Raw genomic sequence first — 72,089 nt, forward strand, 5'->3', positions numbered from 1 at the left:
GGATGAAACTGGAGCCCATTATACAGAGTGAAGTAAGCCAGAAAGATAAAGACCAATACAGTATACTAATGCATATATATGGAATTTAGAAAGATGGTAATGATAACCCTATATGCAAAACAGAAAAAGAGACTCAGATATATAGAACAGACTTGTGGACTCTGTGGGAGAAGGCGAGGGTGGGATGTTTTAAGAGAACAGCATCGAAACATGTATATTATCTAGGGTGAAACAGATCACCAGCCCAGGTTGGATGCATGAGACAAGTGCTCGGGCCTGGTGCACTGGGAAGACCCAGAGGGATCGGGTGGAGAGGGAGGTGGGGGGGGGCGGGAACCGGGATGGGAAATACATGTAAATCCATGGCTAATTCATTTCAATGTATGACAAAAACCACTGCAATGTTGTAAAGTAATTAGCCTCCAACTAATAAAAATAAATGGAAAAAAAATGAATTTAAGCATTCTCCTTTCACAACTGACAAATGTGAAGTCACAATTAGAGGGGGAGTGGAGACAGGAAAATTCTGAGTTCCTCACTCACAAACCAACTCTGCTCTTAGTAGCCTTGATGCATGCTCCTAAATGTCTACAAATAGTATCATGGGTGCATCCACAGATGGCCCCTTCCCAGGGATCACACAGGCCCTCAGATGGAGAAATACTCCTTTCCAGAGAAAGAATGTTTTCTCTTGACCACTAAAATATCTGGAGGAAATTAGACCTTAGCTGATCACAAACTCTGAATCAATTGTTAGGTAGTTAGAATGGGAAAAAGGAGTCCAGAATGGCAGTGGCTAAAAGACAAAGAAAGGAAATACCCAAGAAAATAGAACAAAAGAAGGTCCAAGGACTGGAGTGAGAACCTCAGGTGAAACAAACAGCCCTCCTGGCTAGCCCAGTTTACATTGAGCAGGCTCAGGGGAGGAGATAAAATATATAAAAAGAGGAGCCAAAATTGAGTCTCTCTCGTCGCCTCTCTTTGCTTCTTTTGGGTCAACCTGCCCTCACACCTCAAGGATGTATTTTCCTTTGCTTGCCAAATAAAACTGAGCCGTAACTGAGCTGTAACTCTGGTCCATCCGTCACTTCAAATTTTTGCTGCAGCAAGACAGAACCAAGGAAATCATACACTCCCCCAACACAATGATCCACCAACATGGCTTAATGTTAAGGCCACCATATACCATAGACTTTGTACATGTCATTACAACCTTATAAACAGAGCTCATCTTAAATTATCAGAATGCCTCACAAATTTCAATACTGCAATACACTTTTTAAATCTCTATCTTTCATATACAGGGCAGCACAGAGATGTTATCAAAACACTTGTCTATTTTCAGATTTGGTAAATATGCTCAATTAATCTATAAGCTATCTATTTCTTTTGGCTACTACACAATGCTTGTGGGATCTTAGTTCCTTGACCAGGGATTGAACCCAGGCCCTAGCAGTGAAAGTGCAGAGTCCTAACCACTGGATTACCAGAAAAGTCCCTAATCTATAAATTTTAATGCAAGCATATCACATATAAAGTGAAAATTTATGTTGCATTATGGAGCTGCGGCTCCTGCTAAGTTGCGTCAGTCGTGTCCAACTCTGTGCGACCCCATAGGTGGCAGCCTACCAGGCTCCTCTGTCCCTGGGATTTTCCAGCCAAGAATACTAGAGTGGGTTGTCATTTCCTTCTCCAGTGCAGGAAAATGAAAAGTGAAAGTGAAGTTGCTCAGTCGGGTCCAACTCTTCACGACCCCACGGACTGTAGACTACCAGGCTCCTCCATCCATGGGATTCTCCAGCCAAGAATACTGGAGTGGGTTGCCATTCCTTCTCCATGCATTATGAAGCCATAAACGCTGAAGTACAGTGATTCCTCATCCCCAAGGAGTCTGACAGCATTAAAGATAGCATATGGTTGTGAAGTGAAGTGCTAGTTATTCAGCTGTGTCTGACTCTTTGCAACTCTATGAACTGTAGCCTGCCAGGCTCCTCTATCCATGGGATTCTCCAGGCAAGAATACTGGAGAGGGTAGCCATTCTCTTCTCCAGGGGATCTTCCTGATCCAGGGATCAAACCCCAGTCTCCTGCACTGCAGATTCTTTACCATCTGAGCCACCAGGGAACCCAGTAAATGCATGAGATTACCCATGTTTTGAAACTGTAGAGAGGCTTGGCATTGAGGAGCTCAAATTCACCCTTTTCTGGACAGAGACCAAAGATTACAAGGGATCAGCTAACCCCACTCACCTGTCTGAGGCCTCATCCCATCTTCCTTCTCTGGGAGCACTTCCTCCTTCACTCCCCTGAGAGGCAGGAGGAGCCCCAGGCACTGGTACCTCTTCAGCATCATCATAATCCTCACCAGGGGCATCAGTCCTCTGAACTGGGGCTTCTGAGGGCAGAGCAGGGGTCAGATGAAACCACATTATAAGTGGGTTGATCTGGGAAATACCTAAGATCCCTTCTGACCCAGAGTTTCTGAGCTGCTAAATAGAGGCACCTGTCACTCCTTGTTTCAAAAGATTTTTTTTTTGAGACCATGTTTCATTTTGATGTGTCCATAAACTAAAACATGATTTTACATATCTTAATATTTCCTGATTGAAAATATATATCTCAAAGCAACTCTCCCACCACTGAGCATTACTAAAGTATTTTGACAAACTGTGCTTTACAGATGTTATTTTTAAAACCAGTGTGTGTCTCTTGTGATTCTGGACACAGAGGGCCCAGCCCCAAATGTGAGACATCATAGAACACCCAGAGAAGGAAAAGGACAGACCCTATCTGGACACAAGGGATGCCTCTGGTCCATCAAAGGAAGACTGTTCCCCTTACATCTCCTCTCTATGAGGAGGAAAACTCTCCTCCACAACACTCAGCTGAAGCAGGTTCACCTCTATTACCTGGAGCAGATCTGGAGTCATGGCTGTCCTCACCATCTGACAGGAAGCCTAAAGTGGAGAAAAACAACACACAGAATGACCCTCCCCACACCTACGGGACCTGTGTTAAGGCTGAGAAGGGACAGGCCCAGCTCCTGCAGTGTAGACAGAGGCTGGGGGCTCACGGGGCTGTGAGAGGCCATCCTGCCACTTTGAAGGAGCCACCTCTGTGAGCCTGGGGAATGAGTGGAGTCTGCTGACGCTGAGAAGATGTGCACAGCCAGTGGGAGGTGACAACCAGAGGTCCCAGGAGGGCAGGCAGAGACACCCACCTGGGCTGTCCAGAAGACCCTCCTTCCGTGACACAAGGTAATAGAGCTCCTGATACACAGCTTCAGCAAGAGCATCTTCATAGCAAGATAAGGCTAAGAGACGCCCCAGCAGGTCAGAGATGTCCCAGGCATCCCAATCTAGCAGACCCACCCTTCATCTCCCCTGTGCTCACACACAGGCTGCCTGAACCTTGGCATTGTCTCCCACTCCGGGTACCATTTCGGCACTTTCTCCCCTGTCTGACCTGAATCCACAGTTCAGCCCCAGCTCTTTTTGGTCTCATAAGAGAGGCCATGACTTATGAGAGTTCACACCCCAGTGCTCTGTCTATTCAACCCTTAAAACTTAGCACGGAGCACATGGAGTTCTGCAGACTCAGAACAGAGACCTGGCCCAGACTCCCCTCCTCACACCTGTCCCATCTCCTGCCTACACACATGCTCCCTGGTCCCCGGTTCCCCCTACAGCCCACCTCTGCGCTCTGCTCTCCATCTGAGCACCTGAGTCACCAGGACGATGAGGACCAGGAAGAGAAGGGCCCCCGGGATGAGGCAGAGGACCCAAGGCAGGGAGAAGATGCCAGGGAGAGGATTTGAGGCTGGTCTGGTCCCTAAGGAGAACAGGCAAGAGGGCTGGAGAAGGTCCTAGGCACAGAGAAACCCCCAGTGCCAGCATTTCAAGGGAGCTCCAGACCATGGCATCCCAGCCTCAGACCCAAGTGCACTGACGGTGACTGGGGTTCTCCGAGTCTTGTCCTGAGACAAGTCAACTCCACTCCAGCTGAGGCAGAGCCGGGGATTGTCAGGGAGCTGCCCTGCAGAGACAGCCTCTGAGGACCTGGCTCATCCCTTCTCCTTGGGCTTCAGGAGAAAGAGCATCAAACATTCCTGGGACCCGCACCTCACTGATGAGGAGCAACACTCAGGGGCAGGTGGGAGAACCTTAGAATCTGCACCACCGGAACCAGACTCACCTGGACTCTGGGTATGAGAACCTTCTGGTCCTGGGAACCAAGGCAGAGGAGTTCCCCAAAGTAATGCCCCGGTCCCCCCCACCAGCCAGGGCTCCTCAGGCTCTTTCCTCTCCTGAGCTGTCAGAGGGCCCACAGAACAGGCCCCCAGTATTTGAGTATTCTCCCCTGCCCGTGGATGGATCACGGTACCTGCTGTAGTCAGGGGCAATGTTGACCTTGCACCTAAAGAGAAAAACAGGAGTTTGGAGCAGGGTGATTGGCCAAAACACAGGGCAGCCCATTTTCCCCTCCTGAGCCTGAAATCACCCCTCAGTCTCCACAACATCAGTGTCCAGTCCTCCCAGCTTCCCTGTCCTAGATCAGAGCCCCAGCACCAGGATGGGATACAAACTCCCCACCACGCCCGGCCCAGCCCCAGGACACTGTCTGAACACAAACTCCCCATCAGGCCCGGCCCAGCCCACTGCCCCCGCGCTGCCCCAGCTCACCCAGGGCGGACCCGCGCCCCTCACTCACCCAGGGCGGACCCGCGCCCCTCACTCACCAGGGCGGACCCGCGCCCCTCACTCACCAGGGCGGACCCGCGCCCCTCACTCACCAGAGCACCTCACCCCGGCGTCCTCCTCGTGCTTGCAGTCGCTCTGCCCCCAGGGCCCCGCGGCACATTCCCACAGGGAGGACTCCCGGCCCCGCACCGCACCTCGTCCAGCCAGATGCTCCCGTTTCCAGGGCCAAACGCCGCGGCCCGCACGGCTTCCAGGGCCGGGCCACAGCCCAGCTGCTGACACACCACCTCGGCCTCTGCCAGGCTCCAGGAGTCATCGCACACGGTGCCCCAGGAGCCGCTGTGCCAGACCTCCACCCGCCCTGAGCACTCGCTGTCTCCTCCCCTGAGCAGGAGCTTCTCTCTGTCTGAAAAGGCAGCAGCCCCTCCTGTGACGCCCCTGGTGGGAAGAAGGAGCCCCTGGGAGCCCTGGGAGGGGGCGAGGCTGATGTACCTGTGCAGGGGGCAGCAGCTGGGCAGCTCTTGGGTCTTCTTCCTGCAAACAACAGGGAAACAGTGGATCAGGGACAGCTGGGGGTGGTCCTGTCCCCAAATAATATTATCTAAAGCTCCTTGGTTCAGTCCAAACAACAGGTGTAAACAGAGGCTCATTATCTACTGGGCTGAGACATTCACTGCATCTTAGCACCAGTTGAAAGAACTTTATTTACTTGTTTATCAGTCTCCACATCCCACAACAAAAGTAAACAAACAGACACAGAGACACACAAACACACACATGCACATTTTTTAGACTCAATTTCAACTCACCCTAGATTGGAAATTATAAAATCACTCTAACAACACCCTACAGGGTTGGGACAGACACAGAAACAGACATAAGTCACCTGCACACTTGATGTAGGCTTCCTCCTTTGGAGAGCATGAGTTGTAATTCCAAGGGTCAGAAGGACAGTGCCAGAGAGAGGTGTCAGTTTTCCGACACCAGATTCCATCTACCCACCGGGGTCTAGAACCTTCCCTAAGAGCAACAGAAGAGCTGAGGGTTCCACTGTCCCCACAGCCAAGCTGTCTGCAGATCATGGACACAGAGATGTCGTCCATGGGGCTGCAGCAGACACTGACCCAGGTCCCGCTGTAGAAAACTTCCAGCCACCCAGCACACTGGTGGTCTTGCTCACCATCCTGAGGGTCAGAAACTCTGGTTGAAATAGGAGGAGACAGGACACAGTGAGCACTCCACTCAGTGCTCTGGGTTATCCTCTCCTCAAGAACCTGTGACCATAAATTCCTGATCCTGCTGAGGAGGAGATATCCACTAGGTGACAAGACTGAAGATAAGATTTGTCTCCAGTTCAACTGACTTTGTCCTTTAATGTCTGTCTTTCTACTTCTACTACAATGATGTAGTGGATACGAACAAAGAGGAAGACCAACCTGGACTTCTGTAGGGAGGGGAGCTGAATCATGCTTCCTGTCAAAATCTCTAAAAGAGTATGTGAAAGGGAAGTGATGTAGATATTGGAGAGATGGGCAGAATAATGAACCACAATTGTCTAAGTCCTAATCCCTGGAAGGTGTGAATGTTACCTTTCATTTCAAAACAGACTTGGCAGATATTTTTAAGACTAGAAACTTAGGACCTTGGGATTGTGATATTAGCCTGCAACATTATGCATTAACCAAGTAAACCCAATGTAATCATATTCTTGGGCTTCCCTGGTGGCTCAGATGGTAAAGAATCTGCTATAATGCAGGAGCCCCAGGTTCAATCCCTAGGTCAGAAAGATCCCCTGGAGAAGGGAATGGCAACCCACCCCAGTATTCTTGCCTGGATAACTCCATGGACAAGAGAACCTGGTGGGCTACAGTCCATGGGGTCACAAAGGGTCAGACATTACTGATAAATTCAACATTCATACACACAATCACATCCTTAGACCTACCATCTGCAAAACTGGAATTCTCTTTTTGACTGTGTTTAGAGGGAGATGAGACATGGAAGAAAGGTCAGAGGAGAAAATGTTGTCTGAAGAAGAAGAAAGAGGGCTCTGAGACAAGGAATGAGGCCACAATGAAACCAGGAAAGGCTGAGAAACGAGTCCTCCCCATACCCTCCAGGAGGGACTCAGCCCTGTGGACACTGGGATGTTGGCCCACAGAGACCCTCGTCAGACTCCTAGCTACAGAACTGAACAGAGTAAATCTGTGCTGTCATTACAAAGTCAACAGGATCTCCAGACTGTACTGCCACAGGGAACAGAGGAAGGAGCCCTGCTTTCACGTGGAAACTGAGAAACAGCTCTGCCAGGAAACACTGGGGAGAAGAAAGGACCAGAATCTCAGCTGCTGCAGGAGGAAGTGAAAGCACCTCGTCTTCATGTCTGCTGGAAAGACAGGCTCCATGGGAGGAAGCCTCCTACTCTGGTCCTTTCAGCATCTCTCCCTCAGGGCTCAGACCCCCGTACTCCAGGGTTCCACCCATTCCCCAGACTGTGGACAGTGTGCAGCCCAGACCTGAGCAGATGACCCCTGCAGATCCTTGTGTCTGCAGTCATGCTACCCCCAGCCTCGGGAAGGACACTTCCACACGTGGGACTCCTTTCCTCCGCAGTTCAGGTCGTCCAGCCAGATGGACCCTGATCCCGCTCCGAAGTGAGCAGACCCCGTGGCATTGAGGGCTTCTCCACAGCCCAGCTGCCTGCACACCACGCGGGCATCGTCCAGGTCCCAGCCGTCATCACAGATGGTGCCCCAGGAGCCCTGGTCAAGGATCTCCACTCTCCCGGCGCAGGGACCGCCCCCGTCCACCAGGCGGAGCTGTCTGCTGTCTGAGGAGAGAGAAATGGGACAATGGGGCGGTGACTGGGGAATGAAAAGGGTCTTCTGTCCTGTGGGACCCTCACCTGAGCAGTAGGGGGCGCTCTCCTCTGAGGCCGCAGAGCCTGCGGCCTCCCTACTTCAGACAGGGAGTCATTGCACTGGGGCAGCACCTGGGTCTGGTTTCCTGCAGAAACAGCAATGATCAGAGGGCTGGGAGGGCTGGAAGTTTTCAACATATCCACAAAATTTTTACTGTCATATCCACTGAGAATTCAGATGTATGTCTCCTTCTCTTGAAGCTCTGCTGGCCTTCGTGAATTCCTAGTAAGCAATAGAAGGGAGTGAAAATAACATTGCTTGACTCTCAGCAGCAGGTCTGAAAACTCAGACAGCTTCCTGTGTAATCACTTAGGACTTTGCTTTAAGGCAAGTCTGCCCTGTTGAGGCTCTGTCCTGCAGGGACTGTCACGTGCAGGTCTCTGGTCACTCAGTTCAACCCAGTTGCCAGGCTTGTTCATGAACCATCCTGGATCCCCAGCCCAGTTGTTTCCTCAGATGATGTCAGCCCCAGCTGATACTGGGCTGCAACCTGATAAGACTCCAAGACAAATACAAATCTGAGCACATCTGTAATTCTTTATGCAGGAAATTGTGAGAAAAGATTAAAAGGAGTTTTAAGCTGGTAAATTTTGAGGGAAATTCTCTTATGTAACAATAGTAACTAAACACTTAAACTTACTATATCACTAAGAATTTATGAAGACAAATGAAGTGTTTGTATTGTTTTCAAAAGGACTTGTATATGCATATGCATAGCATCTTTATCCATAATGACTCAAATTTGGGGTGCCACCTAAAACTAGTGACATTGCTTTTGGAACAAAGTAACAGGCAGAAGCTAGATGGGGTGGAGGAGATTATTAGCAGAAACCTGATGGGCTTGGACAATGCTGTCGATTAGGACTGAAAGGAGGTGAAGAAACACCACTGGGGCTGAAGGAAAAATGCTTGGTGATCTGTGTTATGCACAATAAAATGGTCGCTTTAAGTGACTAGATTTTAAACTAATTTTGTTTCATGGGAACAGTAACTAGAAAACACTCTCAGCCTCAGTAACTCAGTAGTGAAGCAGCAAAACCAATCACTAAATATTTAGAAGATGTGAATGGTGTGATTACAAAATAGAGTATGTCCTGCCAGGTTAGTAAACAAGAATGTCACAGCCATCAGCAATTTGGGGCCTCCAAATGTGAATCTCTGCGCCTGGAGGGCACCACAAAGGAAGCCCCAAAAGAACAATGCCTGTGATCCAGCAGCTGTCAGCTGCCTCCACTGCCTACAGTGAGCAGTGATCAGAGAACTAAGGATGTAATAAAATCAAGAAGCTGGATCCTGGCCCCAGATAGCTGAGATGCACATAAAAAGAATGAATTCAGTGAGCCTGGCTGCTTGCATCTTCCCATGTATAGAAGAGTGCTAAGTCATCTGATTTTCCTTAATTAACAATAATCTTTGATGTTCATACTACCCGCCTCCTTTGTTGCAACTTCGATATAACCTGACTCCTTCCCCACTTCCTCGGAGCAGTTTCTCAAGGCTGTTTGACATGCTGTCCCCCAGGCTCAAAGTCTTGAGAATTCCCACCAAATAGAACATAACTTTTAACTTCTAGGTTGTGACTACTTTTTAAGTTAACACATTTAATAAACATACATCTCAAAATTACAGAATACACCTTATTCCAAGCACTTACAGGCCATTTACTAGGGCTTATCATATTAAAAAAGTCGGATCCAAAAAAATTTTTAAGGGCTAAAATCATTTTTTTTTAATATTTTTTTTACTAAAGTAGAATTAAGCTAAAAACAGAAGACAGATGGTAAAACCTTCTTTCCTGAGGTATAATTATTCACACAGTAAAATATATTGAGCATCTTTTCATAAGTTTTGACAATCACATGTGCCAGTGTAACCACTACCACAATTAAAATTCGGAACATATAGGATTACCCCAAAAGTTCCTACATGCTTTTTGCAACCAATAAAAGCCCAACAAACGCAGACCCGGGCAAATACTGATCCATCTTCTATCACAGTGTTACCAAATCCAAGCTCACTCTGCTCACCGCACAACAAAGCAATGAATCCAAGAGACGAGCGGTTGAGGCAAGGAAGAGACTTTAATGGAGAAGACAGTTGAGGGGTGGATGTAAGGCTAGCACCTCAAAATAACCATCTTGTCAGGGCCTGGTTGTCAGGTTCTTTTATGAATCAGAGATGAGGAAGAGATGAGGAAACAAAGTAAAAAGACTATTCAACCCTTGCAAATGTCCCCTAGAATGGCTGTCCTCAGGCAGGGGAATATATTAGTTTCATTTCCTTACAGTCCTTCAGTTCAGTTCAGTTCAGTTGATCAGTCATGTCCGACTCTTTTCGACCCCATGGACTGCAGCACGCTGGGCCTCCCTGTTCATCACCAACTCCTGGAGTTCACCCAAATTCATGTCCGTTGAATCGGTGATGACATCCAACCATCTCATCTTCTGTCGCCCCCTTCTCCTCGCATCTTCAATCTTTCTCAGCATCAGGGTCTTTTCCAATGAGTCAGTTCTTCACATCAGGTAGTCAGAGTATTGGAGTTTTAGCTTTAGCATCAGTCCTTCCAATGAATGCTCAGGACTGATTTCCTTTAGGAAGAACTTGTTGGATCTTTTGCAGTCCAAGGAACTCTCAAGAGTCTTCTCTAACACCACAGTTCAAAAGCATCAGTTCTTCAGCACTCAGCTTTCTTTATAGTCCAACTCTCACATCCATACATGACTACTGGAAAAACTATAGCTTTGACTAGATGGACCTTTGTTGGCAAAGTAACGTCTCTGTTTTTTTATATGCTCTCTAGGTTGGTCATAACTTTCCTTCCAAGGAACAAGCAGCTTCTAATTTCATGGCTGCAGTCACCATCTGCAGTGATTTTGGAGCCCCCCAAATAAAGTCTGTCACTGTTTCCATTGTTTCCCCATCTATTTGCCATGAAGTGATGGGACCAGATGCCATGATCTTAGTTTTCTGAATGTTGAGTTTTAAGCCAACTTTTTCGCTGTCCTCTTTCACTTTCATCAAGAGGCTCTTTAGTTCTTCTTCTCTTTCTGCTGTAAGGGTGGTGTCATCTGCATATCTGAGGTTATTGATATTTCTCCCGGCAATCTTGATCCCAGTTTTTGCTTCATCCAGCCCAGCGTTTCTTCACAGGTGGGCAACTCAGGTTATCTCCCTGAGGCAGGCCATCATGTAGGTTTACAATAACAAAAAAGAGTTAAAGTCACAGAAGAAGATTCAGTGTAAATTTAAAACTAGCCCTTCCAGGTTACAACAATAGATTAGTTGTGTTTTCTAGGATTTCATAAAATCATACAATAGATAATCCCTTTCACATGGCTTCTTTCAGTTAACATGCACTGAGATTTTCAGTGTAGTTGGCTTTATGAGTAGTTTATTCTTTGTATTGTTTAAACACTTACATTGTTGAATATGCCATAATTTGTTTTCCATTCTTTCTCTAAAGAAAATTATAGTAGTATATTATTTTTTTTAATAAAAATATTCTGACCTTTCTAGCTTAAATTTTTTTATGGACATATCTTTTCATTCCTCTTGGGTAATAGAAATTTTGAGTAACATAAAGTTGTCTAAGAGCCGTTTTCTTATACATTATTATCATCAGTATATGAAGGTTCTAGTGGATCAATATCCTTCTCCAAACTTGGAATTGTCAGTCTCCTTAACTCTAGCCATTCTAGTTTGTGAATTTATATCTCATGTTTTAATTTGAATTTCCTTAATAACTAGAGATATTGAGTATCTTTTCATTTATATATTGGCCAATTGTATATAATCTTTGGGGAATTGTCTTTCTTAATCTTTTGCCCATGTTTAAACTGGGTATTTCTTATTTTTTTGTTATAAATTTTTCACTTACTCAGAATACAAGTCCTCTGTTAGATATATTTATTGCAATTAATTTCTTCCTATCAGTTGAATGTCTTTTCATTTTCTTAATGTTTTCTTTCAAAAAGAAAAATATTTTAATTTTGATGAAAATCACTTCTCATTTTTTTAACGATTAATGCCTTACTTGCCTTAGGAAATGTTTGCCTTCTCCAGGATCATGGTAATTTTTCTTATATTTTCTCCTACACATTTTATAATTGAATTTGATATGGGAATAGCCATTTATTGGAGCTACTTTGATGGATTGGGGGTTTTCTGCAGAGTGAAGATGGGGAGAATGGGACTTAACAATGTGAAATAAGGATAGCAGTTCATTTTCTCCCATGCAGATATTCAGTTAGCAGATTATTTTTTGAAGATATTATATTTTTCCTTTTGAGATATCTCTGTGTCTTTGTAGAATTTCAACTTATATATGAATTTGGATTTCTATTGCTAATATTTTATGTTCTGTTGATCTATTTAGCTATTCTTATTCAATGACCACATTGCTCTGGATACATTGCAGGAAACTTGAAGTTAGTTTGCTTCTATTTTTGTCCTTCTTTTTCAAAATTGTTTTGTACATTCTAGTTCCTTCACATTTAAATATATAATTTATAATTGAGTTATAAAGTTCTACAAAAATATTGCTCGGATTTTGATTAGGATTAGATTGATCATATAGATCCCATGAAGAGATTGACAACCCTCTTATGTTTTCAAATCCATGAACCTGGTATACATCTTTATTTTTTTAGATGCTCTGTGACTTTCAATATAAAGTCCTTTAGATATTTTGTTAAGTTTCTTCCTACATATTTAACAGTCTTCATACTATGATAAAGGGAGTCGGATGACTGAGACAGTAAAGAGTCTGCCTGCAATGCGGGAGACAATGGTTCAACCCCTGGGTTAGGAAGACACCCTGGAGAAGGAAATGGCAACCCACTCCAGTACTCTTGCCTGGAAAATCCCATGGACAGAGGATCCTGGTAGGTTACAGTCCATGGGGTCACAAAGAGTCAGACATGACTGAGTGACTTCACTTTTTTATACTATGTTAAGTGGCATTTTTCCAAATTTTCCCTATATTTTGCTACTGTAAAAAAAACACCACTGATGTTTGCTTTATGCTTCATTGATCATTCATGAAGACAGTCTGTGTATATGGATAAACTGTATATAAGTCATCAATCTGTGGCCCTAAGAAATGTGAACAAGCTAGTCCTACCTGTGACCAGTAGAGTTTCAAATTTTAAACAGCACATTATATTCATTTAGTTATTCCACTTTATTTAATAATTTTTCTGCTACTTCTATGATTCTTCATCTTTGATTTTTTTACAGTTTAATTATAGTGTTTCTGAGAGAAGGTCTTTTGCATTCGGATTATAGGGTGAACTATTAGCTTTATCAACCTGAATTTTCAAGCATCTCCCCAAGTTAGAAAAGTTCACAGCTATTATTCATTTAAATACACTTTCTCCCACCCTCTCTCTCTCTTCTCCTAGACCCCCAATTATTTTAATAATATTTGTATATCAGATGGAGACCTATGAATCACATAGGATATCTTTCTTCTTTTTTACTCATTCCATTGGTTCTCCACTGACATTATTTCAAACGTTATATCCTGTAGCCAATGATTCTATCTTGAATTTGATCTACTCTGTTGTAGATGCTCTCTATTGCATTTTTTCCATTTAATTTATTAAATTCTTCAGCACCAGAATTTCTATTTCATTCTTTTTATAACTTCTCTTTATTGAATTTCTCATTTTGTTCATCTATTATTTCCCTGACTTAACTGAATTGTCTTTCTGTCTTTTCTTGTAGTTCATTCAGTTTCCTCAAAACAGCTGTGTTGGATTCTTTAGGAGCTGGATCACAAAGTTCTATGTCATTGACATGTGTATCTTTGCCAGTTTTGCAAATTGATGACATCTTTCCTTGATTCTTCAAGTTCCTTGCAATTTTGCCCTGCTGCTTTTGCTTTAGATGTAGAACACACCCCATCAAATCTTTACTAATTACACTTAAGGGAGTGTGTACTCTTCTCTGACCTTATATAGACTCACTTGCTCTACATTTCTTGTTCCTTCTTGTAACAGAAACAAGCTTTTATGCCTTCTCTGGTGCTTACAACTCACCAGGCAGTTGGAAACCTCTCTTCTGTTTTGCAGAATGTTGTGCTACATCTCAAGTCTGTGGTTACCTCTTTGCCCACAGACCCTAGTCTATTTTTTTGAGATCACTCCATTTACTGGAATTTGCTCTCATTTCCACACTTGGGAACATACAAAAGCAGCTGTCAGAATGGTGACAGTAAGTATGAGTTCAGTACTTGGGAACTGTAGTATCCACAGGCCTAGGGAGGGAGACTTTTGTTGACATTCCCCTAGAGGCTTATGGATGGGCTTCCGGCTTAAGCCCTGAGCAAAGTCAGTATGAGTTGCATCCCTTTTACTCCATTTGACATTTCTAATGACCTTTCATGTTTCCTCTCTCCCCACAGTCAAGGAGGTTCAACTGGTTTCCCCGGCAGTGTTGAGTGGGCACTAGCTCACTGTTCTCCTTTTCCCCCATTGGAGAGGCACCACTGGATAGTTCAAATTTATGTTGTGTCACCTTGGAGTGAGGGGCAGCACTGGCAAAATTCTATAATCCTCTCCAATCATTCAAACTTTTATTTTGACTTCAACAGAGTACTGAAATCTCCCCTCAGGAATCCTGGACTTCTAACAATTTTCCTAGGTGTCTAACCAAGTCAGCACTCACCAGGTTTTTCCAGATTTTGCGTGACCATAGCCCAGGGGTTTGGGACAGGTTCACTAGCTTCTGCTGAGTCCAGTCTGTACCAACGTCTGTCTGCCTATTACTGGATGCCCAGGTGGGTGATCATCCTCATATTGGATCCCACAACTTTCACAGGAGCTCTTTTAATCATGGATGTATGGTTAATTACTTGCTATAAAGAGAAGCAAATAGGAGGGATATCTTATACCACCATGATGCTGACATCATTTCCTCTTTACCAAGACTTAAACATTTAGCTAAAGTGAAAATTCTTTGAATAATACCAGTTTAAATGACACAAGAACCAACAGAAAATCTGAATAATTCTGATTTATTAAAAAATACAGAATTTGTATTTAAATTTTCCTACTATGAAACCAAAAGAAAACAACTTCAGGTTCAGATGTATTTCAAACAAAAAAACAGTTAATAATAACTTGTGAAATCAGAATTTCCTGAATTTGAATAATGTCTTTGTACTTAAGAAATACATGCTGAGATGTCTGGTTAAGGAATCTGATGGGTATGGTAATTCTCACATGGTTCAGCAGGAAAAAAAAACACTGACTGAGGTATATACTTATTTCTTATACTTCGCTCTCCATGATTATGCTTAAATAGCCATGTTTACTTAGCAAATATATTTCCCTTAATGTTTCTTGCCCCTGATCTGAAAAATGAATGAATAACAATGGAACCTGTATTTCATTGTGAAACTTCTAACATCTGAAGCCAGTTTTCCCTCACTCTCTGCTCTTGAGACCATTTCACTCCACGAGCATCCTAGGTACCAGTATCCCTTCTCTCTCTTACCTGAGTAGATCACAGAGGCCATGTTTCCATGGGAACAGTCAGGACCACCCAGGGCAGTCACAGGGCATTTCCACAGGAAGGACTCCACTGGAGTCCAGCCCCAGCGGGTCCAGGAGTACCCAAGGGATGAGTGGCGTCAGCGAGGAAGAGGACAGACACACACAGAAGGTTGCGTGGAAGAAAAAGCTTTTTCATTTTTAGGACAGCTCAGGTTTTATAGAATGAACGTTACCTCCCCCTTAAGTCACCACATATTACATCAGACATTGGTTTCGTGCTTCTGTCAATATTTTTCTTTCCCATGTTTTTCCCCTATGCATTCATCTGGAACATTTCCGATTACAGGAGTTTTTATTAAATGTCCCGTATGTTAGCCTTCTTGCCTCAATGGCCTAACATTTTCACTCTCACAAAAACAATGTTCCACAAATTTCAGGTATAGTATGAATTCTTTAGACAATAAAACAATACATGGGAAGGGCTACGCAAACATGTTTGACATTTCTGAGAATGGTACCATGTGAAAACTCTGATATTTTTCTTTACCTAAAATTACAAAGTCTACAGTGATTAACTATGAAGCAGCAAAACACCTCTATTGACAGTGAGGTAATGGCAGTGAAGCTAGTTGATATAAATCTTTTATTGAAATCCTATGTACCCAATTTCCTAACTCTACAAAAATACCCATAATCTTCCATGTTGTTTAAGAAAGGGGAAACAATGGACAAATAGCAGCAAGGAAATAGCAATAATGAAAACCCTCTCAACCAAGGAGCAAGTAAACTGAAGCAGTATATCTACTTCTAAATCTAAATGCCTCTACTCTTTTCTATTCTAGAACATTATAATCTTCTAAGCAAGCAGCCAAACTATGCCTGTGGCCTTTTCCTTTTTGACTTGATGTTTATGGTCATGTCCTGAGCCAGAGCAATCATGAGCATTTCTAAATAGGCTTGGACTTTTCCAGGGAGGCCTTATTACTATATATTACATTTCCAAAAATTAATAAAAAGCCCAACAACAGTAAGACAGAAAGAGGAAAGAGACATAACGGGCCCCCGGGACAACCCCAAGGGGAAGAGCTGCCTTGAAGTTTCCTCTCTCATCCCATGACCTTATCACTATCTGGGTACATCCCAGTGATTCCCAAAGGGATATATCGGGCCCCCGGGCAGTCCATGTGAGGAAGAGCTGCCTTGCAGGTTCCTCTCTCGTCCCATGATCTTGTCACGGACTGGGTGCATCCCAGCAGCTCCCGACAAGACTCATTCCTCATGCAGTAAAATTGGGCTTTCCAGAGCTGATCATTTCCTTCTCCTCCTTTTGGGGTGGAGATGGAAACTCCACAACTGAGCTGACAGCAAACAACATTGGCATTGGCCCGACTCCAGTGGGAGGCACAGGGCGCTCTCCATCATCCAGAAATGTTCATCTCCACTTGACCCTCACACTGAGAGGTACCTTTTTCATGAGCCAAACTTCTGTGTATGCTGGTTGGAAAAGACAAAATTTCAACTAAATCTCATGTTTTTTTACCTTAACAGAGTGCGCAGGGAAGTTAAAGTCCTGATCTGCATCTCACCTGAACAGACAACCTGAACAGCTCCACTATGGTGACAAGTGCCCCCTGGACAGGGCACTCTGGGGCAGGACCAGAGCTCAGGCTCCTCCCCCTCACACCTGAACTCTTCAGCCCAGACCTGGCCATCTGACTCTCTGAAGGGCACGTGTCCCAGGACAGACACAGCCTTGCCACATCCCAGCTCTGCACAGATGACCTGGGCATTGGGAAGTGTGAAGTTCCCATCAGACACTGGGATCCAGTCTTCTCCAGAACATACTTCTACTCGCCCTGAGCAGGGTCCATCCCCTCCAGCCAGATGCACAAATCCTTAGAGAAAAACAACAACAACCCAGTAAGTGTTCATGATCCTGGCTTGACAATTGGAAACAATATGTCACAGACAATGATATGAAAGCTTTTCTTTTCCAGGAGTGAAGCATAAAGAGAGAATTCAAAAGTCACTATCAGAGTTGCATTTTCCTGAGCAAGTTTCTGAAAAGAAACCCAGAAGCAGGGTCAGCTTAGAATGACTGAATCCCAAAAATGTATCCTTTGACATTGATTAGAAATATGAATTCCTGATCTAGAGGCCAGGAAACTACAGGGCCCAAGACAGATCATCTGTAATGGCTGAACACAAGGAATGTATATTTTAACATTGGTTGGAGAAGTAAATTTCTCATTTAGGGGCCTAGGAACTATAGAGCCCAAAGATATAATGCATAATGTGTGGGCACTCAAACTTGAGTATAGAGACATGAAGAACAGAACTAATCCAGAGCAAAATGGCTATAAGACAGTAGAGACCTGCCATCTAGACAAAGTAAGAAAGCTTTCCTAAGACTTGTGGGGCTAATAATCTGATCAGTTTTCTCCCTCATGAGCCATTCCTCAAGTGGCTTGGGGTAGAAAAAAGCATAAAGGCTGGATCCATGTGTGCATGCCAACCTGTAGACAGATGATGGCCCAAGAGAAGAAATACTGACATAATAACTAATCCATTTTTATGGTACTGAATTTTATTTTTCTGATAATTTTTGATGGCAAAATATTCCAAGAATTTCTTAGATTATCTAAATGGAGGAAAAGTTGAATCTGTTATGTTAAGTAAGCTCAGAAAGTCACAGGAGAGACAAGGGGTGGTCTTAGATATTTCTCTTGAAAACCTGGGATTTGTCAATGAACCAGGGAGAGAGTGAGTTCTGAGTTGAAGTTTACACGAGTTTTCAAGAGTATAAATTTACACTGAGTTTGCCAGAAAGCACCTAACACAGGTTTTTCTTCTGAGACAGGCATTATAGAAAATGCTAAGGAGTGATATTAGTTGATTTTAATTCTATCATTGTACTAATTGTATTTATATCTGATATCAGTGAGATGACAAGAATGGAGGTTCCCCAACCCTCGTTTCCCACAGAAACATTGTGCCCCCAGCAACATGCCTGCCAACTTCAGACAGTACTGACTCAGAAACTGCTCCCTGATGTGGCTCCAACCCTGCACCACCATGGTCCTGGGCAGTCCTGTTTACCCAGACATCCAGAAGGAGTCACACCATTTGGCATCCCTGACAACAGGATTGTCAACTGTGGACGTGAGTGTGAGTGCAGATTCTAGTGCACCCTGAGACCTAGGCTCTGCCTCACTTTACCACACTAGGGAGGCAATCCTGTCCACTTCAGCACCCAGAGGAAGTCACACCCATCCATGCACCTGCCAACAGGGCCACTGACCAGAGACACAACTGCAGTCCCAGCAGCAGCCACATAATACGACTCCAGCTTCACTGGACCATAAGACCAGGGGCAGTCCTATTGGTTCAAGGACAAGGCAGTAGATCTTTATTTGTTGAAATCAGTCTGTAAATTCTAGAAGTGTCTGCTCCTTCAAATGCACACTCACTAATGCAAGCCTACAGATCATGAAGAACCTGGAAGATATGATACCACTTAAGGAAACCAGTAATCTCTAGCAACCTACCCTGAAAAAATGAAAATTTATGAACTGCTTGACAAAAAAATTTAAAATAATTGTATTAAACTCAGTGACTATAAGCGAACATAAACAGACAATCAAGTACCATCAGGAAGAGAGTACATGAACAAATGGCCAAGTTTAATAAAAAAAAAATAGAAACACAGTGTTTACTTTGGCAACACATATACTGAAAAACAGAAAACACAAAAGGAAACCAGACAGAATTTCTGGAAGTCAAGGATACAAAAACTGAACTGAAAAATTCAACAGAGGGCCTCAAGCAAACTATCATGTGAAACAAAGGATCAGCAAACTTAAGGACAGGTTATTTCAAATTGTCTTGTTGAGAGGAACAACAAGATGTGAGCCTGGGAACATAAAGAAGGCTGAACACCAAAAAGAACTGATGCTTTTGAGTTGTGGCTCTGGAGAAGATTCTTGAGAGTCCCTTGGACTACAAAGAGATCAAATCAGTCAATCCTAAAGGAAATTATCCCTGAATATTCATTGGAAGGACTGATGCTGAAGATGAAGCTTCAGTACTTTGGCCACCTGATGCTAAAAGTCAACTAACTATAAAAGACCCTGATGCTGGGAAAGATTGAAGGCAAAAGGAGACGGGGTTGGCAGAGGATGAGATGGTTAGACAGCATCACCGACTCAATGGACGTGAATCCAAGCAAGCTCTGAGATATAGAGAAGGACAAGGGGGGCTGGCATACTGCAAGCTTTGGGGTCACAAAGAGTTAGGCATGTCTTAGCAACTGAACAGCAGTTCTTTCTGGTATAAGACTGCCTAGCAATGTCTGGCATCCAGTCAAAAAACTACTAGACTTCTAAAAAGAAAAATATAACCTGTAAAATGGTAAATCATTAAAAGCAAATTCAGAAATTACAGAGATGATTGAATTGGCTGCCAAGGTCTTTAAACCTCTAATATAAATATACCCTGGGCTTTTCTGGTGGCTCAGAAGGTAGAGAAGTGAAGTGAAAGTCGCTCAGTTATGTCCAACTCTTTGCAATCCCATGGACTATATGGTCCATGGAATTTTCCAGACCAGAATACTGGAGTGGGTAACCTTTCCCTTCTTCACGGGATCTCCCCAACCCAGGGATCAAACCCAGGTCTTCCATACTGGAGGCAGATTCTTTACCAGCTGAGCCAAAGGGGACGCCCAGAATACTGGAATGGGTAGACTATCCCTTCTCTAGAAGATCTTCCCGACCCAGGTATCAAACCAGGGTCTCCTGCATTGCAGGCAGATTCTTTACCAACTGAGCTATCAGGGAAGCCCTCAGAAAGTAAAGAATCTGCTTGCAATGCAGGAGACCTAGATTCTATCCCTGGGTTGGGAAGATCCCCTGGAGAAGGGAATAGCTACCCACTCCACTATTCCAGCCTGGCAAATCCCATGGACAGAGGAGCCTGGAGGGCTACAATCCATGGGGTTGCACAGAGTCAGACAAAAGGTCAGTTTTCTTTCCAATCCCAAAGAAAGCAATGCCAAAGAATGCTCAAATTGCCACACAATTGCACTCATCTCACAAGCTAGCAAAATAATGCGCAAAATTCTCCAAGCCAGGCTTCAACTGTTCATTAATCGTGAAATTCCAGATGTTTAAGCCGGATTTAGAAAAGGCAGAAGAACCAGAGATCAAATTGCCAAAATCCGTTGGATCATTGAAAAAGCAAGAGAGTTCCAGAAAAACATCTATTTCTGCTTTATTGACTATGCCAAAGCCTTTGATTGTGTGGATCACAACAAACTGTGGAAAATTCTTCAAGAGATGGGAATACCAGACTACCTGACCTGCATTTTGAGAAATCTGTGTGCAGGTCAGGAAGCAACAGCTAGAACTGGACATGGAATAACAGGCTGGTTCCAAATTGGGAAAGGAGTATGTCAAGGCTGTATATTGTCACCCTGCTTATTTAACTTATATGCAGAGTACATCATGAGAAATGCTGGCTGAATGAAGCACAAACTGGAATCAAGATTGCCAGGAGAAATATCAATAACCTCAGATATGCAGATGATACCACCCTTACGGCAGAAAGTGAAGAAGAACTAAAGAGCCTCTTGATGAAGGTGAAAGAGGAGAGTGAAAAAGTTGCCTTAGAGCTCAGCATTCAAAAAACTAAGATCATGGCACCTGGTCCCATCACTTCATAGCAAATAGATGTGGAAACAGTGACAGACTTTATTTTGGGGGGTTAAAAAATCACTGCAGATGGTGACTGCAGCCATGAAATTAAAAGACACTTGCTCCTTAGAAGAAAAGTTATGACCAACCTAGACAGCATATTGGGAGAAGGAAATGGCAACCCACTCCAATATTCTTGCCTAGAGAAACCCTTGGACAGAGGAGCCTGGTGGTCTGCTATCCATAGGGTCGCACAGAGTCAGACAGGACTGAAGCAACTTAGCAGCAGCAGCAGACAGCATATTAAAAAACAGAGCCAACTAATAAAAATAAATGAAATAAATAAATAAATAAAAATAAAAAACAGAGACATGACTTTGCCAACAAAGGTCCATCTAGTCAAAACTATGGTTTTTCCAGTAGTCATGTATGGATATGAGAGTTGGACTATAAAGAAAGCTAAGCGCTGAAGAATTGATACTTTTGAACTGTGGTGTTGGAGAAGACACTTGAGAGTCCCTTGGACTGCAAGGAGATCCAACCAGTCCATTCTAAAGGAAATCAGTCCTGAGCATTCATTGGAAGGACTGATGCTGAAGCTGAAACTCCAATACTTTGACCACCTGATGCAAAGAACTGACTCAGTGGAAGAGACCCTGATGCTGAGAAAGATTGAAGGCGGGAAGGGAAGGGGATGACAGAGGATGAGATGATTGGATGGCATTACTGACTCAGTGGATGAGAGCTTGACCAAGCTGCAGAAGATGATGAAGGACAGGGAGGCCTGGTGTGCTTCAGTTAGTTCATGGGTTTGCAGAGTCGGACACAACTAATCAACTGAACTGAACTGAACTGAAAGAGTCAGACACAGCTGAGAAATTAACACACACAGTGAGGTATAAAAACAAAGTAGAGAAAAAAACTAGAAAAAAAAATAAGCAAATGGAGCTTCCAAAATGGAAAATACAATATCTGGAATGAAAAATTGTCTGGATTAACTCAACAAGAAGCTAGACATTGCAGAATAAAAGAACTGGAAACTTGGTACATAGCGATTGACTATCCAAATGGAAATAGACAGAGAAAAAAGGCAGAAAAATATGAGTGGAAAATTAGTGGCATGCGGGATAATATCAGACCATGTAACATGTTATTTGGAGATTTAGTATAAGGGATGAGTAGAAAAAAATATTTTACAATGATAGATGGAATTTTTCCAAATTTAATGAACCCACTTATAAACCCCCTGATCTTAGAGGCTAAACAAATATCAAGCAAGATGAACATAAACAAAACCACCTAGGGCACTTAATAATATACTGCTGAGACCCACTCATAAACAAAAACAAATCTTAAATTAGTCAGGAAAAATTGACATACTATGTACAGGGGGAATATTTTAAGTATTACTAACTTCTTGTTTGAGGTAACACAAGCCAAACAATAATGCAAAAACATCTTTAAAGTACGGGGAAGGGGACGTGGGTGAGGAATATTAACTTAGAACTCAGACACTTTTGAAAATTACTTTCAAAACTGAAAGAAAAAGTATTTTCAGATGAATGAAAGATGATAGAATTTGAGGCCACCAGACTTATATTACACAAAAATGTTATCTAACAGTCTAAAAGTTAAAGGAAATTAAAAATAAAAGAAAACTTGAATCCCCCCAAAGCTACAAGAATGGTTCTAAATGATAATTCTGCAAGTAAATATTTTAAAATCTTTTTCTCATTTTTAAAAGACTAGAATATTTAAGACAAAAACAACTGCATTATATTACAAAATTCATAACATATTTACAAGTAGAATGTGTGACAATAGTAGCACAAATAATAAGAATAGGGAAATAGACATATGCTATAGCAAGGTCTTACATTATATAATAAGAGACATGATATAATTTAAAGAAAAATGTGATTAAAGAGTAATAATTTCAACATTATGGTAAACTCTGCAAAAAGAAGCATAGCTAATACACCAATAAAGTACATAAAATAAAATATTTAAAACATCCAATTAAAGATTAAAATAGGAACAAAGAAAACATAACACAAACAGCAAGTTAGTAAACATAAACCCAACTATATAAATGATTATATTAAATTTAAATAATTTAAACATTCCAAATAAAAGCAAGATAATCAGACTAGGCAAAAGTAAGACAAAGTCATACATTGTATACAAAAACAAACATAATATAAACACGAAAACATATTAGAGGTCAAAAAAGATAAACCATGAAAACACTGATGAGAGAAAGCTATACTATCTATGTTAATATTGTACAAAATAAGACTATAGAACAAAGAATATATTCAGAGAGGAAAAAGGAACATTTCACAATGATAAAATACAAAAGAAATTATGTAGCTTCAAAATCAGTGTGATGCAACTGATATGGTGTTTAAAAGAAAACTTATAGCTTTGATGTTTCCTTGATACCTACACTATAATAGAAAATAAAACTGAGAGCAAATGATGTAAGATTCCATCTCAAGAATCTACAGAAATACAGGAAATCAAAACAAAAGAGAAGAATAAAAACTAACAAAAATCAATGAAATAGGAAACATACACAAAAAATAAAATCAATAAAGTCAATTGATAATTCTGTTTGAAAGGATAATAAAACTGATAATCCTCTAGCCAAAAAAAAAAAAAAATCAATCAAGAAAAAAAGGAGAGAATACACAAATTTAATACCACCATAAATGAAAGGGGGGTTAACATTATAGGCCTTTGAATTTGAAGTGTTAGTCACTGAGTCGTGTCCAACTCTTTGTGACCCCATGGACTGTAGCCCACCAGACTCCTCTGTTCATAAGATTCCCCAGGCAAGAATACTGGAGTGGATTGCCATTCCCTTCTCCAGGGAATCTTCCCAAACCAGAGATCGAAGCCAGGTCTCTGGCACTGCAGGCAGATTCTTTACTGGCTAAGCCACCAGGGAAACCCTTAGAGATCTTACCAATATTTAAAAGATACGAGATATACACAAAATTTTATCCTAATTTTGAAAACTTGTCTGAGTCCTTAAAAACTACTTGAAAATACAACTACCAAAATTTGATAGCACAAAAATTGGAAAATCTGAGCAGTCCTGTATTTGTTAAAGAAATAGAATCCTTACTACAAAAACTTCCCACAAAGAAAACTGCAGCCTTGAAATGCCAGCTCTACCATGGAGCACAGACATGACTCCCACATCAAAATAAAGTCAGAGAGGGCAGGAAGGAACGAGAGCAGGAGGGAAGTGTAACGCAGAGGCTGTGGTGAATGTGGGAGTTGACCTGGATGTTGATTCCCAGCCTCCCTTCCTGCAATCCTTGCATCTTCATCTCCTCACCATTTTGTACTTCAGCACCACAGTCCTCAGTTTGTGAAGGTGAGAGTGTGAAGCCCCTCCCAAATCCTTCTCCTGAACTTCTTGAAGTCCTCTCTGTATTTCGTGCAAGCTCCTCCACAATCTTCTCAGTGTCGTTGTTTCTACTCTGGGTTTCTCCTAAACATAGTACTTCACTTCCAACAATCCAGTAAAGGGGATGAGGCTCTCTTTCACTTCCACTTTCTTAAAATTGAGAAGAAGAAACTCCAAGACTTCAATTTCAGTTAGATAATTGAACAGGCATGCTATTCTCTTCTTACTGCTTCTGCATCACCACTTTGGCCTACCTTCACTCAAACATCACTAAAACATATTCCTGAAAATATAGAAGGGATAGACCAGAGAGATAAAACTGACGAAGAGATTAGCAGAAAAAAAAAAAAAAAAAAAAACAGAACAGTTCATAACTATATGAAAGCCTGAAGTAAAGCAGTGTTAGGGAGTAAAAACTGTTATCAAGGTTTAAATGCCAGAGCACCCTTTTAATTTTCAAGTGTATCTTAACCAGAAATTAATATCTAGACATTAAATGCCTGCATGCTAAGTCGCTTCAGTCATGTCCAACTCTTTGAGACCCCACGGACTGTAGCCCACAAGGCTCCTCTGTCCATGGGTTTCTCCATGCAAGAATACTGGAGTGGGTTGCCATTTCCTGCTCCTGGAGATCTTCCTGACCCAGGGATCGAACCGATATATCTTATGTCTCCCGCATTGGCAGGCAGATCCTTTACCACTAGCGCCACCTGGCAAGCCCAACAAGACAGCATTTTTCTTAAAATAATAACATTAGAGGCTTCAGTATCTCACAAAGTTCAAACATTGCACACTCCATTTTCACTTACAAGCTGATTACAGAGACTGCTATAGTGTTTCCACCAGTTTACCTGCAGTTGGAATCATGATTAGGGCATTATGGCAATAAAGAATGTTACATGAAATGCCAGAAAACAGGTTTTCTTAAAAGAAGAATTTCTTTCTGAAATTCAAATGCCCCTTGAAAATAATTATTTTTAATAATAATAACAGAAAAAAATATTTGCAGTGATGAATATCATGCATCATACATCACAGATGTATACTTACCTCCCTAAGTTTCAAGTTGTGTACATTAAATATGTACTTCAAAGTAACTTAAAAATGAAAGTAATTCTTTTCTTAAGTGGTCTCAACAAGTATCACCAAAGATCTGCTGAGGGTGAGACTGGAAAAATCAGTTTTGCAGAGATCATCCCCAAAAGAACTGATTGACTATGAGCTGCTAGAAACCTACTGCAGATGTTCTCAGGGCTCCCCCTGTCCCACCCACCAGATGGTTGAACATTTTCAAAGACTCAACCAACTACATTAGGAATTCACTGTGATACCTGATTTTCCTCTAGTCCACCTGGTCAAATGGGAATAATGTCTACGGTGTCTCTTCCACCATTGTGGTAACAACTGGAAACATCTCTGGAAGATACTGTGATGACTCCTCAAATCCTAGTTTCACTGCTGTCTTTACTGCCTCCACACCGACACAGGTCAAACACACTTGGTACTGAACACATCTCATGAGTCATTCAGGTCCTCTTAGCCTCACTGCCCTTAGTACCTGTTTTGCCAGTCGTGTTTCCCTGTTGTATCAACATCCCCATTAACGGGATGTGAGTTCCCCACCCATGTGACCAGGTGCACCTGTAAGATGACTCTAGCTGCTGCCGCAAATCCTCCTTCTTGCCCTGAATGTGTCTAGTGACGTTCAAATGAACCAGTGAAATACCCTCGGGCCTTTTCCTTGTGTAACTGCACCCTGAGCCCAGTGTTGTCACTTGTCACTTGTCTGTGTGACTCTTTCTTTTGGCTCCTCATGCTTTCTTGAGCCAGCCCCCTTGCAGCCTCCCTGACATGGTCCCCTCATGCCTTTGGTGACTCTGTTTCTCTAAGATCAGAGAGCATAATAAACTATGTGTGCCTGCCCCTCTCTTAAGTCCTCTCTTTTGGCCAAACCTGACTGGCCATCCCAAAAGAATAAAAAGTAATTACCAAGATGAAACTGATTCATCATCCTTTTATATAAAAGTACAATTCAGCGGTTGTGCTTGTTCGTAACACTTGACCTCACCTCCCTGCCTCTTATGACACATCATAGAGATATGAAGAGTCCAACTGTCCACAGGTCTGAAGCCTTACACTGTCCAGGGCCAAGCAAGCCCTTACACTCTTTTGAGGACCTAATGATCCAGGAACCCCTGATCCACTGTGGTTCCAACCACTGTGACCAGAGTCTTCCCCCAAAGACACTCTAAAGTCTGTGATATGATCTTCCCATGATCATTCTGGGAATGAAACTGAGGTCTTTCCTGCTGGATATCCCCTCCCAGACCAGACAGGACTTACCTGAGCAGACCACTCCAATATCCTGGTCATGAGACAAGATATGAGTATTGTTTTTAAAATCAGGTTGAACACAGTTATTGATACTCAAAGTTGATTCAGGCTCTGTCCTGTTGCAAGAAAGACAGAAATACCAAATAGTGCCAAGTCTTGGTCCAAAATAAGACCCTCTGGGAGCATCAATGGCAACTCCACATTCCAGGTGTCTGCACAACGTATTTGCATCCTCCAGAAACCAGTACTGAACATACACTGTGCCCCATGCTCCTTGGTGCTTCACTTCCACTCTCCCCTCACACCTGTGGGCTCCATCCTTCAGCCTCAGCTCCAGAGCTGCAAGACAGACACAGACACGGGACACAGGAGAGATTTTAGGAGACCATGTAGTGATGTGCTGAAAAGTATTTAAAAATGAGTTGTCCGAGAGGAAAAAATCCCTGTGAATAGCATTTCTTGACTTCTGTGGTATAAATATTCCTACAATGGCCAACTAAAAGCTCCCAATGTGCCATCACTGAACCTGAAGCAAGAAGGGAGGCACCAGGTGTTTCTCATGAGCCTATAGAACCAGCTCCAGGGACACCACGAGGACAGGCCTCCAGAGACTCTGGATGCTGCCCTCCCTGTAGATGTGCCCAAGGCTACTAGGGCCCAGCTTCCCCGTCTCAGTTACAGCTCCTGGCCTGGGATCCAGGGAGGAATCCTCCCTCTCCTTCCCTGTCCATAGGGAGCATCTCATCCAGCTTAGGAACAGAGGGCTGGGGTAACAGGCTGTAAAGTGTCCCAGTTATTCCTGTCACCTGTGTTCACATCCTTGTATAATCCCCACACTCCAATGTACCTAGTAACATGCATCTAACAAATGAAATTTGACAAAAGCTATGTTACTTAAGGGGCTTGCCTGGTGGCTCAATGTCTAAAAAAAAAAAAAATCTATGTACCAATCAATGTAGGAGACAAGGTTTCGATCCCTGATCTGGGACTATCCCCTGGATAAGGAACTGGCAATTCACTCCAGTATTCTTGCCTGGAGAACTCCATGGACAGAGGAGCCTGATGGGCTGCACTCCATGGGGTCCCAAAGAGTTGGACACGACTTAGTGACTGAACAACAAAACCACTGTCACTTGAGAGATTAGGATTCAGGATGACTCTGGTTTCCCCCTTGCTACCTATCTTGCTCTGTTGAAGCCAGTTGCCATGGTATGACCTAATTATGGAGAGACCTGCATGACAAGGACCTGAGGCAGTCCTCTAACCAACAGCCAGCAAGGGAGTGAGGCTCTCAGTTAAATAGTCCAGCAAGGTCTGAATGTTGCTGACATCCAGGTAAGTTGGTTTGAGTGGTTGAAACTTCAGATGATTACACCTTGTAAGACATCATGTGTCAGAGACCCAGGTAAATCATGTCAATTCCTGCCCACAGAAATTATGCGATGCTAGATGTTTTCTTCTTTCAGCTGCCAAGTTTTGCAGTAATCTGAAGCACAGCAACATATAGCTAATGTAGGAGGGCAGGATGCTAAATGCAATAAGTAAAACAAAGGGAAAAAAATCTTTGATCTCATTTATATGTGGAATCTAAAAAAAAACTAAATTCATAGAAACAGAGAGTAAATTGGTAGTTACCTAGGCAGAAATGGGGGTGGGAGGAATGAGTGATGGTCATCAAGTGGTACAAGCTTGTACTTATAACATGAATAAGCTTTGGGGATGGAATATATGTGTGACTAGTTGATAATATTGATTGTATTCTTGATCATTACTACTAAAGTCAACCTTAAAAGTACTCATAACACACGCACAGAAAAAATAATTATATGATGTGATAGATGTGTTAGTAAACTTAATTGTGGTAATTATTCCATGATATATATGTTCTTTTTTAATATTTTAATTTTACTAGAGTATAGTTGATTTACAATGTTGTGATAGATTTAGGTATACAGCAAAGTGATTTGCTTATATATATATATATTCATGCTTTTTTAGATTCTTCTCTTGTATAGATTATCACAGAATACTGATTAGAGTTCCCTGTGCTATACATTAGGTTTATGCTGGAAAGCTATATAACATATAGTAGGGTGTGTGTCTGTTAACCCTAGACTCCTGATTCATGTCTCTCCCCCACTCCCAGTGTTTCCCCTTTGGTAACCGTAAGCTTGTTTTTGATATCTGTAAGTCTGTTTCTATTTTGTAAATACGTTCATTTTTATGTTTTTAAAATTAATTTTAATCGGAGCATAGTTGCTTTACAATGTTGTGTTTCTGCGGTACAGCAAAGGGAATTAGCCATATGCATACATGTATCCCTTCTCTTTTGGATTTCCTTGCTATTTAGATCACCACAGAGGTCTGAGTAGAGTTCCCTGAGTAGGTTCTCATTAGTTATCGATTTTATACAGAGTATCAATAGTGTATATATGTCAATCCCAAGCTCCCAATTCATCCCAGCCCCTTCTCCCCCCACCCCAGTGTCCACGCTATGTCTGTGTGTCTGTTTCTGTTTTGCAAATAAGACCATCTATTTCATTTTTCTAGATTCCATGTATATTCTTTAATACATGATATTCATTTTTCTTTATGACTTACTTCGTATGACAGTCTCTGGATCCATCTGCTGCTGCTGCTGCTGCTAAGTAGCTGCAGTTGTGTCTGACTCTGTGCAACCCCATAGACGGCAGCCTACAAGGCTCCCCCGTCCCTGGGTTCTCAAGACAAGAACACTGGAGTGGGTTGCCATTTCCTTTTCCTTGGATCCATCTACATCTCTACAAATGACCCAATTTCATTCCTATTTGTGGCTGAGTAATGTACCACTGTACATAGGTGATATTCGTCTTTCTCTGTCTGATTTACTTCACTTAGTAAAATAATCTCCTACATCCATGTTGCAGCAAATGGCATTATTTCATTCTTTCTTGTAGTGAGTAATATTCCATTGTATAATATCACATCTTCTTTATCCATTTCTCTGTTGATTGACATTTAGCTTGCTTCCATGATTTGCCTTTGTAAATAGTGCTGCAATAAACACCAAGGTGCATGTATACTTTCAGATTATGGTTTTCTCTGGATACATGACCAGGAGTGAGACTGCCAGACCAGTCCTTAGTTTTTAAAGGCATCTCCATACCATTCTTCGTAGTGGTTGCACCGATTTACATTGCCACCAACAGCGTAGGAGAGTTCCTTTTTCTCCACACTCTTTCCAGCATTTATTGTTTGTAGATTTTTGATGATGGTAGTTCTGACCAGTGTGAGGTGATACCTCATTGTAGTTTTGATTTGCATTTCTCCTATAATCAGTGATGTTGAGCATATTTTCATCTGCTTTTTGGCCACCTGTATATCTTCCTTGAAGAATGTATATATGTATTTCAAATCATCACACTGTACACCTTACACTTATACCTTATTATATGGTGAATATATCCCAATAAAGCTGGGATATAGACTAAAACTTTGTGAATGTAAGGGAAAATTGACAGAGGAATAATAGTAATGGGAGCTTGGAATATATTTTTCAGCCTTTAATACTTGAAATAAGCAATTTAGATAAACTATATTATATACAATTGGCATATACTAAACATGCATGCATATGAGTTTATATATAAGGCTTTACTGTCATTACTATAAATTCTAAATGAATAACTTCATTTCTAGAATGCATAGTCTAAGTTTAAATTTTGCCTTTTTAGGGATACCTTCTCTGCCTCCCCCAGCTAGATTAAGTAACCCTGCGGATGTCCCAACTGATGGCAGTTATCAAAGTTTATTATAAATTCTTGTTTTGGTGGCCAGCTGCACTAGACTATAAGTTTTATGAGCCAGGGAACTTCATTCATCACCACGGGGGCCTCAGCATCTGGGAAACTGCAAAGGGTATGGATTTCATACCACACGAGTGAATCCTGCTACCAATGCAGGAGATGTAAGAGATGCAGGTTCCATCCCTGGGCCGGGAAGATACCCTGAAGTAGGAAATGGCACCCTACTCCAGTATTCTTGCCTGGGAAATCCCCTGAACAGAGGAGCCGAAAAGGCCATAGTCCATGGGGTTACAGAGTCAGATACAACTGAGCATCTGAGCACACAAGCCCATTTTTAAACCAATAAACATTTGTGGATGAAAGCTTAAATAAATTCCAAAAAGAACATGTGGAAATGATGTGATTTGGTGCATTTCTCTGTGGCATTAAAATCAGTGAGAAAAGGATAAAAAACAATTCAGGTATGATATTGAAAAAATAAAATTAGAACTTGACATCATATATAAAATAACTTACACAGTTATTTAGTATTGACATATATTTAAATATATTCACAAAATTATAAGAGTAAGGATAAAATAATTTTCTTAAACTTGAAGTGGAAAAGAACACTCATAACAAGGCTCTGAAAGTAGAAACAAATACAGGAAATTTTTGTTGTTATTCAGTTGCTCAGTCATGTCTGACTCTTGCAACCCCCAAGGACTGCAGCACACCAGGCTTCCCTGTCCTTCATCATCTCCTGGAGCTTGCTCAAACTCATGTCTATTGAGTCAACAATGCCAACCAACAGGAAATTTTAATAGGCAATTAATGTTATTAGAAACTTTCAGTGCTTAGGACTGTGCACTTCCAATGCAGGGGGTGCAGGTTTAATCCCTGGTTCAGGAACTAAGATTCCACACACCACGTAGTGCAAGCCAAAAGGAAAAGAAAAAGAGAATCCCATGAAACTGAAAACAAGGGAAAGATAAAATGAAGCAATAGACTGAAAGAAACATCTTCAACCTATAAATCGAATAATTCAATAAGGACAAGGACATGCACCCAAACTATTTGGGTTCAAGTCTTGCCTCTACTTCTTATAACTGACTCACCTTGGGCAAGTGACTTTGCTTTGCCTCAGTGATCTATCTTGGGGGATAATAAGTATATTCTGCCTTGTAGGATTGTTGTGCCCTCAAATGAGTTCATAAAAGTGAATGCAGTATAGGTGGTAGTGTAGTTGTAGTAGATCGTAGAGTAGTAGTATAAAGAGCTTCCATATAAGTCATGAAAATATGATAAACATCCCAAGTTAAAAAGAACAAATTTCATGAGAAAATAATCCACAAATAAAGGATTAAATTAGTTAATACACATGAGTTTTTGCTATAAAAACAGGCTAAGATTCTAAAACTTCATAAGAAGACAAAGTTGGTGAGGTTATGTGGAAACTAACATTTTCATGGATATGAGAGTTGGACTATAAGGAGAGCTGAGCACTGAAGAATTGATGCTTTTGAACTGTGGTGATGGAGAAGACACTTGAGAGTACCTTGAACTTCAAGGAGATCCAACCAGTCCAACCTAAAGGAAATCAGTCCTGAGCATTCATTGGAAGGACTGATGCTGAAGCTGAAACTCCAATACTTTGACCACCTGATGTGAAGAAAAGACTCACTGGAAAAGACCTTAATGTTTGAAAAGATTGAAGGTAGGAAGAAAAAGAAGGGGATGACAGAGGACAAGATGGTTGGATGGCATCACCAACTCAGTGGACATGAGTTTGAGCAAGCTCTGGGAGTTAGTGAAGGACAAGGAAGCCTGGCATGCTGCAGTCCATGCGACTGCAAAGAATCAGACAGGACTGAGCAACTGAACAATCACAATATTGTAATGGCTTCTGCCATACATCGACATGAATCAGCCATAAGTATACATGTATCCCTTCCTCTTAAACCTTCCTCCCACCTCCCTCCCCACCCCACCCCTCTAGGCTGTCACAGTGCACCGGCTTTGGGTTCCCTGCGTCATACAGAAAATTCCCATTGGCTACCTACTTTACATATGGTAATGTATATGTTTCAATGTTATTCTCTCAAATCATCCCACCTTCTCTCTCCACCACTGTGACCATAAATCTGTTCTCCACTGCTGCCCTGTAGATAAGTTCATCAATACCATCTTTCTAGATTCCATATATATATGCATTAATATACAATATTGGTCTTTTTCTTTCTGACTCACTTCACTTCATATAGAAAGCTCTATGTTCTTCTACTTCATTAGAACTGACTTAAGTGCATACTTTTTATAGCTGTGGAATATTCCATTGTGTATATGTATCACAACTTCTTTATCCATTTATCTGTTGATGGACATCTAGGTTGCTTCCATGTCCTAGCTATTGTAAATAGTGTTGCAATGAACATTGGCGTACATGTGTCTTTTTCAATTATGGTTTTCTCAGAGTATTTGCCCAGTAGTAGGATTGCTGGATCAGATGGTAGTTTTATTCCTAGTATCTTATGGCATCTCCATGCTGTTCTCCATAGTGGCTGTATCCATTTGCATTCCCACCAACAGTTCAAGAGGGCTCCCTTTTCTCCACACCCTCTCCAGCATTTATTATTTGTGGACTTTTTGATGACTGCCATTCTGACCAGTGTGAGATGATACCTCATTGTAGACCAATGGAACAAGATAGAAAGCCCACGCATCTATGGGCACCTTATCTTTGAAAAAGGAGGCAAAAATATACAATGGAGAAAGACAGTCCCTTCAATAAGCGGTGCTGGGAAATCTGAAATTAGAATACTTCTTAACACCATACACAAAATAAACAAAATGGATTAAAGACCTAAATGTAAGGCCAGAAACTATAAAACTCTTAGAGGAAAACATAGGCAGAGCACCCTTTGACATAAACCACAGAAAGATCCTCTATGACACACCTCCTAGAGTAATGGAAACAAAAATAAGCAAATGGGGCATAATTAAAATTTAACTTTGCACAATGAAGGAAAGGAAACTATTAATATAAGAAAGGTGAAAAGACAACCCTCAAAATGGAAGAAAATAATAACAAATGAAACAACTGACAAAGAACTAATCTCCAAAATATACAAGCAGCTCATGAAGTATAATACCAGAAAAAGAACAGAATCAAAAAGTGGGCAGAAGACTTAAAAAGTCATTTCTCCAAAGAAGATATACAGATGGCTAATAAACACGTAAAAAGATGCTCAACATCGCTCATTATTAGAGAAATGCAAATCAAAACTCCACTTTTAGTATATGATTAAGAGAAACAATTATGGGTGGTCCTTACTTAAATGTAAAGAAGTACAGAGCAACTTTTTTCATAATGGCAAAAACACTGAAAACAACTAAATTTCCAATAGAGATGGTTAGGTGAGTGCCGGGAGCCACTATGGGAGATCCCACCCATGACAAGGTCATGAAGAAAATACCTGATATGCAAGGCCATTCAGGATCCCATCCATGACAAGGTCATGAGGAAAAAACCTGACACGGAAGGCCGTTCAGGATTACAAGGGGCCCTCCAGGTTGGCCTCGGCCTCTACCCCACCCTGTATCCTCCCCCCTTTTCTGCTGTTGTTCTTGTTTGCCCTGCTGCAGATTCTTCTGTCGCCTGCCGAGAGTTTTCCTGCTCCTCTTTCACTGAATAAAGACCAACTTAAAACCCTAATTAATAAATGTCCTGGATGCTGGTACCCTATGAAGGGGCCCGGGATGAAGGAAATGCTTCAATTCAAACCCTTTTGCTGGCATTTTTGGCTTGTTTGATATAGGTGTGCTCCCATTGCAAAAAATGCTCATAACTGTTCTAAACATCCTAAGCACAGTACGCTAACAAAAGAAACCATTAAGCATAGGCCCCTCCGTGGGGTGAGAAAAGCTCCACAAATATAATAACCACAAGTGTGCCTAATAGAAAATACTTTAGATAGAGATTAGCTGGTGACTTCTTGCAGGTAGTTAACTTTTAGACTAAGAGCCTGTTTTGTGCTATATCTGCTGTTTTTGTAATCCTTTGCATTTCTGTTCTGTAAAAATGTAATCCTATCTAGTTCCCATGGAGATGATGCTTATTAAAAAGAAAATAGATTAATCACAAGAAAAACAGGGTCGGCTACTGAAGTTGCTTAAGTCACACCAGGTGCAAGCCATAAAATGTTAACAGGCCTGAAGGCCAAATGATAAGAAAGACTCTTGTAAATGAGAAATACGTGGGTGACATCCTGTTTCTGTTGAAGGTCAAGTTGCTGTAATGTTTTGAGCTGACCTTTGTGAAAGCAATATACACTTCCCCCAAAAAGATGTTGTTAAGGGTATAAAGGGACAGTGCAAAAATAAACTTCAGACTTAGCCCCGAGCTTTGTCTCACTGTGTCTTCTCTCGCCTACGCCGTTCATCCTGAAGGTTCCCCTAGATCCTGCTGGGGCAAGGACCCCGGCAGGTGAGTATATTGCATTTCAGTCATATAATGAATTAACTGGAGGCAATTAAATATATCAATAGTATTTCTATGATATCCTGTATTTTTTAATTCTACAATAAAACTTTTTAGTGTGTAAAAGAATAGGTAATGATATAGAAAAATGTCCAAAATATATTACTGATTGTAGAAACAGTTTACAAAATAAAAAATATTAATACTAAATTATTTACTACTGAGGGTCTAAGCTTTTGTGTCTAATGGCATAAATTACATCTGCAGGATAATTTTATGCCTACGTCCAACATGAATTTCAAGGCTGAAGACTCCTATAATGTGTGCCCAGCTCAGAAATCATCAGATGCTCAGAAAAGCCAAGACTATCATATTAAAGGGAGCAAGTCCAATGTTGTGTGAAGTAGAAGACTAAAATTTTAGTAGGATAACTCTAAATGGTGCTGTTTAGAAGAAAATGAAAAGAGCGCTTGCTTTGGTGAAACACTGTTGCTTCCTAAAAAGCTACTGAGGAAATGGTCTACAGTTTGCCTAGTAAGGGCAGGGAGCTTGTATCAGAACATCCATTATCTTCCTTCTCATGGAACCAAAAACCCACCTCTGCCCACCAGATGCCCTCAGAAGGAGACTGTTGAGCATCTGCTCAGCACTCAAGGAGCAGATACAAGAAGAGAGGGGGCTTCCCGAAGAGAGCTGTGGACTGGAGGCTGAGGTCTGGGGGACAACAGTGAGCTCTAAGATGAGACAGGGCTGCACTGAGTCTCAGCAGACCAGCACCCACATCTGAGAGAGCCACCTCCTCCAGGCTGGAGACCAGATTCTCCGCAGCCCCCATCCCTGACCCCCACCATCCTCTCACTCAGGGGAAACCAGCTCCAGGGAGGAACAGGAGAAGGCACCAGACAGAAAGAGCTCCCTACAGAGTCACAGCAGATCCTGGGAGGGGAAAGGACCATCCCAGGCCCTCATCACATCAGGAAACGTCACGGGGACCAGGGCAGGGACTCGGGAACTTATACACCTGGGGCTGCACATTAACTGATCTCTACAGACAAGAGGTCCCCTCTCCTGGCTGCTGGCTCCTCTGCTCCACAATAGACACCTGATGGGAACAGGTGAGGCCAGCAGGCAGAGCCTCTCACAGAGCCCAGTGCTGGGCAGACCCGGCAACAAGCAGAGGGGAGTCCGGGGGATGGGGGGGGAGGAGCCAGAGAGAGGCAGGCATGTGCACGATTGTCTCTGATCTGGTTGCATGCAGCGGCCATGACTCCCAGCCCTGCGGACACCCTGTGTGCTTCACGGACAAACAGACTCAGTCCCTGCTCAGCAGCTCCGTTCCTCTCACACAGACAGGCTCCACCTCCCCTCACACACACACACACACACACACACACACTCCTCACTCACCCTCACACACATACTCTTTCTCACACACACACAAGCACAGATAGACACAGGAAACACGGAGACCCAGGGGCAGTGCTCCCACACCAGGCACATGGAGGGTGTGGGAACAGCCCAGAGTCCCAGCTGAGCTCAGTCACTGGATCTTCCACACACTGGGAGCCACTGGGACTCCTAGAAGCTCCCTGAGAACAAGGGAGACCGTGGAGGGACTCAGGGTGACCCAGCTCGGTCCAGACTGTTCTGCCCGTAGTCCGAGTCCCCGGTCGGGAAAGAAGACTCCTCGAAACAATGCAACTTGCAATAGGGGAATTTATTACTGACTCGAGCCAGGGCCTCCCGCCCTCACCAAGAGTGTGAGGAGGAAAGACCCCGAGCCCCAGTTCTCTCGGGTATTTATTAGGTCAAAAAAAGCAGCAGGTAGTTGGCGCAAGCAGATTGGTTACACAGTTGCAAGGCAATTTTTGTCGGCCCAACGTGGGGCTTTCAGCTTTCCCCTGATAGGTTCCCTTTTTTCTTGCTAGGCATATGTTGATTGGCTAGCTCCAGGAGGCCTGATAATTATGTTACCCTGGGAAACCAGGCCTACTCCTAATCTAGGCTGCCTGTCATGGCGTTAGCCGTGACAGCCTCACATTTCCCCCCTGTCTTTGTACTTTTGTAGAGGAATCTTTCTCTTCACCCTGTGAAATTGACTGATACTGTTGTCTCAATACCATAATTTGGATGGTATTTAGGTGCTCTCTAATAAATGAGACCAGACAGTTTAAAATGTAAGGTCAGTAACAATATTAATATTATGAGTGGACCCAGGAGGGTGGAAATCAAAGTGGTTAACCAGGGGGAGCGCTGAAACCAAGATTTAAACCAGCCTTGTTGGGCTTCTCGTTTTTTCTTCTGCTGGGCTAGTCTCTCTCTTACTTTCTGGAGAGATTTTTGTAAAAGAGTCAACTCTCTCACATTTTTCAATTTGATTCTGATCTATTTTTTCCCCCCGGGCAGACATAGACAGGCACCTGTTCATAGTACTGTGGGCCTTTTCGCTCACAGTTACGGGTGAACAGACTGAAAGAGCCGTGGGCAAAGAACTTGGTCAGTTGGTGGGGACCAAACCCATTACCATCAGCCGCCAGCACGCACAAATCAAAGGTCAGTACTGGCCACCATGTCCCTTTGGGGGCCACGTTGGAGCTCGAATTAAGCACTTTTCCAGTCTCAGGATTGTAGATCACCCAAGTCAGGTTAGCCGGCTGATGGGGGTTGTGGCTGGTTGCTCCTGGGCCGATGAAAACTGTTATCAGCAGGAGAGTTAAGAGGGCTCTCGTCGTACGAGTTTCAGTTTTAAAGGATTTGACGGGTGAGGTCTTGCCTCCCATTTTGCTTGCGCCCTTTCCTGTTCTTCCGGGGTGGCTTGCCGCACGTGATTGTAGTGAACCTAGGGCCCGATCCCGTCGACCTTAACAGCAGTAGGAGTGGTAAGGAGAACAACATAAGGGCCTTTTCATCTAGGTTTTAATGCTTTAGATTGGTGTCGTTTTACCCAAACCTAATCACCCAGGCCAATATTATGTGAGGGGATGGTCCCCTTGCTTGTTCTCTCGTGTATCTCTCGAATTAATTTTTAAACATGGCTATGCACCTTACTTAATGTTATCAGTGTTTGCTGGAATTGTCCCAAGGTAGGGGGTGGTAGGCATTTTTCTTCGAATATAGGACACACAGGAGGGGGGCTTTCATACAGAATCTCAAAAGGGGTGAGATTCAGCTTATAAGGGATGTTACGCGCTCGAAAGAGCGCGAAGGGAAGGAGGGTCATCTAGTCCCCGCCAGTCTCTATTGTCAACTTTGTCAAAGTTTCTTTTAGGGTTCGATTTATTTTCTCAACCTGTCCTGAGCTCTGGGGGTTATATTTACAAGTTAACTTTTATTTTGTCCCCAGAGCTTGGGCCAGCCCTTGTACAATCTGGCTCACAAAAGCAGGTCCGTTATCAGAGCCCATAGTCACTGGCAGCCCGTACCTAGGCACTATCTCTTTTAAGATCTTTTTAGCAACCACTGTTGCTGTCTCTCCCTTAGTGGGGAAGGCTTCTACCCACCCCGAGAAGGTATCTATCAGAATCAACAGATAGCGATACCCATACTTGCCTGGTCTTACCTCAGTGAAATCTATCTCCCAGTGTTGCCCTGGCTCTTCCCCTCGGTACCTCATTCCAGTGTGCTGTCTTTTCCCTGTCCTCATCAGCTGGCACGCTTTGCAAGCCTGGATTATCTCTCGTACAGTTGCATTTTGTCGAGGGAACCTCAGGCAGGCCGTCTGGAGAAGTGTCAAGGTCTTTTTCTCCCCCAAGTGTATAGTTGTGTGCAGGTGTTCACATAGGTGACGACCCAGGATGGCAGGCAATATCAGGTTTTCGAGCCGCCAGGGCCTCAGCCAGTATCTCACCGGCGGCTGCTTTAAAACCCCTTCGATGGCGTGGGGGTGTAAACCCAGAGTTGCTGTCCATACGTCAACTTGTCAGCGTCGCGGACGAGGAGGGCAGTGGCTGCAATGATGCGGAGGCAAGGGGGCCACCCAGAGGCCACCGGGTCCAATCGTTTTGAAAGGTATGCCACCGGCTGCTTCCATGGTCCCCATTATTGCATCAAGACCCCCTTTTTTATTCTTTGCTTTTTATCTACAAACAGCTGGAATGGCTTATTTGGGTTAGGCAGGGCAAGGGCTGGGGCTTCTAGTAGGGCCCGTCTGAGTGTCTGGAAAGTCTGTTTCATTGGCTCACTCTAAGTCTAGTTTGGGGTCTCCTTATTTTCCTCATACAAGGGCAGGGCCTTCTCAGCAAACCCCATGATCCACAGTCTACAATATCCAACAGTCTCTGAAAACTCTTTCACTTGGCGGGGGGTCTTGGGCTCTGGTATCTGCAATATTGTTTCCTTCATGGCCTGAGTTAGCCACCTTTGCCCCTGCCTGATCTTATACCCCAAATAGGTGACCTCTTGCTGGGATATTTGTGCCTTCTTTGTGCCAGCACAATATCCCAAGGTGCCTAGAGTCTGTAAGAGGTCACCGGTGGCACGGCTGCATGCCTCCTCTGTGGTTCCAGCCAACATAAGGTCATCCACATATTGCAGCAGGATGACCTCTGGGTGGCGAGTCCGATATTCATAGAGGTCCTCACTCAAAGCCTCATTAAACAAGGTAGGGGAGTTTTTGAACCCTTGTGGGAGGCGGGTCCAAGTTAGTTGTACTACTGGTTGGCTTTCCCCCTCAGTCCACTCAAAGGCAAATATCTCCTGGCTCTGGGCCGCCAGGGGTAGGCTGAAAAAAGCATCTTTCAAGTCCAACACAGTGTACCAAGTGTACTCAGGCAGCAGACTGCTCAGGAGGGTATACGGGTTGGGGACAGTAGGGTGTATGTCACTCACCTGCTTGTTGACTTCTCGTAGGTCCTGGACAGGTCTGTAATCCGTACTCCCTGGCTTTTTCATTGGTAGTAAGGGGATGTTCCAAGGGGATTGGCACCGCTTGAGAATTCTGGCATCCATGAGCCGTCGAATGTGGGGAGTGATTTCCCGCCGAGCCTCCTGGCTCATAGGGTATTGCCTCACCCTCACAGGAGTCGCCTCGGCTTTTAGTTTGATGACGACCGGATGTCTCTGTTTAGCCAGTCCCATTCCTGCTGTTTCTGCCCATGTCAACGGGTATTTATGGACCCACGGTTGTATATCTGGTGCTATAACCTCTGAGGGCTTAGGCACAAAAAGTCTGTATTCATCTCTTAAAGCTAGAGACAAGACATGTATCGGCTGTCCAAGTCCATCCGTGACTGACATTCCCCCAGGGTCAAAATGGATCTGAGCATTAACTTTAGTCAACAAGTCCCATCCAAGTAGAGGGGCTGGGCATTCTGGTATCACCAAAAACGAATGGGACACCTGATGGGTCCCCAGATTTACTTTCCATTCCGTGGTCTAACAATATCTTTTTGTCTCCGTGGCTCCCTGCACTAAGCTGGTTTTCTTAGACATTGGTCCCAGTTTTTGATTTAAAACAGAGTGTTGGGCGCCAGTGTCCACGATGAAGCCAATGGGTTTCCCCTCCACATGTATGGTTACCTAGGACTCGGGGAGGGGTGCCGAGTCTTGACTCCCCTAGTCACTGTCTTCCCCCGCATATAGAACTCGAGTTTCAGGGGAAATTCTCTCTCTCTGGGTTGCTTCTCTCTTCGGGTCCCTCTTAGGGCACTCATTTTTTTAGTGCCCCCATTCTTTGCAATAAGCACACTGATCTTTCTTTAGGGCCTGCCTTTTTGGTCTCTCTTTTTCTCTCGTCTGGGGGCCTCGAGGCTCCCTCAATTCTGTTCCGGCCTTCATCCCCGCAAAAAGAATCTTGGCCAGCTCTCTCTGGTTCTTCCGGTTTTCCTTCGCCCTGTGTTCCCTATCTTCCTTCCTGATCTTCTCAGCTAGTTCCCTTTCCTCCCGACGAAGTTGTCCCTCCCTTTCTTCTAGGGTCTCCCTATTATTAAATACCTTTTCAGCTGCTTTCAGTAAGTCTTGTATTGTCTGTTCTCCTAACCCCTCTATCTTTTGTAATTTCTTCCTAATATCTGGGGCTGCCTGATTCACAAATGCTAACAGAACTGCAGCGCGTGACTCTTCAGCCTGGGGGTCCATAGGTGTATATTGCCTAAAGGCTTCCATCAGCCTCTCTAGGAAGGCTGATGGGCTCTCAGCGGGCTCTTGCCTTACTAAATTTACCTTCGCCAAATTTGTCGGCTTCCTAGCTGCGGCCCGCAGGCCAGCGATTAGAGTCTAGCGGTACACTCGGAGATGCTCCCTACCTTCCACTCGCTCAAAATCCCAGTTAGGCCGCAACAGAGGAAACCCCTCGTCTACGAGATGAGGCTGGGTGGTTGGTCTCCCATCGACCCCTGGGACCCGTTTCTGTGCTTCTGCCAGAATTCGCTCCCGTTCTTCTGTGGTGAAGAGCACCTGCAACAGCTGCTGACAATCATCCCAGGTGGGGTTATGAGTGAACAAAATGGAATCTAAGAGGTCAATGAGGCCTTGGGGTTTCTCCGAAAAAGGAGGATTTTGGGTTTTCCAATTATACAGATCACTCGTGGAAAAGGGCCAGTACTGATAGGTTCGCTTTCCGTCTGGGTTAGCTGGTCCCACTCGGACGGGGAGTGCCTGTACAGTAGATGAAGGTAACTCTGGGTCCCCATGATCTTGCTTACCCCTATTTCTTTTATTCTTTCTCCGGGGTTGGGGTTCCCTGATCCCTTCTGATTCATGGGGGGGAGGGGCTCTTCCCCCCGGGGGAACCTACAATGGAGGAGGGGCATATGGTGGGGGCCTGGGGCCTAATTTCCGTCTCCAAGTCAATCAGGTTCCGGTACGAGAATTCCTGTAAGATCGGTTTTGGGCCCTTATTCTTCTTGGCTTCCTCTGGGGGAGTGGGGGTTTCTATAACCAGGGCTTGTACATTAGGAGAATCGGAGTTTGTGAACAAAAGGTTTTAACCATTCGGACGGATCTTCTATTAGATCTTGCCAGACCATAACATATGGGACTTGGCTCGGTGGCCCCAGGGATCAGGGGCCATAACTTTCTCTTTCACTGCCCGAATAATAGAAGGTTGAAAAGTTCCCTCTGGAGGCCATCCAACTTGGAAGGCGGGCCACTCTGCAGAGCAAAAGGTTATTAATTTACTCTTTGTAACCAGTAGCGACAGATCATACGCTCTAGCCCTGACATCCGAGAAATGATCAGTCATGAGAGAGAGTGGGGTAGATTTTCTTGCCCCATAGCGAAAGTCAGAAGAAGGTCACCGAGAATTACCACCAAAAAATCCTATCAGGAGTGGTGGCGGCCAGGAGGTTGGGCTTGTGGTATGCTTCGTGGAACTATTTGAGTGCCTTAGTTGTTGCACGGAAGTTTTCTTGTTGGGGGCGGGCACCCTAAGGGTTTCTAGCCCGTTCCGTGACCCCCTTATCCTTTCATGGGAGTCTTCCAGTGGCAGGTGCCCTATCGGCTCTTAAATGCCTGTCCCGTGCCCACACAGACGGGTTTTTATTTGGCCAGATTCTCGGTTTAGAATACGAGAAAAAAGAAAAGAGTTTCACCCTCTCGGGCTCCTGTTACTGGGGCTGACTTGTTGGGAGGCCTTCAGAATCCACCAGGGAGTAGCCCTGGCCGGGACTCGTCAGTTGCCCCAACAACTGTCTGCCTGTTCACTGAAACTCTCAGAAACAGAAATGAGGCTCCAAGGCTTTATAGGAGGAAGTAAACAATGACACACCAGAGAACAACGAGACAGGAGACATTGCCAGCAGTTATACAGACGAGAAAGGGCGTAGAAAAACACATAGACAGACACACATCGGCCGACAACACAGAACTGGGGGGCGGGACCCCCTGAGTTTTCTCAGCAGATAGAAAGCTTTTTCCTGTGCCAGATACCTTCCTGCTTCACAGCAGGGCCCTCGGATTTACACTGGACTTTCTGTGCCAGACACCTTCCTGCTTCACAGCAGGGCCCCGGATTTACACTGGACTTCTTGCGCCAGACACCTTCCTGTTTCACAGCAGGGCCCCGGATTTACACTGGACTTCTTGCGCCAGACACCTTCCTGCTTCACAGCAGGGCCCCGGATTTACACTGGACTTCTTGCGCCAGATACCTTCCTGCTTCACAGCAGGGCCCCGGATTTACACTGGACTTTCTGTGCCAGACACCTTCCTGCTTCACAGCAGGGCCCCGGATTTACACTGGACTTTCTGTGCCAGACACCTTCCTGCTTCACAGCAGGGCCCCGGATTTACACTGGACTTTTCCAGACCTGCCTGAGCACCGGTGCTATTACCTCTCCTTTTTCCCCTTTGTTCCAAAGAGCATTCTTCCCCGGTCAAGGTATCCCGGACGAGCCCCCAAATGTTCTGCCCGTAGTCCGAGTCCCCGGTCGGGAAAGAAGACTCCTCGAAACAATGCAACTTGCAATAGGGAAATTTATTACTGACTCGAGCCAGGGCCTCCCGCCCTCACCAAGGGTGTGAGGACGAAAGGCCCCGAGCCCCAGTTCTCTCGGGTATTTATTAGGTCAAAAAAAGCAGCAGGTAGTTGGCGCAAGCGGATTGGTTACACAGTTGCAAGGCAATTTTTGTTGGCCCAACGTGGGGCTTTCAGCTTTCCCCTGATAGGTTCCCTTTTTTCTTGCTAGGCGTATGTTGATTGGCTAGCTCCAAGAGGCCTGATAATTATGTTACCCCGGGAAACCAGGCCTACTCCTAATCTAGGCTGCCTGTCGTGGCGTTACCAAACCTCACTGCTCTGTATAATCTGCCTATATGACCAGTGGACCCCCCCCCCCCCCCACAGGAGAGGGACCAGTATTCACAGTCAGCGTGGCTCCTTTTTGGTCAAAAACACTGAGGCTCAGCTCCAGAACTCCAGACACTTTCCCTTCACCAAGGCATCCACTCCCTGCTGTGGACCCAGGACAGAGGGGCAGCTCTTACCTTGACCACCCACCACGGTGCCGAGGAGGAGGACACAGAGTCCCTGGAGGGAGAGGTGTTGGCTCCGAGCCATCCTGACCCCACGTCCTCAAGGTCACAGTCCCAGCTGAAGGATCAGCCTGTGAGGAGCCAGGCTGAGGAGCCATCAGTGAGGAGCCGTCAGTATGCCAACCGGGGTCTATATAGACCACCCCTTACACCCTCCCTCCTGAGACCCAATAGCAACACCTTTCACCATTTCAGGCACTGTTGGAGGCTGCATCTGCCACTTTCTGAAACTCAAACACCAATGAGCTTCTGCATCTTCAACAACTCTTTATATGAGCAACATGGTCTTTGACCTCCTGCTTCCGTGGTCCCTGAGAGCCAGGTGCCATGACTGGGGTGGAGTAGAAAAGTTGCATCAAAAAACATGAGTGATTCTCTCTCCCCTGATCATCCTGGCCGATCCCCACAAACTATGAGATCTGGTAGGGTCAAGATGTGGGATTGGTTGACCTGTGTAGTCTATCTCTGGTGAAATCAAGCACTGATATTCCCTGGGACTGAGCTCTGGGTGGAAGCAGAAAACTCCAAGAAGGCTTGAAACTCAAGAATAATTATCAGGCCAGCAGGGAAAAAAAGCATGGGAATTCACAGGTGAGTGTGGAGAGTGTGACATGGGAACCATCAAGTTGGGGGTATGAATTTGTTGGTCTTTCCCTCCTTCTCAAAATGACCTGGAGACTGGGTCCTGGATCACGTACATCTATGCTCAGTCATGTCCAACTCTTTCAAGACTCCATGGACCTTAGCCCTCTAGGCTCCTTGGTCCATGGGATTCTCCAGGCAAGAATACTGGAGTGGGTCCCATTTCCCCCTTCAGGGGATCTTCCTGACCCAAGGATGGTAACTTCTTCTCATGTGTCTCCTAGATTGTCAGGCAGACTCTTTACAATTAATCACCAGGGAAGCCTATACTCTACACAGGTACAATAAAGGACACAAAAGCACAACCATTTGTAGAGGATGCATGCACCTGACAATGTACAACAGATAGGTGAACTACCTTACGTGTTTGGACATGGGAATGCATGCCCACATCTTTGAAAGTTCACAATTTGAAGGCTTATATGTAAGGGATTTACTGTATTAATAGTTAGCTTCATTAATGGTAATAATTTATCGATCATTATCAGAGAGAAAAGGTAAGAAATGAATAAGGATATGAAGGAAGATGGAAAGGAAAATCCCATATCTTCATTTTTATATAATTAATCTAATGGTAAAGAACTCACTGACCAATGCAGGAGACTCAAGAGACATGGGTTCAATCACTGGGTCAGGAAGATTCCCTGACAGAGGGCATGGATATCCACTCCAGTATACTTGCCTGGAGAATCCCATGGACAGAAGCCTGGTGGGCTATGGTCCATAGGGTCACATAGAATCAGACACAACTGAAGTGACTTAGCATGCACGCCCTGTTACCATAAAAATCGTTTAACATAACTTTTGCCCACATTTCAGACTGTTTACTTGTAACTGATACTCAGAACAGGAATTACTATATTTACAGAATAGGAATTCATTATTTTTCAGAAATATTACATTTTTTACCATATTGCCATATAGCACCTGGAAGTCTATCTGTTCTCCTATGAATCACTCAACCTTCTTGAAAAAGGAAAAGGAAAAAATAAACTTCTCTCTTTCACTCCACTCTAGGTCCAGGTTACTGTCTCTCCCAGGAGTAGCAGGGTTGTTTTCTGGGCAGAGGAGACATCTGTGCTGATGGCTCCTTTCAGTCTCTACCCCTGGCATTTTCCAGGGCTGACTGCTGGCCCTCCACTCAAGTAGACATTCTGTATAGTCTCTACATAGTTCTCTATGTAGTCCTTGGTGGGTGCTAGCCTTCTGAGTTTCAAATACTTAAAAAGTAACTTTTACAACAAAAGTCCAAGGTCAAATCATAGTCCACTCACTATATCAGTGCACTTGTCCAACACATGAAGGTTTCAGCTTCTTACATGGATGTTGATCAGTAGCTAAGTCATGTCCAACTCTGCAACCCCATGAACTACAGCAGGTTTCCCTGTCCTTCACTATCTCCCAGAGTTTGCTCAAATTCACGTCCATTGAATCAATGATGCTATCCAACCATCTCATCCTCTACCACCCTCTTCTCCTCCTGCCCTCAGTCTTCCCAGCATCAGGATCTTTCTCAGTGTGTTGGCTCTTCACATCAGGTGCCAAAATACTGGAGCTTCAGCTTCAGCATCAGTCCTTTCAGTAAATTTTCAGGATTGATTTCCTTTTGGATTGACTAGCTTGATTACCTTGCTGTCCAAGGGACTCTTAAGAGTCTTCTCCAGCACAATTCAAAAGCATTGATTCTTCAAAGCTCAACCCTCTTTATGGTCCAACTCTCACATCTGTACATGACTATTGGAGAAACTGTAGCTTTGACTATACAGACCTTTGTCAGCAAAATGATATCTCTGCTTTTCAATACACTGTCTAGGTTTGTCATCGCTTTTCTTCATAGGAGCAAGCATCTTTTAAAATTTTATGGCTGCAGTCACCATCCACAGTGATTTTGGAGCCCCCAAAAATAAAATCTGTCACTGTTTCCACTTTTTTGCCATATATTTTCCATGAAGTGATGAGACTAGATGCCATGATCTTAGCTTTTTGAATGCAGAGTTTTAAGCCAGCTTTTTCACTCTCCTCCTTCACTTTCATCAAGGAGCTTTTTAGTTCCTTTTCACTTTCTGCCTTTAGAATGGTATCTTCTGCATATCTGAGGTTGTTGGTATTTCTCCCAGCAGTCTTGATTCCAGCTTGTGATTCATTCAGCCTGGTATATCTCATGATGTACTTTGTATATACATTAAATAAGCAGAGTAACAATATATAACCTTGATGTACTCCTTTCCCAATTTGGAACCAGTCCATTGTTCCATGTCTGATTCTAACTGTAGCTTCTTGTCCTTCATAGAAGTTTCTCAGGAGACAAGTAAGGTGGTCTGGTATTCGCATCTCTCTTTAAAAATTTTCCACAGTTTGTTGTGATCCACACAAAGGTTTTAGCATTGTCAATGGAGCAGAAGTAGACTTTTTAAAATTCCCTTGCTTTTTCTATGATCCAGTGGATGTTGGCAATTTGATCTCTGGTTCCTCTGCCTTTTCTAAATCCAGCTTGTACACTTGGAAGTTCTCAGCTCACGTATTGTTGAAGCCTAGCTTGAAGGATTTTGAGCATTACCTTGCTCAGGTAATATCAATCGCTATCAGGTTCCACTTTGTAAGCATGCAGTTTACAGGATTACCACAAGGCGGCAGAGCTGGGAATGACAAATTCCTGGAAGGTAGGGTCAAGTAAAATTTAAGGGCTTGGTATTTTTTAAATGATCACAATATTATTTTCATATTTAAATATCTTAGAATGGTCTGTTGATGAAGACATCAGAATTTCATTGTTTAAACTATAAATAAATAAGTTACAATAGAAATATAGATAGATACTAAAGAAATAGATTAGGTAGATTTAAGGATGTATTGATTGTGATAGATGAATATATTGATACGTAGATACAGAGACACAATATGTATATATAAGGGGCTTTTAAAATGTACTAAATCCCTTTCCTTTTATTACATTTCAGCTAGTCACCAAATGATGTTTCAGGGAGAGAAAGAGATTGTTGTTACAGGAAATAAAGAAAAAGTAGGAGTCATCATTCAACTCTTCCCCTCCAAAATACGATTTTGGGGACCCAAGAAGAAAATACATAATTTAGAAAGACAAAGCATTTCTAAACTTCACATTTTTCCCCTTTGTATATTGAGAGTTTGATTTGGTAGGATTCTGAGCACAACTGTTTTATAAACCATATCTAAAGAAGATACAAAATATAATTTAAAGGAACTTCCCCAGACAGAAAAGTGAAAGTGAAAGCACTAGTCGCTCAGTCACTTTGCAACCCCATGGACTGCAGCCCACCAGACTCCTCTGTCCATGGAATTCTCCAGGCAAGAATACTGGAGTGGGTTGCCATTTCCTCCTCCAGGGGATCTTCCAGATCCAGGGGTCGAACCCACATTTCCCAGTATCACAGGTGGATTCTTTACCACTGAGCCACCCCAGAAGCCCGTGCCACCATTGTACTGCTCATGAAACCATCTTGCCATCTGTGCACTGTCATGAATTAAGTTGTGTACTTGCTCATTTTGCTTTATAATCTGGAATATACTTGGTAAAAGTTCTGTGTCTAATTCAACCCCATATCCCCAATGTCCAGATAATTTAAAATGCCAAATGATGTCTGTTAAATAAATGAATGAAGGGTACTGAGAGGTGTTTACACAAATCCTCCCTATCAAAAAGAATTGTTTTGAAAACATAATTCAACTTGCTGTAAGCGCTTAACAGCACAATGCAACTTGCATCATTTGTTGTAATGATATTTCAATGCTATTATATGGTATGAGCTATGGTATGAGTTCACTACAACTTTGACCTTTCTGCAATGAATGCAGTAAATTCCAATAACCAGAAACAAAGACAGCTCCATTTTCAGAGCAGTGCTGAGACAGCCAGTTCTAAAACTGCAGAAATGCAGCAAGTATCTGTGTATCCAAAGATACAGTTGACAAACCAGAGCTCACTGACGTTGAAGACCATGAAGTCTCATGTTCTTGTCTTAATCAGATATGGCCAAGAGGGTAGGATGTTGAAATATTTACCATTTGTCACATTTTCAATCCAAACCACACATGACTGTAACAGGAAGAAAATTTTGTTATAAAAAACATTTCGTTCAACAGTTTCTAAATTGAGAAGTGCAGAAGTAAAGAGCAGAGAGAATTCTGTTCTTTGACTTAGGGCAACTTTAACTGGCCTGGTGGATTGTAAGGCAGTACAGTATGTTACAACAACATTGTAATGTAGCAATATTATTCCCAGTTTGCACATTAGAAAATGGAAGTTTAAGATGCTAAGTTGATCTCTGGTGGGAATGCAAACTAGTACAACCGCTATGGAGAACAGTGTGGAGATTCCTTAAAAAACTGGAAATAGAACTGCCATATGATCCAGCAATCCCACTCCTGGGCATACACACCGAGGAAACTAGATCTGAAAGAGACACGTGCACCCCAATGTTCATCGCAGCACTGTTTATAATTGCCAGGACATGGAAGCAACCTAGATGCCCATCAGCAGATGAATGGATAAAGAAGCTATGGTACATATACACGATGGAATATTACTCAGCCATTAAAAAGAATACATTTGAATCAGTTCTAATGAGATGGATGAAACTGGAGCCCATTATACAGAGTGAAGTAAGCCAGAAAGATAAACACCAATACAGTATACTAATGCATATATATGGAATTTACAAAAATGGTAACGATAACCCTATATGCAAAACAGAAAAAGAGACACAGATGTACAGAACAGACTTTTGGACTCTGTGGGAGAAGGTGAGGGTGGGATATTCTGAGAGAATAGCATTGAAACAAGTATACTATCAAGGGTGAAACAGATCACCAGCCCAGGTTGGATGCATGAGACAAGTGCTCAGGGCTGGTGCACTGGGAAAACCCAGAGGGATGAGGTGGAGAGGGAGGCAGGAGGGGGGATCGGGATGGGGAACACACGTAAATCCATGGCTAATTCATGTCAATGTATGGCAAAAACCACTACAATATTGTAAAGTAATTAGCCTCCAACTAATAAAAATAAATGAAAAAAAATTCTAAAAAAGAATACTGGAGTGGGTTTCCATGCCCTCCTCGAGGAGATCTTCCCGACACAGGGACTCTACCTGTGTCTCTTATGTCTCCTGCATTGGTAGGCAGGAAGCCCAATAGTATTCTAGGACCTTTCAATAAACTGCATTTTCTATTTTTTAAAAAAAAAAGATGCTAAGTTGATCTCTTTCCTGGGGAAGTTATTAAGCATCCTTGCATGAGCAACATTCCCTCAAGACCAATCAGTGACTAAATTACAAAATAGTTTTGACTTAAAAATGATTTATATAACTTTAAAAGGAAATAATTAATTGAGATATTATACCAAACTATTGGAGACCCACCTCACCATCTGTGTTCCTTGCGTGGATGGTACCAGGATTAGTAAAGGCTCCTTCACCAAAGACCACTTCATCACAAGGGCATGAAGGAAAGAGGAAGGTCATGAGCTGGCTGAGGTCCAGCCCATTATCCTTGTTCAGCCCTTTGCAGCCTATGATCAGCAACATCTAACAAAGAGCTTGGCCCTGAATTGGCCTCATTCATTTCTCCACAGGTCCAGCATTAGATGCCCAGAGACAGACCAGACCAAAGCTACTAAATCAAAGACAAGCAGATTCTAAGTGGAGCGCACACAGACCAAGGACCCTTCCCCACTGCCACTGGAGAGTAAGAAACCCCCTTGTCCCAGACAGCATCTTGGAAGGATAAACAGTGAAGATGTCTGCTGAAAAATCAATTTCAGCAGGGAGTGTGAACCTAGAATCAGAGAGATAATTATTACTGAAGGAGTCAAAGACACTCCAGCCAAAAGACTCACATAGAAAATGCCTTCAAATCCTACTCAGGGAGGGTCAAATCACGTTCAAGCTTCTCCAAGGCGAGAAAACACTGGCAGCACTGCTATCAAGAGTTGTACTGAAGGATGTGGCATAGATAGTAATACTCATCAAATAGTTATTTTTCTAGTCCTCGGTGATTCATTCTGGCCAATGAATCATGGGTGGTGTCAACTGTGTCACTTGTAAGTGGAGGCATGAAAAGTCTGAGTATGACTCTCTAGTGTCTCTCTTTCCTGCCCCAGAAACTTTTAGCTCATTTTGTTATGTGCCACTTAATCTCCCAAACCAGATTTCAAAGAGACCGGCTCTTCTATAATTTAATAGATGCTCAACTAATGTCAGGGGGGCTTCCCTCACAGCTCAGTTAGTAAATCATCTGCCTGCAATGCAGGAGACCCAGGTTCAATTCCTGGGTTGGGAAGATCCCCTGGAGAAGGAAATGGCAACCCACTCCAATATTCTTGCCTGTAGAATCCCACGGACAGAGGAGCCTGACAGGCTACAGTCTACGGGATCACAAGAGTTGGACACAACTTAGCGACTAAACCACCACCACTACAACTAATGTCTATTGAATGACTGAATGGCACTGTGCTAGACATTGAAAAGAAATTACTTTAATAAGAAAGAATGTTTTTAGGACATTACTTAGGTTATTGCTATTTTCACTTTAAACATATAAGAGTTCAGGGACTTCCCTGGTGGCTCAGTGGTAAAGAATCCACCCTCCAGTGCAGGAGACACAGGCTCTATCCCTGATCGAAAGATCCCACATGCCTTGGAGCAACTAAGCCTGTGCTCTAGAGCCTGTGAGCAGTATCCGCTGAGCCCATGAGCTGCAACTACTGAAGCCCACAAGTGCTACAGCCCGAGCTCTGCAACAAGAGAAGCCACTGCAATAAGAAGCCCGTGAGAGCAGCCCTGCTCGCTGCAACTAGAGAAAAGCCTGTGCAACAATAAAGACCCAGCAGAGTCCAAAATAAAAATAAGTAAATAATTATTTTTTAAAAAACATAGGATTTCAGCAATTAATAAGGCAAATTTAATTTTCAAAAACAAGCAGCTTGTTGCTAACGTAACAACCAATTCTGCAAATCTCAGGCTCGAAAGATATACAAGACAAACCACAACATACCAGAAGGTGGCGGCCATGTGGCTTCTTATTAAGTCTTATCAGATCTGATAGAGGAGACAGGATATTTATATGTGACTTATCATTTGGCTGCTTTTCAAGTAAAAACCACACAGGAACATCACAGGAAGAAAACCTGCAATTAAAAAAGTACTGCAGCCTCGTCTATATGACATCAGGAAGCAGATGAGCAGGAAGAGTTCTTTTGCTTAAAAATGAAAACAGCTTCATTAGTCTTTCAGTTTACGAGAGGAGAGCCCTCTGGATCTGATCTCGAAGGATGCCATAGAACCCAGACAGTGCAACTGCTCTGCACAACCAGTCAGAGGAGGAGCAGGAGGGTCAGGCTATAGAGACAGGATATATTAGTCCTAACAGATTGCTAGGATTTTCCCAGGAGACTCAGCGACCCAAGAAGTCTGGACCTCCCTGATCTGTAACTTATTGCTGATTTCCCAAAGCAGAAGGTATTAACTCAGGTCATGTAGCAGGATGTAGCTTTAACTGTGAGAAGGGAAGGAAAGAAATGAAAGTATGAGAGAGGGCCAGGAAACAGGGGCTTTGAGGCATCCATCCAAGTAAGACTGCAGAGACAGACAACCTTATAGAGAAGTTAATAATTAATTAGTTAATTGATTGATTGATTGGCTCTATCGTCTGGATTTCACAGATGTTCATAATCAAATATAGGAAGTTTGGGTTCTTTTTTTAAAAAATGATACTTGTTTTGAAGTCTCATATCCCTTTTTTTATAACTTATTTATTTGGGGTTGTGCTGGGTCTTTGTTGCTATGTGATTACTTTCTCTAGTTGCAGTGAGAACTCTTCATTCTGGTACACAGGCTTCTCATTACAGTGGCTTCTCTTTGTAGAGCAGAGGCCCTAGGTCACCCAGGCTTCAGTTGTGGCCTTCAGGCGCAGTTATCCATGGCATGTGGAATCTCCCCAGACCAGGGATTGAACCTGTGTCACCTGCATTGGCAGGCAAATTCTATTCCTCTGTACCACCAGGAAAGTCCAGTTTGAGTTCTTTTTGGCTATGAATTTGCATGACTTTCCAAATTTTAGAAAACAGAGTGGCTGGTAAGGCTTTTCTATATGGACTTTTCCAAAATTTGGTAAACTGTAATATTTATATATAGTAACAAGAAACCAACTTAGCTTACCAAAGCATTCAGTAAAATTACCAAGAATACGCCACCATGCCATCCACACTCTTAGCAGAAAGGTATTTGTGGGGTTTGGGGGAGACAGTCAGGGAGATTTAGCACAAAGAATTATGGGTGCTAAATATCACTTTCCAGAGACAAAGAACTACAAGGACAAAGAAAGAATCAAGATATTGAAACCCAGAAGAGAGTGAATTATAGAATCCAACTAGAAATCCAGAATCATCTTTTATATGAATTTAACAGAATAATTCCTGTAGGAATCTTTTAATTAATTTTTATATGAATTTAGCAGAATGATTCCTGTAGGAATTTTTATATGAATTTACCAGATGATTCCTGTAGGAATTTTTCCCATAAGAGAGAGTGGAAGAGAAAGCCCATGGAAATCCTCGCATCACACAAAATACATGTTTTAAAGAAAGTGGTATTCCTCAAGTAGAAGGAAGGCAAATGCATGAATGGTATGGTTAATATGGACAGACTACAGCTAAAACTGAATCTGCCTCCTCCCACCATAGGGCGATGGGCTGCAGCCTGGGTAAACAACACAACCAATGAAGCACCTGTACCAAACCTCATCAATACCAAAAGCTCAAGATTATTTAGAGGATAGTAGGAAAAGTGTCAAGTGAGAAGTAAGAAGAATATAAACTGTGTGTTACAGAAATGGAGTGTTTTAGTCCCTGGAACACAGATTATTGTGAAGAACTTTGCTCTGTTCTAAGAGTGCTTCACTGGAAGAAAGTGAGGAATTTCGGAGGAGGCTAGGGTGAGGAATCCAACCTGTAGCTTTCTGGAACCTGCATGGCTTAGGACCAAATCCATTTCCTGATGCCCTGAGGATTTCTGAATTATTTTCTGGTGAGATTCTCCAGATGCAATCCACTCTGGTCTCCATACTAAGGAGATTTACCATCATAACACTTTAAGGAGGAGGCCAACACTTCACCTTCCAGTACTTCAATGACTCTGTCTCACCCATGAAGAGAGGATCTCTGACCCTAGATGCCCCTTCAGCCATTGTCTCTATTCACTGATTCTTTTATTTTAATTGAGCTACAATTAACATACAATAGTATGTTCATTTCATGTGTACAACATAATCATTTGATATACAGCTGTCTCCCCTTATTCTCAGAAGATACATTCCAAGACCCCCAGAGAATACCTGACACCATGGACAGTATCAAATCCTATTACAAACTGCTTTTTCCTATACATACCTATGTGTGATGAAATGATGAAATTTAATTTACAAATTAGGCACAGTAAGAGAATATCGGATTTGCAAGCATCATTATTCTTGTGCTGCGGGACCATTATAAGTAGCATAAAATGAAAGTCGTTCAGTCATATCCGACTCTTTGCAACCCCATCAACTTGACACAGCCCATGAAATTCTCCAGGCCAGAATACTGGAGTGGGTAGCCTTTCCCTTCTCCAGGGGATCTTCCTAACCCAGGGATCGAACCCAGGTCTCCCTCATTGCAGGCAGATTTTTTTTTTTTTTTTTGCAGGCAGATTCTTTTCCAGCTGAGCCACAAGGGAAGCCCAAGAATACTAGAGTGGGTGGCTTATCCCTTCTCCAGCACATCTTCCCGACCCAGGAATCAAACCGGGATCTCCTGCAGTGCAGGTGGATTCTTTACCAACTGAGCTATCAGGGAAGCCCTTAAGGAACATAAGGGTTACTTAAACACAAGCACAGAGATGCCCAGACAGTCAGTTTGGTAACTGAGGATGGTTGTTAAGCGATGAATGGTGAGTAGCACCTACAACTGCATACACTGAACAAACGCTTGATTCATACACCAGGTTGGAGGAAGGAAGAAGGTGCAAGATCTCATCACCCTACTCAGGACAGTGAATAGTTTGCAACTTATTAATTTATTTATTTATGGGATTTTCCGTTTGCTATTTTCTGGTGATAACTGAACCACATAACTGAACCACCAGAAAGGGAAACTGCAGGTAAGAGGGGATTACTGAATGCATATGTTACAAAATATTTAGCACCAGTGTTAACATCCATCACACTATAGTTGCAGTTTTTTTCTTGTGATGAGAACTTCTGAGATCTACTCTCTTAGCAACTTCCAATATACAACACAATATCATTAACTATATGTTAATAGTCACCATCCAAATCCATGGGGTCCTCAGCCCTCTTAAGCAGCCTGACTAGCCCAGTAAAACCTCCATACCCAGGCTCTCAATACCCAGAATCTTCTGCTCCTTGCAATATAACATTTCCCCATCCTAAAACAAAATAGGAACTCTTTTTTTCCAGTTCTTTAGACATATAATTGACATATTTGTAAGTTTAAGATATACAGCATGATAATTTGATACATGTAAATATTGCAAAATGCCCCTGGTGGCTCAGACAGTAAAGAATCTGCATGCAACGTGGAAGCCCAGGTTCGATGCCTGGATCAGGAAGATCCCCTGGAGGAGGAAATGGCAACCAACTCCAATATTCTTGCCTAGAGAATCCCATGAACAGAGGAGCCTGGTGGGCTACTGTCCATGGGGTCACAGAGAGTCAGACACGACCGAGTGATCTTCGCATATATATAGTACAATAATTACCTTTTTTTAATTTTATAATGATAACTTTTAAGATCTACTCTCTCAGCAGCTTTCAAGTATATAATACCATATTGTTACCTATAGTCACCATGCTGTCCATTAGATTTCCAGAACTTATTCATCTTATAACTGGAAGTTGGTACCCATTTGTCAACATCTCCACGTTTCCCCCAACCTCAGCTCCTGTCAGCTAATATCCTATTCTCTGTTTCTATGAGTTTGGCTTTTTTAGATCCCACATATAAGTGAGAGAAATTAAATAGATAGTCTTGTTTAGGCTTCAGAGGCAAAGCGGAGCAGGCCTCAGACCTTGCTTCTAACCTGCCTGACCCTGCCCTGACTACTGCTGTGTCAGCCATGCCTGCGGTGAGTGCTGGCTGAGAGGCACCATAGATAGACAGAGGACAGATCTTGAAGTTTGCTGAGCCCCTGGAGAGGATCTAGCCAGCTGGGGACTTAGCTACATTCCAAGATTTGCAGACCAAAGCAAACAGCATTGTAAAAAAAAAAAAAAAATTAACATAATAGCAGAGTTGCAGTTTTGCTCACAACCTGATGATATCATTTGCAGCCTGGAGATTGTAATCAGGAGCCCACAGATAGCAGTCTGAAACCTCACCCATGGAGTGGACACATGGGCTGCCTAGGACATTTTCCCAGCGGGGATTCCAGATGTGCTATGTCACAGGACTTCCCAGCGCTGTTTGAGCCTGGATGTTGGTCAAAACCCAATTTGGTGATGTATCCTCTTCTATTTCTCTTTTCTTTTAATGTTAGTATATTGAAAGTAAGCTAGATAATTCTCTAAGAAATATTATTTATTTGTATAGAACGAATGGCTTATTTTGCTAAAAAAAACCCTTTGAACCTGAGACAAAAGTGAAAACTTTCTGCAAAACAATTGTACTGTATTTTTATTTCTTTATATATATATATATATATATATAAATTTGTTTAATTTTTGAAAACAATAGTCATAGGATCTGCTTTGTCCTGTTTAACAAAAAAATGTTACACATTTACAAACTGAAGAAAAAATGGGTAGTACAGAGATTTAAAGGAAACCTTTAAAAGAATAAAATTGCTTTTCAGTCCACTGTGTTTTCAAAGTTGATTTTCATCAAACCAGGAAGAAAGCTGTGAACTCCAGACCATCTGCTTCTTTAATAAAAAGAATGTTTAGATTATTAACAAAATAATATCTTTAAATGTTATCATCACACAGTTGGAATTTTAGTATAAACTTGCATATTATGTCCCTTTCCATTATTTATTCTACTTTAAAAATATATACAGCTGATGATGTTTAAATAAGTATTCTGAGCCACGTGTCCAAATATAAACATTTGAGAAATTCAAACTGTTGCAACAAGTTATGAAAGGATTAAAGAAAAAAAGATAAGCTACAAATTATATAGGAGAAGGAAAAGTTCTATGTAATAATCATATCCAGGTAGACATGTATTTTCTAATTTTTATATACATACCTATTAAGTTTAGACAAGCCATCAAACTTTAACCAAGTTACAGACTAGATTAAGTCAGTATTATTTTCTACAACAGGTAACAGTGGTGATTTAAAACTTTTTAATATACCTCAGTAGTTTCATCACAAATTATTTGTGATAATAGTCTTTAAATATCATGAAGTTTTGATAGGCACAGATTAAATAAATGTATTATCTATGCCAGACTCAGCACTGTGATGATACCCAACTCTGCTTAATTATGGTGTTAACTATCGGAACAAAATAGAGTATGTAGGCAACCAGAAAAGGACATTTAACATACTCTCAGGTTTATCACTTTAACATTACTGTTTAAAATTTGCAGATCTAAATATAGAGGGACACTTAAAAAGCTGTAGGACAACTCCAATATAAGAACCCCAACAGAGAAATCTGCAAAATCTTAAACTTCAGTTCTCAATCCTTTGATAAATATTGTTGAAGGAATAGCTATTTGGTCTTCAAACATTTTAGAATTAAACGGCTGAAAATATGTTCATCCTTTGCTACACTGTAGCATTTTAAATTCGGAGAAGGCAATAGCACCCCACTCCAGGACTCTTGCCTGGAAAATCCCATGGACGGAGGAGCCTGGTAGGCTGCAGTCCATGGGGTCACTAAGAGTCGGACATGACTGAGCTACTTCACTTTTCACTTTCATGCATTGGAGAAGGAAATGGCAACCCACTCCAGTGTTCTTGCCTGGAGAATCCCAGGGACAGGGGAGCCTGATGGGCTGCCGTCTTTGGGGTCACACAGAGTCGGAAACAACTGAAGTGACTTAGCAGCAGCAGCAGCAGAAGCATTTTAAATTAGCAAGCAAGACAACCTGAATTCATCTTGCTCTTACATGCAGAAGTGTATGTGCATTTTAAGACAACTAAGAATTAAGAGCTAATTTCTAGTCCATGGTGGTAAATGACTAAAATTGCTGTCCAATCAGTGTTCTGTGGTACCACATACCAAAGGCCTAACAATATGCCAGTCATATTGCCAGCACTCATCACTTTTGGGTGTGGAAGAGAAACATTGAAAAAGCAGTCATAATTTTTTTTTTTAACAGCATAAACATTGAAAAAGCAGTCATAATTTTTTTTTTAACAGCATAAGAGCTTTAAACACATTTTGCATCATCTTGTATTCCATCCTAGAATACTTGGAGCAAAATCTTATTTCAGTCAGCTCAATCTATACAAGTTATAAAATACAAACACAGACTAAACCCTATAGTGTACAGAAAATGCACCATTTAATACTCATTAAATGCAGTACAACCCAATGAACCCAATGAAGATTATCAAATAAGAAAAATACATACAACATTCTAAATTTTTAAATCATCTTCAGTTCAGTTCAGTGGCTCAGTCATGTCCAACTCTTTGCGATCCCATGAACCACAGCACTCCAGGCCTCCCTGTCCATCTCCAGCTCCTGGAGTCCACCCAAACCCATGTCCATTGTGTTGGTGATGCCATCCAACCATCTCATCCTCTGTCGTCCCCTTCTCCTCCTGCCCTCAATCTTTCCCAGCATCAGGATCTTTTCAAATAAGTCAGCTCTCAAGAGTCTTCTCCAACACCATAGCTCAAAAGCATCAATTCTTCGGCACTCAGCTTTCTTTATGGTCCAACTCTCACATCCATACATGACTACTGGAAAAACCATAGCCTTGACTAGACGGACCTTTGTTAGCAAAGTAATTAATGTCTCTGCTTTTTAATATGCTTTCTATGTTGGTCATAACTTTCCTTCCAAGGAGCAAGCGTCTTTTAATTTCATGACTGCAATCACCATCTGCAGTGATTTTGGAGCCCATAAAAATAAAGTCTGCCACTGTTTCCACTGTTTCCGCATCTATTTGCCATGAAGTGATGGGACCGGTCTTAGTTTTCTAAGATGACATGATCTTAGTTTTCTAATGTTGAGCTTTAAGCCAACTTTTTCACTCTCCTCTTTCACTTTCATCAAAAGGCTCTTTATTTCTTCTTCACTTTCTGCCATAGGGCTGCTAAATCAGAGATCGTACAAATTACATGTGCAAGACAAAAAACAACAACAAAAAGAAAAAGAAAGAAAAAAGCAAAGAAACTAACTTCTCAGTGCATCACACCCACTAGAATAAAATGTATGGCACTGTTACACTTTTACTTTTATATTAACAACGGTCAATTAAAGCTGGGAATGACTCCCGACGTTAAAGCCACATTAGAGCAAGAACTAGTCAATTCAAATGTTTACAACGAAACAGATCACCTTTTTTCTTTGTAAAAGCACTGAAAATGTAACATGTGCTAATAACTCACTAAAAGTGTTCTTGTGTCATTTGCTCCCCATTGTAGTGTCTTAAATTATTCTGTAATTATTCTACCTGTTAACAATAGTCTGATTTTTAAGATTTGTATAAACTCTATTATGTTACTGAAACATACTAGCTCCTGTGATGTCAGAATGTCTCTATGAAAAATAAATAAATAACATAACTGGTTATAGATCATAGAATAAACCCAAAGAACAAAAATGACATTTTCCAAGCTACTAAGAAAAACATTAAACCATGATGTGTCAATTTAAAATTTTATCAATATTACACCAGCCCAGGTTGGATGCATAAGACAAGTGCTCCGGTCTGGTGCACTGAGAAGACTCAGAGGGATGGGATGATGGGGAGGGAGGTGGGAGGGGGGATCAGGATGGGGAACACATGTAAATCCATGACTGATTCATGTCAATGTATGGCAAAAACCACTACAATATTGTAAAGTAATTAGCCTCCAACTAATAAAAATAAGTGAAAAATAAATAAATAAATAAATAAATAAATAGAAACAAAAAAAATTCTTATTAACTAACATTTCTATGGTAGATTTTTTTCCTCATAAAATTAAACAGTGCAGAACTGTTGGGGTTTTTTAATGGACCGGAACCTTGTGGTACGGAGTCGACGATAAGAAAGTAAAAGAGAGAGAGAAAAAAAAAAGACCAGGGTACCTAAGCTCTAATGGAGCAAAGGTGCTTTAATGATTTCTCTATGAGTATATACAGGCTGCAGTACAAGAAACTTCTTTCGGGAATGATAGAATTCAGAAAACCAAACAAACTGCAACGGTTACCAAGGGAACAACGGGTAATGTTAGTCACAAGGTCAGGACACAATCCATATCTCAAGAAAGGGGAAGGAGACTAAGCAGTTTTGTCCTAAAGAGAATGTTTACTAAAGGAGACCCAAGCCTGCCTCACACAGTGACCTCAGTCCCTGGGAGCAGCGTGCTGTTCCGCTTGAAGAGGGACAAAGGACTCATGGGAGACGGCACGTAGGAATCCTCCCGTCAAACATTCCCTGACAATTTTCTCTTATTTATTTACAATATTTGTAAGAAGAGTTCTGACCATCAGAGTTTGTTCAGTTTCGACAATCTTTGCATGAAGACAATGGTAGACAACAAATATAATTGTTAAGACAATCACCAAAATTATAGTTTTAGACCCAATGTTATGAGTAAGGCTTTGAAACCATCCATGTGGGTCTAGCCCAGATAATTGATTAGCTAATTGTTTAGCTAAAGTTCTCATACTAGTAGAAGAGGGCAGATTATCAGAAAAGGTTTCACATATTTTTTTTGTAATAACTGTACATTTAGAAAGGCATTATCATATATGTTTTGTAAATGAAAGTTGATTTGTTTCCAGTTGTAGCCACTATTATAGAAATGAACAGGTGTAACATGAAATTGAGTAGAATTTCAATCACATTTTAGCATCATCTGTTTTTGTACATCTGTTCATTGATCTCTAACCCGTTTAATGGCTGTTTTCAGTTCTTGTATTTTTTTTTAATATCTTCATCTATATGAACCTGAGTGGCCCACATAGTATGAGCATCTTTAGTCCAACTTTGGATAAAATTATGTGTTTGAATTGAGGTTTGTAAAGTAACGCTAGTGATGGCAGCAATGGTGTAAATAGTTATTAATCTTATAATGTCAAAATCAGCCATCCAATGAATCGTTTAGATTGCTAGAGCAATTTAGTAAATAACTGGGAAGCAAGTCTAGCCTTGGGACCTTTTTCCCAGGGCCACTGGAGATTTATTGGTAACCATAGATTATGTCGAGATCGAAGAATCAAAAGGGAGTCATTTTTTAAGGAAATAGAGGAGTTAAGACAAGTATATAATTTACAATTTATGCAAGTTACAGAACGTAAAGTCTTATTGAATTGTAAATTTTCTATAGCTACAACAAAAGGAAGTGGAACATAGGCTTGTATAAAATATGATTGATTATAGGGAAAGAAATAATTGTTATAGCTATGATTGGTCCCTGTGAAATGTCTGGTCTAAGTCTCAAGTTTTTTGGTGTTTGTAGCAAGTTTTTAGATGTCTCATTGTTTAGGCCTAATCTGTTTATCAAGGATGATTCGAGGACGAGGTGGGGGCCATTCCATCATCAAGCTAGCCAAGAAGTTTTCTGTCATGGCAATGTTCCATTGTAGTATTAGTAACCTTCCATGTTACTTGAGTAATATAGTCATACATAGTATTGTTAATATCATCTGAGCAATTCAATAACCACATACTATGGGGTCCCTAATTGACAATTGTATGATTAGCTATAAACATTAATTTTCTTGATTTGGCCTGACATTTGTCCCAATGAACAGGAATATATTTAAAGTTCGTATTAGTAAACGCTTTGCATAGTGTTTTCTGGGTTTTTTTTTTAATTCTTTTTCTAAAGTTTTAGTAGTATAAACATGATTCATGGACAAAGAAAGGGCAGTAAGTATTCTAAGAAGCATCAGAAAGTCCTCTTTTGGAGGCAGAGGAAAGCCTAAGTTTGTCGGCTAACGTTTATGCATAATTCTGTTGTGCCCATATACAAAGGAAGGATTTCATAACCTAGAAAGACATTAATTAGTTTTTTTTTTTTTTTCAGGATGAGAGGGCCCCTCCAAGTTCCAAGGAGGGGGCATATGTGTTGACTCATTAGTGGATATGATTGGTCCTATAGCTGTCTATTTTACAACCTACAATAAAAAAGGGAGGTTAGGTATATAAGCCCAGTAAGTGTGATCTATCAGGTCAGCCTGAGCGGGGGAAGCAAAAGCAAGCAAAGCAAGCATAGTGAAGAAAAATATTTTTAGGATTCTGAGGCATTCCCTGTTGAGAAATCAGATTTTTAGTTTGATTAGTAAGGGTTTTTATCTGTTCCTAAGTAGGGAGATCATAAGGTCGATGACGTCAAGGGTGGCGTTTTTTGGAAATTTTTAATGTCGCCATGACTTGGAATTTTTTCTTCCTGGGTTTTTTGCTGTTTCATCTCTAGTCTGAATGCTGGGGGCCCCCTTAGGTTGACTCTTCTGAAGAGGAAGTCATGTGAGCTCGTTGGATCTATCGGGAGAAATAGAAGCATACCCTTTTCCCTGTGAGATTAGTTTTTTAGATTTTTATTGATTAGTTAACCCGTCTTGATATCAAATGGGCAAAGGAAAGGAGGTGTCCTTTAATGCTTCAAAACTTTTGTTTGTTTGTTTTTTGTTTTTGTCAAAACATCTCTTTGCGGTAAGTTTAAAAATTTAAAAAAAAAAATAAGGCTATATTAACAATAGTTATAAAAAGAAAGGAAAGCGATAATGATGAAAACATTTTTAGGAAATATTTTAGTCCAAAAGAAAAAATCATTCAGAAATCTGTTTGGGACTGGTATTTGGCTGTTGTTTGTGTTACTGGGGGCAAAGGATTAGGAGTAACCATTCAAATATTTTTTTCTAAGTGAAATGAATTTTCACTTTCCAAGTGAAATCAACTTGACAAATGAAATGTTCACATCTAAATATATTTGACCTTGTCTTTGAAAAAGAAATGCAGCTTAGCAACTGTTGAATCTCACTGTTTAGTGTGTTAAAGAAGATGACTACACTTTCAAGACAGACCTGAAAAGAAGGCGAACATTCCACATTTCTGATATTTTTAGGAACAAATAATCCATTCGGGAAATGGTGTCTTTTTTTTTTTTTTTTATGCCGTTCTCGCCCTGCTTTAAGAATCTTACAGATTGGAAACAGAAATAAAGTCACACCAACAATAGTTATAGGCTTAAAGACTACACTACACCAGAATCTAGTGAAGTTTGTTCTGGACAAGGAAGACAAAAGTGTTCCTGTGTATTTATTCTTATTTAATTTTTTATTTGCAGTTACAGCGTGAAATGTGTTTGTTTAATTATGTCTTGTGTTTGTGGATTATAAGGAATGTCTGTAATCTGTTTAATAGAGAATGAATGTAAAAATTGTTTGAACTGCTTAGAAATATAGGCAGAGTCATTGTCTGTTTTTATAGAATTAGGTGTTCTCATTATCGTGAAGTAAGTTGATAGGTGGGTTATAACATGTTGTGTAGTCTTACCTTAGAGAGGTGTTGCCCCTAGAAAAGAATTTGTATTGATCGAGACATGTAAGAAGGAAGAGGAAGAAAGTTCAGGACAATGAGTTACATCTATTTGCCATAAAATTTTCCTTCATTTGTCATAAGCCCTTTTAATATTCCAGCACTAAACATCTCTAAAAGTTAAAAGGCCAAAACAAAATATGATAGCACAATAAACAAATGCAATGTTTATTTTAAATAAACACATCGTACTTTGTGGTATTTGTTGTGATCCACCCAAGCATTTCAACTGCATTTTCCAATATAGTTGCAGTCTGAATGTATCTGTTGACCAAAGTTAATTTTGTTAAATGTTGTTTTCTCAGAATTTTTCTTCTGTTCCTAATTTGGCCTAATTTGGAGAAAGAACATTTGTTGTAGCTAGAATGACAATGAAAAATTAGTCTAGTAAAGCTTATGTAAATACTACTTTATTCTATAATAAATGTTTCAACAATTAAAAATATTTTTGTATTTATCATTTAATTTGCCATTTCTTATATCTTTTTATTAAAAGTATATATTTTACTTATCTATTGCAACTAAGAAATACCTTGTATGTTCGCATTTTATAGATCATTGAATATATTTATCAAATCATATTATATTGTATATATTTTTTTATATAAATATGTATTTCTACTCATCAACAGCTCAAAATCTCTTTAGCTCCTCTGTAAGAAAATCCCCTTGTAAGAATAAGCCAATGTTCAGCAATCAATGCTTTAAAATCTTACTTTACTTGGAAATGACCCAGCCATCCAACAAACTTCTACTACTTAGTTCAGCACAACTCTAGCAACCTAAGTCACTCTGATCTCAAGAGACCACTACAGATTATAGACAATAGATTATTTTATCAAAAATATAATTATTTCCAATAGAGCCCATCTAAAAGCTTCTATCTCATTTATATATCTGTATACATATACATAAAGAGTTACCCCTTTGTCGACAAACCTAGCCTACCTTAAACCAAGGCATAACAAAAGTACTATACAATGTTGATGACTTAAGACATGTCTCAATTAGACCAACAAATAATTATATTTAAATTATATTTATATTTAAATAAACATTACATTTAATATTGAACATTTTTCAGTTTATGTGAAGCTGAATTTAAATAGAGCCCATTAACTCCACACTATCTAAAAACAAAAACATACATTGAGACATAGATAATTTTAGATACATAGACACAGTTCCCCTTATGAAATTTAAAATATCCCTTTGTTTTATTTATTTATTTTGAGCTCCACCAATTTGCTCATTGCTGGAGTCCTAGATAGAGTGGGCTCTGTATCCCAAGGACATGATAAGAGTTAACTTAAGGGTTTTTCTTAGGCCTATTTTTGTTTCCCAGGCAGAACTGGAGTTCCAAAAAAATATTTTAACAAGTTAACCTTTTCCTAACTGCACGTGCAAGAAGAAGCAGTTTTGCAATTTCAATTAAAATTTTATTTTCATCAGTTTTCATTGGAGTTTAAAGAATATCATAGCCATTCAGTGTCAAAAATATCCTTTCTCTTTTTGTAGCTATAGTATATTATTAATGATATATGCATGAGGGAATTTTTGTCACATAGGACGTAAAGCCTTGGCTACAAAATTTTGACAAATGCTAGGACAACTATGGAGACGGCAATGGAACCCTTTTCAGTACTCTTGTCTGGAGAATCTCAGGGATAGGGGAGCCTGGTGGGCTGACATCTATGGGGTCGCATAGAGTAGGACACGACTGAAGTGACTTAGCAGCATCAGTAGCAGGACTTTTAAGCATACCATGAGGTAACATAGTCTACTGAAATCTTTTATGAGGCCCGATATGATTAGGAAAAGGGAGAGAGAAAGTAGTCTCTCCCGGTCTAAAGGGTGTAAAGGCATATTAAAAAATCAATCTTTTGAATCAGTAATAATAATATGCCAATTTTGAGGAATAGCACTGGGATCTCTGGTTACAATGCAGTACCATGTTTCAAAAAAGAATTAACTTTTTTAAACTCTGTTAAGAGACACCATTTGTTATATTTCCTTTGTATAACAAAAATAGGAGAGTTCCAAAAAGAGCAAGATTCTTCAATATGTTTCCATTTTAATTGTGTGTTTATAAGTTCTTTAGTAGCTTGTAATTTTTCTTTCATAAGGGGCCATTGCTTTGTCTAAATAGGCTCATAAATTTTCTCAGTTATTTTAATAACTGTTTTGTTTGTAAAATGAGCAGTGGCCCCTAGGAAAAATGTGGAATGTATATCTGAGTTTGCCATTGCATAAGTAAGTCCCTTCCTATTAGACCAAGGGGTGCATCCATCACATAAGGTCTCAATGTTGTAGGTTGGCCTTTTGGTCTATCATACGGGTAGATTTGAATATTTTGATAAATTTTTTGTACTTTGGCTTGAGAAATTCCTGCAATTTGGCAAGAGACCTTTTGTATAGGTCAGGATTTGGGCCATAATAGTTTGGAAATAATAATATTAGACCCAGTGCTGAGGGGTCCAGAAAATCTTTCACCATTAATTTTGATATTTATATTTGGTCGGACATATTTAAATACCAATGATGTCCACAAGGATTGTTTTTGATCTGTATTGCCAAATTTGCCCATCACACATCATTAGAGGAGTTAACAGAAATGTAAGGCAAAAGAAGTAATTGAGCAATCTTGTCCCCCCTTTTGAATTGCCATAGAATCTGAGCTGACATCATAATTCGAATTTTTCCTTTATAATTTGGATCAATTGTTCTAGGGTGAACAGTAATTTTTTTTAGAAGTCAAATTAAATCAGCCAAGTAAAAGACTGAAGGTTTGTGGGGGCAGGGGTCCAAAATCTCCAGTAGGTACTCTAGAAGGGACTGCTTAAGGGTAAAGGAAAAAATCATTTAGGGTTGGTGTATTAATGGCAGCACTGCTGGATGTTGAGGGTTTGAGGGAAAAGATAGAATTTGCCCCTCTTTTTTGTTGTAGGGGACCTGGGAAGTCCCCTCTTTGGAGTTTCTTGGAATAGGTTTTCCTTCAATATCAAATTTAAATTTACTGTCTTTGGCCCAGTGCATTCCTCTGTGGCAGCAAGGGCAAATTTTTGGAGGCTTTTTATTAGCCTTCTTAGGGCAGTCCCTTTTTCAACGGTTTTTATCTCCACATGTAAAGCATCCTTCATTTCTCTTTTTAAAAGGTTGTAGCATTGTTTCAGCTAGTATTTGCATCTTTTAAGTTTTTGATCCTAGATTGTGACAAGCCTTTAAATAATCAATAATTATCCTAGTCTGACAAATTGCAGCTAGAGCTCTTTGACATTTCTGATATGCATTTTCATAAGGAAGTAATTTCTCTAGCTGTTTTTTGGTTTCTTCTCTGATTACAGTATGGGAAATAGCAGCATCTAGTCTAGCTTAAAAATTAATGTAACTTTTCATTAGGTTCCAACAAAGAGACTTTTGGAGTTGCGACTGTTGGCAGAGGAGAAGCATTTGGAGCAGCCAGGGCAGGGCTAGCAAGAAAATTTTGAGATATTTTGTAATGTTTTAATTGAGCCTTTTGTAAAGTTTAATCATTTAATTTATATGTTTATAATAAGTGTTTTGTCTGTTGCTGAATATTGGAAGGGCTAGAATATACCTTTAAATGGCAGAATTACAGCCTTAATAAGAGCGCATAGGGGCTAGAGATCAATTGGAATAATTTTTCCTTGTTTGGCTGCTCATTTAACATTTTCTTTGACCCGGAGCCAAATTTATAAGTCAAAACTGCATTTATCAGGAAACTAAGGATTATGTTCTACTACTATTTGAAGGCAAGCCTCTATTCATTGGCATGAAACCAGAAGTCCCTGAAATGTAAAGAAGTGGTGAAGTAAAGTAGAAAAATAACGGGGCTGGCCAGCCTTTTAACCCAAGCCTTAGTCTTTACAGACCTCAATAGGTCCATGAGTCACTCCACCCGATATAGCACGTATACCAGTGTCCCTGTTCTTTGGCCACATTTGCTGGGGTNCCTTTAATGGACCGGAACCTTGTGGTACGGAGTTAGCGATCAGAAAGTAAAAGAGAGAGAGAGAGAAAAAAAAAGACCCGGGGACCTAAGCTCTGATGAAGCAAAGGTGCTTTAATGATTTCTCTATGAGTATATATAGGCTGTGGTACAAGAAACTTCTTTTGGGAATGATAGAGATCAGAAAACCAAAACGCACAGCAACCGTTACCAAGGGAACAAGGGGTAATGTTAGTCACAAGGTCAGGACACAATCCATATCTCAAGAAACGGGAACGAGACTAAGCAGTTTTGTCCTAAAGAGTATGTTTACTAAAGGAGACCCAAGCCTGCCTCATACAATGACCTCAGTCCCTGGGAGCAGCGTGCTGTTCCGCTTGAAGAGAGACAAAAGACTCATGGGAGACGGCACGTGGGAATCCTCCCGTCAAACATTCCCTGACACAGAACAGGGCTTGAGCTACAGTTAATCACATTTGGTTTTCTTAAAAACAAAACTTTATTTACTATAAACAACTAAAAGGTAACTTTCTTCCTCCACAACACATGTTGACATTAAACTAAAGGCTTTTAAAATATCCACAACTTAGAAGAAAAGTACTTTTAAATAGCTGCTGCTGCTGCTAGAAGGTAACAAAATAACTAAAGTTTAGTGTGTGAAGAGTAGATAGAAACAACTCAGAAAAGTGTGTTGAATATTTTTGAATAGCCCAAAATAAGCCCCAAAGTTTTTCTACCTTTACAAATAAAAAAAGGTGTCCTTTCCACAGCTTGGGGATATGCATTGTATATCCCGCGCCCCCACCACAAGTGTATGAGTAAGATTCTAAAAATGTTGCCAATATTAAGTTCTTCCGTAGCTAAAGTTAATTAGAGGACGGCAATATTACAGTGGCAATGGGGCATCAATTCTCAAAACATAGTTACGATTCAACACAAGTCGTCCTGGTTCTTTTATCTGAGAAAAAGCTTTTCAAAAAAAATACCTGCCCTATGCTAACCACCAGAAGAATGAGGGCTTCCTTACTAACCAGTAGGCCACTCTTGTGTTTAGATCCTCAGCGCTGCTTCGGCCTTGAGCTTCTCTCAATAGGAATTGAGTCTGATAGTCAATGACAGATTTCAGAGCTTCCTGAATTGAAACACAGACAGATTGCATCTGGGTAAGAGCCCTGACTCGGTTCTCACCAGGAAAAGGTGAGATCTTTTCCAACTTGAAAATTAAAATATACAGTTATGTGTGAAAGTAGAAAATTCTTTGCTGAAGCAAAATTTGTATGTCCCGTTTTTCGAGGCTGTGGAGGTATAGGTAGCATACTGTTTCTTCATCTCCTGGTACAACACGTTACCATCAGGATCTTCTAGTCGACAATCTACATCATAGTGACCACCAGTAATTACCTGGAACTGGAGGGTGCAGTTGGTGCCCTGGTGATGTCCTCGTGGAAACACTGCTTGGCATTGTCAAGCAGCTCGAAGGTGATCTCGGAGGCGCTGCCGGAGCCTGGCATCAGGAACAGCAGCAGCAGAAGCAGCCTACAGTACCAAGGGCCTGCGGCGGCCGCCCATGCTGCACGGGGCATCCCGAGGCGGTGGCCTCAACCGAGCTGCAGAGACGCGGGGTCAGGTCTGCACTGACTCACTACGCGCTGCAGGCCTCGGCTGGGGTGGCACCATGAAGACGCACCGCCGAGATGCTCCGAGCCTCGGAGAGATTCAAGATGGGGAGCGAGTTGCTGGGTATGGTGGAAGGTACTGAGCGACCAGGGCCCAGAGGCCAGAACAACCTGGGGAGCAGAAATATAGCCAGCAGAGAACAGGCGAAAAAAAAGTTATTCTTATTTCTTGATCTGACTTATTACATTAGCATAATGGCCTCAAGGTCATTGAGGCCACGTTATCTCAAACGGCTGGATTTCCTTTTCTATGGCTGCATAATATTCCATTCTGTGTGTATGTACACACAGATATATATGTATATATTGTCCTTAAAATTCTTCCAGTAATGTATGCTCAAGTTGTTTCCATGTCTTGCCTATTATGAACTATGCTGCAATTAACATGGAGTTGCAAATACCTCTACAAAATAATAATTCCATTTCCTTTGAATATTTAGCCAGAAGTGAGATTACTGAATCACATGGTAATTCTGCTTTTATTTTTTGAGGAACCTCCAAACCATTTTCCATAGTGGCTGCAACAGTTTACTTTTTCACCAAAAGTGCTTAAGGGGTCCCTTGTCTCCAAATTCTCACCGACACTTACCTCCTAGCTTTTTGATGACAGCTATTCTGACAATGTGAGATGATATCTCATTGTGATTTAATGTATATTTCCCTGATGATTAGTGATGTTGAGCATCCTTTTGTGTATCTCTTGGCTATTTGTATATCTTTTTCTGGGAGAAAAATATGTCTATTCAAATCTTTTAATCAGGCTATTTATTAATTTGCCATGCAATCATACTAGCTCCTTACGTATTTTGGATAATAACCTGTTGTCAGATATACAGTCTGAAAATATATTCCTCCCTTCCACAGGATGCCTTTTCATTTTCATTTAAATGAAGAAGCTTTTTAGCTGGAGGTAGTCCCACTTGGTTTTTCCTTTTGATGTCCTTTCCAGAAAATCTTTGCCAAAGTCAATGTTATGGAGTTTTCCTCTATGTTTTCTTTTAGAATTTTATAGATTCAGATCTTACACTTAAGTCTTTAATATTAGTACATTTCAAGTCGATGTGCATGTGTTGAGTAATATAGGGATCCAATTTTATTCTTTTGCATGTGGTTATCCAGTTTTCCCAATACCTTCTATTGAAAAGACTATCCTTTCCCCATTGACTATTCTTGGCATCCTGACTGTAGTGTAATCTATTTCTCCTTTTAGAGATGTTAGTACTTGCTTTTATATTTAGGTGTTCTAATGTTGGATGTATATATATAATGATTATTGATTATCCTTGATAAATTGAACCCTTTATTCTAATATAATAGCCATCTTTATCTCTTTTTACAGCTTTTGAATTAAAGTGTATTTTGACTGATATAAGTATAGGACCTCAGCTCTCTTTTGGTTTCTATTTTCATGGAATATCATTTTCCATCTATTTAATGAGCCTATATGTCTCCTTAAAAGTGAAGTGAATCTCTTGTAGCAACATATAGCTGGGCTTTGTTTTTTATTCATTCAGTCACTCTATTTTGATTGGAGAATTGAGTCCATTTACATTTAAAATAATTACTGATCGGTAAGGAATTACTAATGCCATCCTGTTGGTTTCTTGCCCCCACATTTTTAGTTCCTTACTTCTTCCTTAGTTATGATCTTCCTTTGTGAACGGATAATTCTGGGTGATGGTGTGCTTTGATGTCCTTCTCTCCACCTTTTGCGTGTCTACTGTAGGTTTTTACTTTTTGGTTTCCAAGAAGCTTACAAAAGACACCTTACAGAGAGAACTGACAGTCAATTTTATTCTGATAGCAACTTAATTTCAATCCTCCACAAAATTTACCCTTTGCTCACCCTCCTAAATATTATGCTTTTGCTCTCACAACAGAACCTCTTTTTATATTGTGTGTCCACTAACAAATAACACTTTACAAGATTATTGTGTACAAGAAGCCATTGCCTGTGGTTATACGTAAGAATTCACATAATCTTCACAACAATCCTGCAAGATAGAGCTTTTATTAACATCCCTATTCTACAAAGAGGAAAACCAAGTTCAAGACTCATCCAAGGTCACCCAGCTAGCAAATACGGTATTGTGAAGCCAGGCAGTCTGACTCCAGAGTCTATGCTCTGAACCATAACTCCTTCCCTAGAAATCCTTGGTAAATGGTGTGGAAAATAGAAGGTAATCTTGGAGATGGTAGCAAAGCTATTGGCTGCTACTAAGGTCCTTTGGCGCCATCTGCTGTTGTTTTAGGGTTGGCACTAGCAACCCGTCTGGATTCCCTTTAATGGTTTTTTCTTCCTCTTACTGGATCATATGCATGTGATGTTTTCTTCTTGTTTGGATCATTTATTCAAATAAAGAGACTGAGATTAACTGGTTCTCATTTAACCTATGGTGCCTTGAACTGGTTGATTAAACTGGGAAGGATTAAAAGGCAGAATGATGATGATTCCAAAATGAGTTTTCCTCTCTTGAGTTTTGGAGCTGGTCTGACTTGCGCTTACCTTAACCTGGTCCAAAGAACTTGAAAGTACTTTGGCTTTGAGAACCATCAGCATGTAAGAGAACGTCAAATATATAACAATGGTGGCAGTCATAGTTTTTTCTGCACAGTGGTGGTTCCCAGATGTTGTTAGTGGCATCAGCACATAAAGATTTTGAACCGATGAAGCGTGCGGAGTCAAGTTTAGAGGAAGAGTGATCTAAGCTCTGTCCTCTTGAATTTTTTCAAAATTATTTGAAGATGCTATCAAGTTAGATACACATTTATTCAACTTGAGACAAATAATTTCTTTCTTTGTGACATTTGCGATTAAGTTGCCCAGCAGGAACGAGGTGTGAGTGTTCCCAAACTGCTAGGAAACTTTTACTGGAATATTAATAGAATTTTTTGTTGTTCTTTAGTCACTAAGTTGTGTCCAACTCTTTTGCAACCCCATGGACTGTAGCCTGCCAGACTCCTTTGTCCATGGGATTCTCTAGCCAAGAATACTGGAGTGGGTCACCATTTCCTCCTCCGGGGGATCTCCGGACCCAGGGATCGAACACATCTTCTGCATTGGTAGGCGGATTCTTTACCACTGAGCCACCTGGGAAGCCCAGAATAGAACTTAGAGAACATAAGATACAACTTTAGGCGACAGCCTTTTCTCAAGACAAGGGTCCCACTGCCTTAAACTGTGGGATAAATGTGTGATTTACTAGAAATCCTAGGACACTCTGTTTAAGTATTTTTTTCCTGAGATTGCGGGCAGGGATTTTCCCCCGATTGGACTATTTC

At 41.6% G+C, this 72,089-nt stretch overlaps 2 pseudogenes; both read right to left on the reverse strand.

Moving 5' to 3' along the window:
• Window positions 1-3,014: 3,014 nt before the first annotated feature.
• Window positions 3,015-37,589, reverse strand: LOC110137275 (antigen WC1.1-like; annotated as a pseudogene).
• Window positions 37,590-68,054: 30,465 nt separating this feature from the next.
• LOC139030659 (transmembrane emp24 domain-containing protein 7-like) lies at window positions 68,055-68,808 on the reverse strand (annotated as a pseudogene).
• Between the last annotated feature and the right edge of the window lie 3,281 nt (window positions 68,809-72,089).

This window comes from Odocoileus virginianus, chromosome 23 (assembly GCF_023699985.2).
Source record: "Odocoileus virginianus isolate 20LAN1187 ecotype Illinois chromosome 23, Ovbor_1.2, whole genome shotgun sequence".
Classification (NCBI taxonomy): domain Eukaryota; kingdom Metazoa; phylum Chordata; class Mammalia; order Artiodactyla; family Cervidae; genus Odocoileus; species Odocoileus virginianus.